Genomic DNA, 60,948 nt, shown 5'->3' with positions numbered 1-60,948 from the left:
GGTCACAGAGGCAGAAAATACACAAGTTTTATCTCACAGGTCATAGGAGCAGAAAATAAGAAGGTGACTTGAAAATTGTCACAGAGAACTTAAACCTCAGTTAAGCACCCATGTTGCTGAGGAAAAGTGTAATTTCCAGTAGAAACAGTTCACAAGCTCGATGGGATACCAGGTACTGGGATGCCTACAGCTGCTGGAATCACAGATTTTCACTCTGACTAGCATACCCTTTACAGATCTCCAGGGAAATAATGTAAGGTGCGTTTCAATACATCAGTCTTTCAAGGAAACCTCTGACAAGATTGTAGTTTTTAACTTCTCGTTAGATGTCCTGTTTCATCACAATAGTGCCATATTCTCACACACTCAAGCAGGAATGTTCCACTCAATCCAAGCACTCTCCAACATTCCCATGATTAACGGACTGTCTCTAGTGTCAAAGCTCTGCCGCACTTGTGTGCTACATGGAAAACCGGAAGAGAGTTATATTTGCAGATATTCAAGACAGGTATAAGCACTTGCACAAAACCAGGGTTCCTCCCTGTGGAGAGCTGCGATGCTCAGTACACTGCACGCTGGATTTGTTCCCGGACTTTAATATACATACACATTTACACATCACTAGTAAAAATCTGTACACTTCACATTACAGTACATACGAGCCACCAGTTGCTAGCTAACACCAGAACACTGATGAAGCCCAAGATGACTGCCCTAAAACAGGCACGGGGGCTGGTCTTCCCCTCTGGGGAAGTTTCTTTGGGTTACACATTCCAACAAGACTGCTTTCCAGAGAGGCAAGTGAAGAAGGCGGATCAGGTCCCAGAAATAGACCTGCAGCTTCTCTTCCTCCTCCAACAGCTGTTAACAGCATCTTGCCCGCACCCCAGCTCTGGATGCCAGGTGCTCGGATTTTCTGTCTGCTTGCAGCATCATTTCTTCATCTTCATGTCTGCCTCGATGGCACAGCGACGCCCTCTGGTGCCTCCGTCCTAGTGACAAGGCAAATGAAAAGAGAAAGTTATGCACCCTGAACGCAAAATACTTCCTCCAGCACTTGGGGAGGTAAGGAATTGGGCATCTGCTAACAACTTTTCATGCCTTCCAAACAGGAGAAAGGGCAGCTTTCCTAGGAAGGCCTGGGGAGGCCTGTCGGCAGACCTACCTAAAATTCCCTCTGGACACAGCACAGGCGCTGGGATTTGCAGCATCTCTGTGCGCTGCTGGCAGCCAGGGCAGAGAGAGGCAGCAAGGCTCTCACCCAGACGGGCATTTTGGAGCCTGTACAGTGCAGGCTTTCTCCTGAGCGGCAGATTCTAGCTTGGATCTTAAGATGGGAAGAGGAAATGGCTGACTAACCTACCTTATCAGCTGCTGATCCCTACGGGAAGTGCTCCTCCAGTTGAGTGACCCTGGCACTAGCTCCCTAGTTTCTCCGCACAGCTCCTTTCCATGAGCAGAAGGCGAGCTGAGAGCTTCCTCTGATCCGCTGCCCTCTCCCTCTGGCTGACATGCTGACTCTGCTGGAGTACTCCTCTGTCTTTAAATATATGCGAGACAAAAAAACAACTCTCCATCTTCCTTCCCTCTCTCCTTCCCGCAACTCAGAGACTTGGGGTTTCCTGGAGGGAATATTTTTCCAAACACTTCCACGTCACCAGAGGCACAGAGCAAGGTATTTCTGTGGAGTACCTTATTTCTTTCTGGACCATGAATGATAAAGGAGTACACAGCTGACTCCTCACTTTCCCAAGACCCTGTGGACTGTCTCAAACATGGGGAAGGGGCAGCTGTATAAACATGAGAGATGTAAGAACTACAATACTGCATCACTTGGTCTGTCTTCCCACTTACATGGAAAGAAAGCAGGAGAGAAGTGGTGGAAAAAAGCAAAGGCAGATGACAAAATGAGAACACTTGGAACCAGAAGAAAAGGCTGAAGCCCCTCCCACTCACCCACGCTGAGAATACGGGACTGAGATGTTTTTTCTCTATGATGATGGTTGTACAGCCCCCAAGTTAAACACACCCCGCTGCAATGCTTAGGATGCTGTGACAGTGCAGTGATCACCCAGACAAGGAGCAGAGCGTGCTGCCAGCAGTACTGCGGTACCTGCCGGAGCCTTTCAATACTTACAAAGAGAGAGAGAAGGAAGGCAGGAGAGCCCATTGGGACACTGTCCTGTTAAAAGGCCAAACAGAAGGACTTATCAGATATCAGATACGGAAATGCACACACCACACAGAAGCACTGAGCCCACACATGAGCATAGAGAAACATGTGCCCCACTCCCCTTCCCGCATGGCATCAGTCTTATGCAGCAGGAACACAAAAACGGACAAAAGACAGATACTGCGAGAGTCAGAATGCCAGGAAAGGGATGTTCCCTCCTCAGCCGTGGCAAGGCCTGGTCTACCAAACAATTTCTGCATCGTGCAGTGGCCACTAGAACTAAGCAGGCAGCCCTTGCTGTCACAATGCTGTATGCACCAGCTGAGAGCACTTGAGGTCACTTAATCGGATGTGTCTTTACAGAAGAAAACCAAACCAAACCAAACCTATGTTACTATTATTTCAGATCAGTGTGGAAGTCAAAGGTTCTCAGGTGTGTTTTACACAGCAAACCACACTGGAGTGATACCTTGGTTCTAAAAAATCTGACTAGGAAGTGAAGAACCCAGCAGAGACGAGTCTTTCAGTTCTCTACACCTTCATCTTCCTGCCTTATCACACCTCCTCCAATACTCTCTTCATTTCCCTACAGTTTTCATCACCTGTTTTTAAAAACAGGGAATAGAACTATTTGGATTACGGGAAAAAACTCCTAAGACCTGTCCCTGGGATGATGTACAGCTCCAGAGCTGGAATCTAATCAATGGACACACTTAAAAAAAAAGCTTTCACACGAAGATGCTGGAGCCATCACCATGTCAAAAAACATTCTGCCTCTTTGGTACAGGAACTTCATGCAGTATCTTGGGGTTCTTCAAAAGACACCAAGTGCCCTTCCACAGGGTGCAGCACTCTCACCTTCTCCGAAGCATCTTGCTTGCGAGTGGAGTCTCGCCCACGCAAGCTCTTTGCACTGATCCCTGACTCTGATGTTTGCATGATCAGCTGAGTGGCCAGAAATTGCTGCAAGAAAACCACACTCTGTTAAGATTCTCGGGTGAAACAAGCTCAGTTAGGGCATGTCAGTTAACTATCACAAACCACAGGCTGGGAGCCACTGGGTCAGAGGCAGTTTCGGTTCCTTGTCTGCAGCTCAGAGTAAGTTCCCCCATTTACCTTAGAAGACATAAATCCTGTGGAACTACAAAACCCCAGTTCAAACTCTTAGCCCTGCCAGTTGGGACTTTCTACTTCACAACAAATTTTAAATGCCCTGTATTCAGAGGACACAGTTTCATATACACTTTACACCAGCAGAAACCAGCAGAGCCACCTAAAGAAGCAATCGCGTCCCCTGTCATTCACCATTCTTGTTGCTTGTTTGTTCCAGAACCACACCCTGGTTCTTGCTGGCCTAACATTTCCCTGAAGGAGATGAGATTTGAAATTGGTCTGGGCTGAACCTAAAACCATTTTGCTGTGTTAGTTTCAATTTATCCACAGTCTAGTTCACCACAAACACCTGAGGTAGCACGAGAGGTGCAGGGAAAGAGGGGACTACGGCATTCAAAGACACTGTGAGTGAACTGTGGTCTTACTTCTAGAAGCCTTTCCCACACCTATGGGATGCTCTGTCCTGCACCGGCCTCAGCTCAGTACTTTACCTGGATCTGCTCCAGGACATCTCGTTGCATCTCCACAGCCATGTGGTACACGTCATGGTCAGAGCTGTTGTACATCACTGCATTTTGAAACATCAACATAATATCACGCTGGAACTCAGCTGTGGTTCGTATCAGCCCATTCTCAATGTTCTTTTTGATGGTAGACAAATCCATTGGCCTAAGAAAGAAATGCAGTCAAAATAGCAAGAGAAATATTTAACCCTTTCCCCTCTCTTTTGCAAACAGCCCTGCATCTGTAACAGATCTAGTTAGACCATTCATTGAATTTAGCCAAATTAGTTCTCCCTCACACAGGCTGTGTTCCTGAGTAGCAGGGTCTTGGGTCAGAAGACACAAGCTGGTCAGCAGTTACCACCAGCAGTATCTATGGTGTGACAGATGCATCAGGAGAGGCGTTTGTCTCCTCCAGGCATCACTGAAGGAGCCACTAAGGAGCTAGAGCTGCAGCCACTGAACTCTTCAGGAGAGATTTCAGGGGCTAGCAGGGAATTCTTCCAGAAGAGTCCACTGAGACAGTAAGAAGTGCTGATTAAAAGGATAGGTCTTTGGATAGGTCCAATACCCTTGGACAGAAACTGGGAGAAGCAGATTAGTCTATACCACCTTACTTATAGAAAATGTTCTCTGTAAGTCAGTGTACTTCATTCAAAGACAGGGCTGCATACAGACACAGACCTGTTGCTGAAGATGATCCCTTAGGGAAACCTGCTTCTGACCAAATCATGCCAGAAAAAAAAACATCCAAGTCTCGCAATCTGCATGGCAGCCAAAAACTACTTGTTCCTGCCACAAATCCCTATAAAATATGCAAATATATACAGTTCTAATGACAGAAGACTGCTGAGACTCACCTCTGCACAATACTGTGGTAGCCGGGTGCTATATCATCAGTTACAGGCTGTAGAAAGACATTGGCATACCTGGAGAGAGAAGGACCCACTTAGTGCCCCCTCCCATCTGGCAAATATTTACTTCATGCTCTCATGTTTATTTATCTGCTACCAGTAACAATGATTCATCATCTCCTGGTACCAAGGCAGATGAGACTCCAAGATGGGAGAGTGGAGACTTGTCTGGGATTAGTCACTTCTTTCTGCCAGTTTGCAAGACAAACTCACCTGTGATTAGCTGCTGCTCTCCAGACTAGCATGATGGCTTTCTTCCAGATCTTCTGGGCCTGTATCGCTTCCTGGTCCTCACTGCACACTGAGCTGGGAAGAAGAGAACCTGGAGTCTGCATGCTGCCCCAGAGCAGAAACCTTACAGTTTATTTTGCCTCTGACATGCCTACGCTAATCCACGCCAAAGACGGAAAGAAAAAAATGGGACCTGATACCATGGCGCTGTCTGCATACTCACATTTGTGAGCAAGGAGAACCAGACAAATCATCAACAAATTCCCCCTTTGGACCCAGTCAGCAAAACAGAAATGAGATTCCTATGCTCCCTCCACAAACTAGCCTGGGATTTGCACCTGTGTGCCTAAGAGCTTCGCTGATACTCACAACTGTGAGGAGGCTGGGCTGCTGGGGATGGAGTCAGCTAGCGTGTGAGACTGTAAAGGTGCGTTATGGACACTGAAGCCATCATCGCTCTCACTCACGGGGGGTTCGTTATCCATCTCTGATAGATATCCCTCACCCTGATCTTCTTCTTTGGGCTCCTCCAAACTGGCAGCCTCACTGGCACCATCCTCATCATCCTCTTCGCCCTGTGCATCCTGAAACACAGAGTTCATGAGTCTGCACAGCCAGCGACAGCAGCAACGCAGAGCCTCCAAAGCAACCACGGCGCAGCAAGCAAAGTGATTTTCTTGCTAAGCTGCTGACAACTGTACAGGCACTTTCACGAAATCCCAGTTGCTCTATCCTGCCCTGCCTCCCCCTGCACACACAGACACACAAACACTGAGCTTTGCAGTGCCTGAAGCAATCTCCCCTTTTGCTCCAGCTGCAGACTGCCCACTATTCTTTTCAGTGCAGAAAGATGAATGCAAGCTTTGGTTTTCAGCAGATGGGAGCCAGGAGGCAGCAGCAGTGAGATGTTACTAACTCGAGATGACTACAACCAATTGAGAATTACCTTCATCTGACTTCTAAACAGGGCTTGGGCCTCCTCCTTCATTGACTCTGTGAAAGAAAGAAAACCAGAAAGGTTGATTCTCCAAAGCAGTCTTTCCTACAAAAGCTCCTGCACCAATGCCTACTATCCTGCAGTAATTATCGCTGTGCCTACACATCTTTTCTCCCTCCTCCCCAAAAAACCTGAAGCAGATCACTGACAACTATCCAACTAATAATGTTGCATGTAAAAGATTTCCTAGCTGAATTGAGTTACCTGACAGCTCAAATTTGTGCTGAACATCAGCCTGTGAGGAGTCTTCACTCACATTTGGGACTTGTGGAGGGGATGAATCATCATCAGGTGGGGTCTGGAGGGAAGAGAAATGCACATATCTAGATGTTTGTGTCAGCTTACTTCAGTGAAGGTGTGGGCACATCTCACTCATCCTAACCTAACTCAAGGCAATGAAGTTCACTGAGCACCTTCCCAACAGCAATTCTGCACATGGGCAGGGGGAGATACACAAAGGTACTGCCTAAAGCAGAACTTCCCTGCAGATTGAAGAGATCAGCAGCATGACTCCCACGAAAACAGTCAGTCACACTCATTGAAGGGTCACCTTCAACCCAGCAGTCATCCTTCCTCTAAACTTCTCTCCTACCTGCCACAACTTCTCCCTTCTTTCCCCACACCAGTTCCAGACAGCCTCTCTGCTCACATACCTCTGTCTTCACTATGTTGTGCACTGCGTCTTCTCCCTTGGCCGATTCTATCTCAATTTCAGCCGTCTCTCCTGCTGCTACAGCTGCTCTTTGATCTTCTTCTATCTCTTGACTTCTAAGCTCTGGTGTTTCTGTCCCTCTTGCAGTTGCTGGTATGATTTCCTCAGGGCCCAGCTGATTCTGCTCCTGCTCTGCAGGTTCTGCCTTTATTTCTGACCCCAGCTCGCCAATGCCCATTAGGTCTCGAATTCCCTTTGCCTCTGGCTCCTCACACTCCAGCCTCTCCTGCTTCACAGTCACAGACACTTGGGGTATCTGGGCCTGTTTCTCGTGCTCCTGACGAATTGAGTGTTCCCACGGGCCAGGCAGTGTCTGAGGGTCATCAGTATCTTCACAGAAAGACGACAGAGCAGCTTCAACAACTGCTGCATCCAGGACTTCAGGGTGGTCATCTACCTTTATTGCCAAAACAAACAAGCAGCAGTGCAGGCCAAGGTCAGAAACAGGGATTAAAACAAACAAGCAACCAACTTTAAGTTACGAGGTAATGAGACAATTGTGGAAAACACAGTGTATCTGGTTTACAAAGTTGCCTTTTGCAGCCAGACTCATATCATTCCCTGTGGAGTCTCCTGTGGAGCTTCAGTTTCAGAAATACAGTGCTCATCGGTCTGCCAGAGACATGACCCAACCCCTGCCTAACAGGAGGAAGAAAGAGATTTCTTTCTGCACACTGAAGAGGAGCATGAGGCTAAACCTGGCAGACTAGCAGCAGTGGTGTCACAGGGTCATTTCCTACTGATCTGGACAATAATGGTGAGAATGTGCACTTTAGAATACTTATTTCTTGCTGGTTTAAACTAACTGGTGAACAGTAATCACTTGAGATTAACCTAACTGGGTGTGGAACAAAAGGCACTGGCACTCTGCTTACTTTGTCCTCAATGATGGCTATAATATTTCCAACAGTATCGAAGTCCAGCTCTTCCCCTGTATAGGACACTGCAATATCCATTTTCTCAGCCAAATCCAGGTCTTCTTTCCCATCCATGCAGTGATCTTTGGAAGAGCCTGCAGCGCTGCCAGCCCCAGAACCCAGGCACTCCTTCTTGATGGAATCAATGATCATGGATATTTCACTGCTGTCCATGGACACTGTCACGGTGTGGGAATCAGACACAGCCTCCATGGAAACGCAGGCTTCTGTCTGGCTTACTGCACAGGGACGAGAGTGACAATCAGAGACTAACCTGGAGAAGTCAAGCCCACATAAACAAATGCTGCAGGGGACAAGGCAAAGGACCAACGGCAAGTATTCCAGGTCCACCCACCACAACAGGGCTTAGAAAAATAGAAGAGAAATACAGGTTTGCTTTCCCACAGTAGAGACAAGGATTCCAGCGCTTGAACTGCAATCCAGCAACATACAATTAGCACCCCCGCCCCCACCCAGCAGATCCTGTTTAAAACCATCTGTTTTCTCCAGAACCCAGTCCTTTCGGCAAGGAGGGCGAGTCTGAGGTGATAAAAGGCTAGCTGGGGGCTGATCCCAGGGGAAGTTCTGCTTTCTAGCAGTGCACGACCTACGAGTGCGTAGTTCAGGAACGCACCTGTGGCTACGCTTTCTGGAGCTGCAGCTGGTGGCACAACGGGCGGTGCTGACAGCGTGGGCATCATGACAATGGTTGCCTGCGACACAGGCTCTACGGGGGGTGGCAGGAGTTTAGCTGGAGGTTCGCTGGCAACAGCGGAGAAGGAAGCAAGAGGTGAGCTGAACTGTGCAGGACCAGCCTCTAAAAGCCGGGAAAGCGTAGGAGCACCTAACAGAGAGTAGAAGGCAAATGCAACATGAGCAAGAAGCAGCCACCACTGAAGCCCACAAAGCCACCACTGGGCTCTTCGCTGTCTGGTGGCTTCTTCTGCGTAAAGACATGGAGAGATACCTATAAATGGTCCCAAAAGCTACCTGGAGAACCTGCACCGAAAACGCACAACTCCTCTGTGTGTGCAGTCTGAGACAGAATCATGCAGACTATGGGACACTGTGTTCAGTGTAAGGGCTGGACAGGCTAAGCCACACATGCAGAGAGATGCCCTTCCAAAGGCTCATCCCCATAAATTATGGGAAATCTGAAAAACAGGGCTGAGAGCACCACACAAGGTAAGCCAAGGCAAACAGTCATCACAGGAGCTGGAAGGGAGCAGAAGAGATCTCATTGCAGGTCTTTCCTGGAGAATTACTCTTATATCAAAAGTTGCCACTCATCTTGGCTGTAATTTCCAGTCTGAATTTACTGAACTGTCTGGACCAAATTATCAGGTCAGAATAGACATGGACAAGGAAAGCGAGATTATTCATATGGAATTATATATGAATGAATGGCATAAATCCTCAGTTGCACACAATGTGACTAAACCACTAGTTAGCTTGAGCTGAGAAGAAACTTCACCTGAAGCAGGTTGTTCTGACAAGGCCCAATGCAAAGACTCTTGCACCGTCCCTCTCACCCCTCTCTGTGGAACTTACTCCAGGGCGCACAGTACACTGTGGTCTAATCCTCAACGGACCTCTAAGCTAAAGCACAGGTAAAACATGAGTTCGTCAGATTCACACGGAGTGATGTTTGACACATTGGGAACCAGACACAAGACCATTTTTTCCCCAGCTCCCTGTCAACAGTTTATTTCTACACCAAATTGCCTGGTATTAGTCAGTGACAAAACCAGAAAACTGGACTGCATGGACCAGGATCAAACGAAATCTAATTGTTTCAGTCATTTTAGATCAAGGCGTTATTTTTTTTGGTAAGGATTAAAGTATTCTTAACAAAAAAAGTAGGGGTAAGAGGGACGGAGGTACAGAAATAGGAATACGACTCATCAAGAAGCCCCCAAACCAGTCAGGCTAGATGCCCTTCACCCCTCTCCAAAGAGAACTCACAGAACAGCCTTAAAGTACATCTGAAGGGAGAACCGTACAGGCAGAGTCTCAAGTTACCTGAAGCGGCAGGAGATGCAGGGACAGCACCAGGTGCCGACTGCATTTCCCCACTGTGCAGCACTGGGAGGACACCTCCGACCTCCAGCAGGACTCCTGAGCTGTTCATGTGGCCAGAAGCCACTGCCATTTCGTTTTCACCGACCTGCCAAGGGAGGACACAACTGAAGTTCCTGAAGAAACCATCACATCAGTGATTATCTGCCAGATACGCGTGAATATGTCCATCATTTACTGTCTCGGAATTTCTTCTGCACTTTTTGTCCAGCCTAGAACCTGCCAGAGGCCCCTTATGCAAGTGCACAACATGACAATCTGAAACTAGTTGTTTTTCAGCTACAATACAGCTGCAGTGCCACCTTCCTTTGAAGTCAGGCCAAACACAGGATTTGCTCTACCGTAGCTCCTCTGTTCAAGGACCTCACAATCCTCTGCAGACACCAGTCTCTACCCCCTGAGATGGCATGGAATTAGCCCTTATTTTGAGTTGAGGGAAACTGAAACACTAAGATGGAAAGTAACTCCATCAAGGTCACACCCTAAATCTATGATGGACCTTGAGGCAGATATCAACCATCCTGTGGATACAAAGCAAACCCAGCCTTTCAGAGCCATTATCTTTCCTTGCTCCACCCTGTGTTGCATTGCACCCTGCAAACAGAACCCATGGAACGTTTACCCAAGCTAACAAATAGAGACGACCCCAAATCTGACTATTAAAAAACCAAAGTCAACAACAATGCACCTGTTCCATCACACAAGTACTAACACAGGGAACCGGAGCCATGGGCTGATGGCTGCTGTTTTCGGATTGGGCTCTGAACAGCGTCACCAACGGTCTGAGACTTCCAGAGTCACTAACACAAGAAGGGTCAAAGCTGTTGTCATCACAGTGATTTTAAAAACTGTCTACAACAATAAGGAGACTGAAGCACTTCAATATTGGTCATAAACCCCACTAAAGGATTCCCTTCTCCTATGCTAAGACCCATTACAAATATCGAAACTCAACTTCCTGCCAAGACGTAAAGAATTGTGAACCCAAAGTAGAAATGACCAAGAACGCCTCTGTGGAGACTGATCAGGATGATACTGACTTAACACCCCCTATTCCAGGGAGAAAGATTTTCTCTAGCAAAACCTGCAACTCCAGCTCCTTACAGCTGAGGGGAGACGGCTACTCCTGCGTGCTGAGTAACCCCACAGCCCTGCACCCACAGTACTGCTGGGAAAGGGTCCCACCTCTCGGGCTCACAGGGGGTAATTGTATCTTTCAGGTATCACTTCTGTTTGGACTCTCACAAGAACTGTATGTTTTGAAAAAGCCTTTGCAGCTCCCCCTTTTTCAGTGAGAGAGTCTGGAGCAAATTATTTGTGTGCTTGCATATATGAGCAGAGAGCTCCATACCAGCCTGGGGCTTGTGGGCAGGAGACTGCCCTTCTTCAGCAGCTCTGAGAGCAGAGGGGAAGGAGGCGGAGTTGCTTTTTGTCCTAGAATCTTTTTCTGGGGTGAATCGTCAGTGACTGGGGTCATGGGGGCATCCAGGGGAGCAGAGCCTGGAGGGGTGTCAGGGATTCCAATGAAGGAGGCAACTGGGGTGCTGGGCAATGTCCCTGGAGTGACCTGAGAAAGAGAAAAACCACACTGTTCAAAGCCACACTCCACCACACGGACTAGCCCCACTTGCTCCTTCCCCCAAGAGCACTGATCCAACACCTGCTCCACTCACTCGCTACACCTACAACAGGCATACGCCCTCACCCTCTCCCTGCCGGGTAGCGCCACTGCCCGGGCACACACCTAAGACTGTCTGGCCAACCCACTGATGCCCCTACGTAGCCTTTGATCCAGGCACCTGATCATCACAGACAAGAAGAGGACATGTATCTCCAGCAGCACTGTACACCAACCACACTACAGCACTACCACAGCAAAAAGTCTGCAAAATGAGGCAAGGGCGTCTCCCCAGGCTCCTGTTCCACAATGGACACAGACCCCCATGTCCCAAGCTGGTTTTTTGCTCTCACCATGTGAAGTTTCCTTACCCCTGGACTGGCCTCATCCACAGCGGGCTGAGACAGATCTCCCAGGGTATAGTCTCCCCCTGGGGAAGTTGAGCCTGCAGGGGACCGAACCATCACACCCGTTAATCGTCGTGGCGGATTCTTAATGGCCTGACGAGCTGGAAGAGAACAGGAAAAAAAGTGAGATTCCATGACTCCATCTTGGACAGTCCCTGAGAGTTACCTCTGACTTCATCCTAAAGAAGCCTACAAAAAAACCCTATATTGTAGGAATTTCTTACACCACACTAGGCTCAGTTCACAAATAATACTAGTACTGGGTAATGCTAGTATGCTGGTAATGCTAATTTCAGTAGCAGTTGGTTATTCACCACCTCCCACCACTGGTAGGTTAGTACACAGCATTGCCCCAAGAATGATAAATAAATTAAACATTCAGAATGTGTCTCTCTTCCTCTTATTTTCAGACAATAGTAAAACTATAAGGAAAACTGAAGGGGTGGAAAGCCTGAGATTCTAACAAGGAACTCCCTGTTAATCCTGCCTCCTCTTAGACCTTTTCCACAGAACTTGCTCCCTTCTCAAAAGTGTCAGCATTTTGCTCTGTTACAAATACAGTGCTAGGAAGATAATATAATCTTTCTTTTCAACTCCCAGGGTCAAGGAATTCCTCCTGAACAGATCTTAACAAGATTTAAATATTTCCTGATTGTTATGAACATATGCATCTCTCTCTGAGGAGTAAGGAAGCCAATTTCCAGCTTACCCTGATAAGCAGCATCTGTAGCCTTCCTCTTGACTTCTGCCTCCTCCTCCTCCATTTTTTTCTTTCTGTATACAGAACCAAAACCTATCGTCACACAGTGTCCCACTCCCCCTTAGTTCCTCCTGCAGCTTACTGATCTCCACCCCACTACCTTCAGACAACAATGACCTGTCTCTGCGGACTCGGGCTCAGTTCCTCTGAGGAGAGGAGCAGAGTCAGAGGTCAGTCAGAGAATGACACACTTGGCAGGAAAATTCACTTCCAGCTGATTATCAAAATGGAGGAGCAAGCAAGACACTGCAAGCCATCACTTGAGCTCTCCACTGCAACTTCAAGATATTCCACACGAGCTGGTGCCTCCCAGTCCAAACTAAGTCCACTCTCAGAGCTAAAAGCATCTGCACAGCTGCCCTGTTTCTCTTAACCCCATGTAGGCGGAGCAAGAGGCGTCTGACAAACACACAGACAACTACAGCTCAGCAGAAAGCGTGACAGGGAAATAATTAAGGAACCCACATCATAATCTCATTGCACAGCTCCTCCAGTCTGTTATCCATGTGTCCGGCCTGGATCAGCTCTGCATCCTTCTTGAGTTGCCTGCAATCAGAAAATCTCCTTACTTATCGCTGAACAATACGCCTTCAGCAGCATTTCCACCCCAAGCACCATCACATTTAGGCCAGTATTTCAAGACAGGACTCTCAGGTGCACCACAGCTTGACGCCTCTGCCAACACACCGGTATTTCTCCTGTGTTTCTTTAATAATTTTCTTCAACTCCTCCACTCGTTCTGCAGTCAGTTTCCGCACAATAACATCTTCTACAGTTTCCACAACTTCTCCCTTCTCACCACGTTTTCTCCTATAGAATAAGAGAAAAACAAAACCAGTTCAGACGTGAAACAGAAAAGCCCAGTTCTCCTTTCACAAACGGCTGCTCTCTGCCATTCCCGACACAAACCTGCACCAACAAAACAAACCGAAACAACCTCCTTTTGTAATTTCCCTTAAATGACACTGGACAGCACAATGTTCAAACACCTCTTCTGAAAACTTTATATAATTCTTAAATGTGTCCAGTGTCAAAGACTTGAGAAATAGATCAAAGCCGCAAGCCCACTGCAAATTCTCAACCTGAGAAAAGTCAACCATTCAACTTCAGAGAAGGTGCTTACTACCCAAGAAGAAACATCTATTTTTTTTCCTCAATAACTCTACTAAGTCCTTTGGCTTTGCAACTCTAGTGCTGAAGATCATTCAGCACTATCACAAACAAATACTGCTTTTAAACCTCCTGCCTTTAATTTAATTTGAAGTCTCAAAACAAAATACCTGGACTTAGGAGTGAGAAATATCAGAGACCAAGAAGCCGTAGTGATAGCATTGATAGAAAACTACAAGAAACCACTGTAAAATAAGAGACAAACCTCTTCCCCGTCTCACTCTTGCTGTCTTTTCTACCCCTATTCTGAATGATAATTTTATGTCTGAAGCTTCACATCAATAATACTAATATGTAGTGTTTTATTCCTTCCAAATAAGCATTTTTTTTCTGCATTAAGTCCCCAAGTGCACGTTTCAACTCTTACAAATGAAGCTGTGGCAAAGAAGCCCCAATTACCCTGCCATGAACTGTAACGACAGCAGGGGCATAGGGAGGATACTAACGGGTATACAGTGATCAGTTTTAGAACCACGTAATACTGAAACACTTCGGTCTTATGAAAAGAGAAGACAAGATGAAGATGATACTGGAAGCATATTCTAAGAAATACATTGGGCTTGCCTGTTGCCCCCATCTGCCATACCCCGATCCCACTGTCCACCCAAGCAACACAACTGAATTTCCTCCTTCCTGAACGCTCCTTTTAGGAGGAGCACTAGCAAGTACTTTGCTGTAAAAACCGACAAGGCCACCCAAAACCGCTGCAGACTGCACTTGCTTCAGATTTTGTACTCACTTGGGGGTTTCCGTAGTCTCCAAGAGCTCTGAATACTGAGATGCACAGTGCTAAGAAGAAACAAAGAAAGTCAGAGGACAGCAAGGAGTCACCTTCAAACACCTATCCACAAAGCCTACAAGGCACTTATTCCTACTTCTTCAGAGCTCTAACACTTTATGAATGTAGCCAACAGTCTTCTCCAGAGTTTTTCCAGGGCTATAATTTAGCGTAGCTCAAAGTGAGGAAGCATATTGACTCTTTTACTCTAGTGCTGCCCAAGCTCATCTTTGGAACAAAGCTAAAGAACAGACGGTCTCAAGTAATGATTTAGAAATCAAAGCAAGCAACCATGATTAGAACTGTAGCTGTAATGCTTCCATCTGTGAACATAAAGAAAAAATATTCCAATGGAGAAGACAGAATAACATATCAAGGCCAGTTTCATAGCTTAACAGAAACAGTAAGCAAAATAAACCCCTCAACTACTCCTGCCTTGATTCTCTTAATCTCTTTCTGTCCTTCATTCAACAAAAATCCCAGGTGTTTGCCCAAACAGCAGGACACACCAAAATACATGGGCTTCCACAAATTCCTGGGGCAAGGAATTCCACAGCTTAACTACATGCCTGGTGAAGAACAATCTCTTTAGGTTTGCTTTGAACTTGCCTCCTGTTAGTCTGACTTAATAGCCTCTAAATCTTGTACTGGACAAAGCACTGAACAATTAATCCTTATTCATCCTCAACATGCCACTTCCGATGGTGCAGATGTCTGTTGAATTTGCATTACCCATCTCCTTGGTATGTTAGGGGTTCTACCTTACTTAGCCATCCCTTACAATGAAGCTGTTTTGTGTTTTTGACCACCCTTGTCTTTTTCTTAGCTTTATCCAACTCTATTATAAACTCAAATTTCATTTCAGAAACAGGAAAAAGTACTTAATCTGATTTAAATAAAATGGATTTTTAAAAAATTATTTTTGCTTTCTTTTTTTATTTTAAAATAAATACAGTCTCTTAGGCAGCTGGCTTACATACCCCATGCAGAACTCATTTTTTTTCCAAGATTCAAATGTCAGTATTTTACCTTTTGGGAAAACCAGTCAGGTGGGCGTCCAGGCTCTGCAAAAGGTTTGATAGCTCTGCTGACCGAGACCCTGCAGGAGAGAAATGGCGAGTCACTATCAACTTGCTTTCTTCCCCAAGCAACATGCAGAGAAAAGATGCTGACCTGTCTTGATGTTCATCACAATGAACCTGCTAAGAGGTTGTTATGCTTGGAAATCATTCAAGTGTAGTCTTTGGGCTAGGACACTAGTCCTTTGTCCAATTCCAAACAAACAACAGTTTGCTGCTCTTGCTTTGAAGAGCAAGTTTCTAGTTTCTGACACCATTAGATGTCTACAGAAACTTCAGAGAAGGGAAAAAGGCAGCAAAACAGTTACAAGCTCAGCAGCAGTGCACAGGAACCTGTTATCAAATATCCTTCTTGACCACAACTCACCTCTTCCAACTTATGAACGTGTCACTCTTTGTTCTCATTAACACACTTTCATTTTTACACAGCAGTTGCAAAACCAGCAAAAGGATTGTCAAGGTGCACCTCGAATACCCCCATCTTCAATAGCCCAACTTCGTTTTGAAAAGAAAGCACACAGAAGTGTTAATGACTGGCTGCTGCCCAATGAACTGGCATGGCCCTGCCCCGGTACAGCCGCCAGCGCGGTGCCCGCAGTCCTGCAGTCCCAGCGGCCCCGGGACAGCCCGGCGCTCCCGCTCCCTCACCAGTTCTGGTCTCCGCTGCGCATGACGGACGAGGCCAGGCAGAGCTTCTCGCGGATGGACCAGGGCTCCGTGGGGCCGGCGCTCAGCAGCTTGTGCTCTGCCGGGACAGCGGAAGGTGCGCGGGGTGCACTGGCGAGGGCGGTCCCGCCGCAGACCCCGCCCCGCCGGCCGGCCACGCCCCCTCACACAGACACACCTCCCCTAGCCCCGCCCCTCCCCAGGCCCGTTGCCTCCACCCTCGCAACACCGTTGGCCCCGCCCCTTCCCCTCCGAACCCCTCGGTGCTCCTCAGGCCGTTCCCTGCCCTCCTTCCCGCCCCAGCTTCGCTGCCGCGGGCCGCCGCCGCCGCTCCCTCTCCGTCGCCCCGCCGCTCCCCGCCGCCCCTCCTGACAGGCCCCGCACTCACTGCCCGTCCCCGCCGCCATCTTCCCCGCCCGGCCCGAAGGAGGCGAGGCGGAACCGCGCGCAAGGCCCGCCGGGAGACGCGCGCACGTCCCCGGGCGCGCGGACAGCCGCCCAGGCCCCGCCCCCATTACCCCACGGCGGGCTCTGATTGGCGGCCGCGCGGGCGCAGGCCCTTATTGGCGGAGCGGGCGGGCGGCGAGGTTTGAAACCCCAGCAGTCGGCGCCGCGCGGACGCGGGGTGGGCGCGAGGCGGCGGGAACGAGCGAGCGAGGCCTCTGCGGCGGGTCGGTAACGGGAGAGCGGAGCGGGGGGGGCAGGCCCGTGTGCTGGTGTCTGGGGGCGTGTTGTGTGAGGTGCCCTGTGTGAGGTGCCCTGTGTGAGGTGCCCTGTGTGAGGTGCCCTGTGTGAGGTGCCCTGTGTCTGTGCTATGTCTGTGGGGTTCTATGTAGCGGGGGCGTGTTTTGCGGGGGGTCTGTTATGTGGTGTCTGGTTCTGTGTGGTGGTGGGGGTGTGTGTGCCTTTGCAGCGGCATCCTGTGTATGCGCAGGGTTCCATGTGCCAGTCTGCTTGTTTTTGTGATAGGAGGAGCAGACTGTTTGTAGTGGGGCGTATGCACGGGGAGCAAAGCTTGGAGCCTGCTGGAACGTTACCATATCCTTACGGTGCTGCTTTTTTTTTGCCAGGAGCAGCGTGAGACGCCATGGCACAAGCACTTGCCTCCCCAGGGCTGTTCTCTGATGACGATGTTGCGGTGTCCCCTGTTTTTGAATCCACAGCAACGGGGTTTGGGGCTGATGTGCGCAAGGACTTGCTGTCAGAGTTCTCTGCCATCTCGCCCAACCTGGAGGGCTCCCAGCAGGTGAGGCTGGAGCTCATCTGTCACAAACAGAGCAGTGTTTTGACTTATGACTGCTCTGTCACTGCAAAACGGTGTTGTGATGCAGGGCCAACACAGACTCTTCAGAAGAGGCTAGAACAAAATGTGGCATTGGGGGAGCAGCTCCTGTTAACAGCAGTGTACTATGAAGGGCGCAGTAATTGCATCTTAACACAATGCCTTGTAGTGTGGCACTTAGTCTAGGGCCTGGTCTTAGTGTCAGGTCTTCAGGTTGTTGCTCTGACTCACTAGATAAACAAAAGAAGTGCTGATGTGCTTGGAAATGCCCCAGAAAGCTTCTGGCATTGCTGGGGATTTTGGGACCTGAGAAGGGTCCATTAGTTACTGAGTGCCCGTCAGCGCAGCCACATGTGCGTTCTGTGCTGTGGTTCTTGTCAGTGTTCTGGTGGATGGTTGTGCGCTGTCTCTACAGCTCCCGTGTTTAACCTGTGCTGAGTTTTGCAGGCTGTAGCTGAAGACAACAACGGAAAATTAAAGGTGTATCTGAGAGTTCGACCTCTGAAACCTACAGAAGTGGAAAAAGGGGAAGACCAGGTGAGACAGTGAACTAAGCAGGCTCTGAGCTGGTAGCCTGTGTGCCTGCTGAGAGCTGCCGTTCGCCTTTGCTGTCTGTGCCACTGTCTCTTGTAAGCCATTGCAATGACGGGTTTTTGTGTTCTTTAGGGCTGTGTCTGCATTGAGAATTCAGAGAATCTCCTTCTAAAAGCCCCAAAAGACTCCTTCACCATGCGGAACACGGAACGTGGAGTGGGACAAGCAGCGCACAGATTCTCTTTCACCCAGGTAGGTAACTGGGACAAACAATCCATCTGGAAGTTTTTCAAGCTTAAACCAGCCTTGCAGGTCAAAAAGCTGGCTTACTAATACACACTGATTCCAGCACGCTGTGCGAACTACGTAGTCTTGTACAGTCTTCCTACTGAAGTTTGTTTCTGCTGCTGTTTCCTCAGTTTTTCTGTTTTTAAGCTCATCCTGGCAGCAAATGCCAAACTCTTGTTTTGCTTATGAGACTCTAAACACACTAGAGCCTGTAGTGATATCAGATGTTACTGGATTAAGCAAGTCAACAGCTTGTTTTTGTAGGGGGCTTTGACTGAAATTGCTGGTGGGTCCGTCGCATGTGATGTGGGGCTTGTGGAGGGAACTAAAGTCATATCACTTGAATAACCATCAGCAGTCACAAGATAAGATTTACACGGGGTCATTTTTCATGCATCTCGTTTGCAGATCTTTGGACCAGATGTAGGGCAGAAATTGTTCTTTGATGAGACAATGAAGCAGGTGGTGAAGGATGTACTGAACGGGCAGAACTGGCTGGTCTACGCCTATGGCATCACCAATTCGGGGAAGACTCACACTATTCAAGGTAAGGAAGGCACAAGGTGTTGGTGGCCTGTTGAGGGAGTTGTCTGCTTCTGCATGTGAATCCTCAGCTCGCTGTTCTTGCTTCAGGCAGCCACAAAGATGGGGGAATTCTGCCGCGCTCCTTAGCGGTCATCTTCAACAGCGTGGGGGACCGGTTGTACCGAGCCATGGACCTGAAGCCGTCCCTCTCCAATGAGGTCACCTGGCTGGACAGCAGGCAGGTTCGACAGGAGGAGACCAAGAAGCAGACTCTGCTGCGAGGGGGTCTGTGGGAGGTAAGTGTGTGGCTTCTGGGCAGCTTAATAATAACAGGGAAAGGATGATGTCGTACTACATGCTGATGTTATTTTTTTCCTTCCAGGAGGAGCTGTTAACGCCACTGAAGAGGAGCCATAGTGCTGAGTCTCAGCTCCAGGCCACCACCAGTGGCAGTTTTGACAGTGGAGTTGCTGGCCTCTCTTCATCCAGCCAGCTCACCAACCGTTCAGACAGCAGCCAGACAGAAGGTATGTCTGGAAGCCCACTGGGTGCTACCTGCTATGTGCTGTTGGAGGATGGGGGAAGAAAGGGCGATGGTTATTTGGGTGCTGTGTTGTGTGTAAGGGAGCTAAGGTGCTGTAGTCTCCCAGATTTTCCCTTTGAAAGATGAGGGTGTTGGGGCTGAAGAGCTTTGTACATGTCTTGCCAACATACAAAGAACATGCCCCTGCATAATAACTCAAACTTTGTGAAATGAAAAGTTACTTGATACCCACTTACTTCATTCATGGGATATAGTTACTGACCAGCTGAATGCTGTGGATGGGGCAGCTGGAACACAGGGTGCTCAAGTGCTGTGTTGCTTTCCACACACACTTTCAAACTCAGGATCTACTAGCTGATTAGGTATCCAAAAGTATGGTGTGACTGAGGTAACAAAGACTAAAACTTCACTGATACTGGGAGAAGTTCCTGTCTGAAATATGCTGTACTTCCGGAGTCAAGAGCAAGTATTTGAAAAGTCCTTGCACAAAGCAGATACCGTTAAAGGAAACCTTAGTCTGTCTGACTGGCATTAGTGTAGGTCCACATGAGTAGGTACACAGAGTAATTTGAGTCTGGGGTGGTGTATTTGCTGAAGAAATATATCTCACTCCAGAGCTAAGCCATTCAGGTTGAACCTGTGAGAAGCTGCAATCATGATTTTTTTTCCTCCCTTTTTTTTTTCTTCTTTTCCCCAGAGCTGGGCCCTCGGTGGGCTGACTTGGATCGCATTTCACTCACCAACGCAGGAGACGTACAGTTCTCCATCTGGGTCTCCTTCTTTGAGATTTACAATGAGTTAATCTATGACTTGTTAGAACCACCTTTACCTGGCCAGAACCGCAAGAAGCAGACCCTGCGGCTCTGTGAAGACCAGACTGGCAACCCCTATGTGAAAGGTAGATTCACCTCAAAGATATTTTTAGTGGCCTGCTAAGGAGACTTGAGGATTGAGTAGGTGGGTGGCTCAGCAGTGATGTGCTGGGGAGCACAATGTCATCTATGGCTCCTCAGAGACCTCTGGATTACAGGAGTGCTAAGTTTGTTAATGTCAAGCAAATGCAATGGTGAAGTTGGGGCTCAGATAACTAAGTTTTCTGCCAGCCTCCTAATTACCCTCCCCAATCCGTGCCTGCTTTTCCAGATCTGAACTGGATCAATGTCCACGATGCGGATGAGGCCTGGAAGCTCCTGAAACTGGGTCGGAAAAACCAGAGTTTTGCTAGCACCCACATGAACCAGAACTCCAGTCGCAGGTCTGGAGGGGGGATGTTCTGAAAAACATCCAAGTCTGAGGGGCTTTTAAAGGTTGCATTCCCTTTTTAAAATATCTGCATGTTTCTTTATAGTCACAGTGTCTTCTCCATTCGGATTCTGCACTTGCAAAGAGGTGGCAGTGAAACTGTTCCAAAAATCAGCGAGTAAGTTTCATGCTCTCTATGATTTTGGGGGGAGTTCTCTCTGGGCTTAATTTTCCTGTCTCTTGTTGTGAGGATGGGAAGTATCTTGAGGAAGGTCTTGTTGAAAGTATTTGCAACGTCCCACATTTAAGGGATGTAGTTATCTGGAAATGGGCTGTCCCAGTATCTGGGAAGTGGCTATGCTGACTGGTGAAGGATCTTTGAACTAGACATCACAAAGCTTGTGTTGGTGTTACCTTGTGTATCCACCACACTCAGGGTGGACCTTTCTGTCCAGCAATAGCCCATACACCCCAGAAGAGCTTTCTGTCCCCTTATGGGTGAGCTGGGAAGACGAGCATGGCAGGTGATCGCAGGGTATCTGAATTGTAAACCTGGATAGAATAGGATAAACCTAGCAGGTCATGTGAATATTGCCTGTGTTTTCTTCAGGTTATCCCTTTGTGACCTGGCTGGCTCAGAGCGCTGCAAAGACCAGAAAAGTGGGGACCGAATGAAAGAAGCAAACAACATCAACACCTCCCTGCACACGCTGGGTCGCTGCATTACTGCCCTCCGCCAGAACCAGCAGTCCAAGTGAGCAGCCAGAACCCTGCAGGGAGCAAGTGTGTGGGGAAGCTGTTTTGCGTTCCCTGGGCTCACTCTTGTCTCTCCCCACAGGTTGAAGCAGACTGTGGTTCCCTTCCGGGACAGCAAGCTGACCCGTGTGTTCCAGGGTTTCTTCACTGGACGTGGACGCTCTTGCATGATAGTCAACATTAATCAGTGTGCATCTACATATGATGAAACTCTCTATGTAGCCAAGTTCTCAGCCATTGCCAGCCAGGTAAGTCGCACACATGAGGATCACACTCAGACACACCTTGCTTCTGTGGGAATGGGCCCCTTTCCATCACAATGCAGGGGGAATGTTTGTGAGCCTTCCCTGTGCTTTTCCAGGGGATTATTACCTTTACAGTTATCTCCAGGTTCTGCTAAACTGAAAGAGAAGCACCATGTTTAAAGACTACACAGTTTCCAGGCTTTGTGGATGAGTAATGATGGTCTTTTCCCCTTCAGCTTGTCCAGGCACCTCCCACAAAGCTGGGACTTCCATCCATTCAATCAATTATCAAAGAGCACAACAGGCGAACCAGCCAGAAACTAGAGGCAGCGGCAAAGGAAGAAGTGGAATCAGAAGAAGAGAGTGAGGATGAAGCAGATGTCTCCATGTATGAGAAGGAGGTGAGCTGTGATTTATTTTACAGCCTCTATTGATAAAAGGGCAAGAACGTGACTGTTAGTGTGAGGCTGCAGCTCGGCTCTATACCAAGAGATGACAGAGAACATCAGCTGAAGACCCAGGAAACTGGGAATCCATGAGAAAAACGTTCCAAAGTTGGTCTAAATCCGAAGAACATGCTTCATTTAGAAACACTTTGTCATCTGTGGAATAGAGAGACTAAGAGCTACTCTGCAAGGGAAATCTAGAGATCAGAAAACATGCAAAACAGATGGCTAATTTGAGGAAAAATAATTGAACTTCCTAGATACTCAAATGGGCAGCTGGAATAGCTGAAAGTTTGAAGTCATACACCTACACAGACTTGAGTTGTAATGTGTCAAGGTAGCAAATGCAGGTCCAGCCCTGGGCGCTGCAGCAGGGGAAGCTGCTCTGGAGATGGCTCCATCTGGAGTGCAGTGGTGTCTGAGCCACCTCATGCGGAGGAATTAAGAGCAAACCTGGCAACCTCTCTTTCCAAGTGACTAAAAGAATCTCAAAGCCAGATCACTCCAGCCTGATGATAAGGGATTGCCTAGTTTATTCTAAGTCTTAATTCTGTTTGTGCGGTGTGGGCAATGCAGTTTGTGTCATTCTTGCAGGACTTGTTGCGTATTGTGGAAGCTGCACGAGAACTTCTGGTGCAAGAGCGGCAGGAGAAGCTGCAACTAGAAATGCGTCTCCGTGAGGAGATCTGCAATGAGATGAAGGAGCACATGCAGCAGAAGGAGCAATGGTGCAGGTACAATATATGCTGATCTCCCTTTGTTCAGGGTGAGCTACAGTACCAAGAAGTGCCAGACCCTGACATGGAGTTGTTTGTTCTCTTTGTAGCCAACACGTGGATGCTCAGAGGGAGCTGCTGGAGGAACTGTATGAGGATAAACTGAATAACCTGAAGGAGTCACTGACTGACTATTACCAGGAGGAGATCCAGGTTTGTTCAGGGCAACGGAATAACATCAGGAAAGTGGGAGGGGACACGGGGTACTTGAGGTGACTTGAATCTTTCAGGTTGCTCTGCTTTTTGTGATATAATTTGATAGTTTCGTCCACAATTTTTGCTGCTTGTCTACCACTTTATGTGGCTCACTAGGCTTTCTGATTTTCAGCCCTCAATCTGGAAGCTAATGTGCAACTATTCCGACTTCGCTGTCCAACATGACTCTCTTGCCCCTTACTCTTTTTGCTAGTGGTTTGCTTTGCACTCTTCAGATTAACACGAGTTCTGTGAATTTCTGTTCTTAATCTTAGTTGTGAAGGTGGGTGTGGGCCTGTCAATATTTTTCATGCTATGGCATTTGAGTGCCTGCTGGGACTTGTTGCAGACCTCTCTGAAGGTGACAGCTCTTAAAAAAAATCCCTTCAGCAGCTGGAAAAAAGTGGTTTAGGCTCCCAGGAAATGGGTTCAGTGTTTTCACTTGAAGGACATTAAAGGCTGGTCCAACATGTGAAGTGTGTGACTGAGAGAGAGTCTCCCGGAAGACAGACATTGAAAGTTTCGGAAAAAATGTGTTAAGAAAATCGTGTTGAGTATTTGAACAAACTTGCTTTTTAAGGAGCGCGATGAGAAGATTGAGGAGCTCGAAACTGCTCTGCAGGAGGCAAAACAAAAACTGGAGAGCCTGGATACTAAGGCAAAGGACCCAGGGCAAGGCTTGCGTCGATCAAAGAGAGTGGCTTCCTCCTGCGCTCTGCAACAGGAGCTGGTAGATGCTAAAGCCAAACTGGAGCAATGTCAAATGGAGTTAAATACTGCAACAGCAGGTAAGGCAGCGATGCTGCACTGGTTCTGAACTGTGCCTGAGCAATCCTTGTAGAGGGTTAGAGGTACTTTTTTTTTTCAGTAGTGGATTCAGACATCCTGAAACTACTGTTCTGAGTTGTAGATGATGGGAATAATGTGCTGGATGGACAGCATTTCACTTAATTTTCACATGAAAATGGACTTCAGGGCAGGATCATCTCCCTGTTCTAAAGTCCCTCTGTGTAACTGAAGGGGAGAAGCCTGGAATGTTTGTGCATGTCTACACAAAGTCCCAGCTTTTCTAAGCTTGCCTGTGGCAGCTTATCTCAAGTGAAGTCCTGACTTCAGAACAACTGAAAGCTTGTGAACGTCCTTCTGCTCACTACTTTTTGTCTGTTTCTAGAACTGCGCAAGTACCAGAAATTACTGGAGCCACCTCCCTCCGCCAAACCCATTACTGTGGATGTAGACAGGAAGCTGGAGGATGGACAGAAGGTAACTCCACCTCTGTTCCAGAAAGGAATGCTTGCAGGGCAACGTGGTTGCCTGTTCAAGCAGTGTTTGGAGCTGCTGTCTCCAGGTTTTTAAACAAATGGTCAATATTGAAATGGGTCTGTTGAAAACAAACCCTCACTAGAGATGTGGCATCTGTGAGAGATGTTGGTATCAGTGATGCTGGTGTATAGCACTCAGGGGGACCCTCCCTCATCTGCATCTCTGGAGTGGCTTTGTTTGCAGAGCGATGTCAAAGCCAGCTGTTGTATTGAAATTCTTTCTCCTGTAGAATGTCAGATTGCTGCGTTCGGAATTGCAAAAGCTTGGGGAGTCTCTTCAGTCTGCAGAGAGGGCGTGCTGCCACAGTACGAGTGCAGGGAAACTCCGAGAAGCCCTATGTACATGTGACGACATTCTGGCTAAACAGGTAATGTCTGTTTTATTGTGGGTTGCACAGGGGGATTTAGTTTATGCGCTTTGCCATAATCAGCAAAACAACCTAGGTTCTTGCAGCTGCAAAGAAAAATGACTTATCTAGCCAGACACCATTTATTACATGAAGGGAACTATACTGTTAATTTTTTTCAATGGCTGAGGTCAGGTTGCATATTTAACTCTCCAAAGGAGACCCCCAATTGTTCCTGTCAGTTAACTGAGAGCTTGCACTTACAGCAGAATTCAGGGTTCTTATTTCGTTATCCACTTCACTCAATCACAGTTGCTATGGCAGCACACTTACAGCAGGATGGATTCAGCTTTTTCCTAGCCTTACCGTTCCTATTTTGCTATTGAACTGCTACACTGTGACAGTAGAAGCTTTTATGCATGGCCTTATTTAACACACCAGTCAGTGAATTTTGGCACAAGCAGTTTCTCCTTCAGTTCATAGTAACCAGGGAGTGAGGCAACTTGTCATACCTTCACATACTGCCTTCCCTTTCTCAGGACCAAACACTGGCAGAACTGCAGAACAACATGATGCTGGTAAAACTAGATCTGCGGAAGAAAGCGGCTTGTATTGCTGAACAGTACCACACCGTGCACAAGCTCCAGGCTCCTCCACCGTCTGCCTTAAAGAAACGGTTCTGTGCCAACAGGGAAAACCTACAACCGACTCAGCCTCCTGGTAAAAGGCCCTTTCTGCACAACCTGCTGACCCGCTCGGCGGCCCGGCCCGGGGCTGCCAGGGGCTGGCAGCTGCCTTCAGTCGCTCTATGACTTTCTGCCCCATCATTACTGGAAGAGGTGGCAAATGAAATATAATAGCATCATTTTTTTTTCTTTGTGTGCTTGTTTATTGTCATTGTAGCTGTTGAGAGCTTATGTAAACATTTTTGGATATGTATAGTTAAACTTTTAATCGATACCAAAGTGGACAAAACGACCTTTTGTCATTTAAACACTACAATGAGGAAAGTCTTGAAATAGAAAACAATGCAGATGATCCAACTTGTTTAACAGAGGGACAAGTTCTCATCTTCAACTATGTTGGCACAAAATTCAAAAGTAAGTTCGTAAGATCTTCCTTGGCAGATGTCTTCCCTTCCTTGAATTATAATCCTTTATTAAAGTATACTCGTTCTAGTCTAGGGTGGCTCTTTTGGATCTTGGCTTGCAATTCTGGCTCCAAGGATGTAACAGGCATAGAACTAAGCAAAAGAAACAGTAAAATGGTTATATATAACAAGCACTTGAATGTAAAAGATGATGGATGATGCATCTAGTTAAACTTCCTGTATTGTGAAAAAAGCGTTCAGATCTTTAACTCCCTGTGAAGGAATCATGCTCACAGACCTGGGCAAATGAATCTGCTTAAAAGGCAACAAGATATTCTATAGAGTCAAGAAACAGTTGTTGCTGCTACCATGAGGGTGGAGGAATCTACTCAGTTGCTTGAGGTTGTTGCTGGCAACAGAAACTCACCTTCCTCAAGGTGTTTTAATTCAATATAATGTATTTGCATATTTAACTTACTGCCTCATTTTCCTGACCAAAAGGTTTATTTTTATAGGAGTCATCTCACAGTAAAGTGAACTAAGCTGCCAGGTCACTTAAACAGCTGTGGTTTCTTTAAATCCAGTTTAAGGTCTAATCTTCCTGTGCAGAGCCCTGGGTGAAATCCAGAACTGTCCCACACTTGCTGTGCTTGTTGGTCAAGTCTGCTCCAGGCGGCCTAATGACACTGATTTACTGCAATTCTCTATTCTGTGCCAGGTGGGGAAAGGGGGGGTGTCAGACTGCTTTGCTGTACTCCATTAAAGCAGATGAGAACTGGATATTGTTTCCTGAAAGCCAAAAGCTACTTTAGTTGCTTGCTGTTTTAATGGATTTGGCTGCGGTTTGCATTGTTTAAGCTACATTTGGCAGCTTCTCAAGTTTGCACAACCACTAATACTATGGGAGGGACAGCTTAGTTGAATTTAAGACCCTCTTCATATTGCAAATTGAGCTGAATTTATTTATAGGTAACCCGTCCACATTTCATTATGGTTTCAGCTATAATGAACAGTGTTTCTACGACAGTTTTTGGTACTCAGCTATTTGTATGTAGACAAGCTCTTTCTGGAAAAATACTAATCAAATTACAACTAAGCACGTATAGCCAAGTGCTGTTCTGTATAACCAGAGGAGTTTCCTGCTAAAAATAAAATGGACTCTGTATTTAATGAAGCCATAACCTTACCGGACATGAATGTATTGCTTACACCACATCAGTCTTTTTTGATGAATAATTTCAGTGTTACCAAGCTCATAGGTCTCTGCTTGCATGGTTAAACTGCTCACACAAATACCTTGTTCACTCTATATAGCTGCATCTCAAGCTGCTGGGACTTTGTAAATAAACTATTATATATTACTGATGAGTAACAGAAATATTACTTCTCTGAATATTCTCAAGTTTATCACACTTGTCGTATGGGAATTGAGACTCTGTGCTCCAGGAGGCAATGACCTCTTGCTTCTGTGTTTTTGTGGTACCTTGCATGTATCTGAGAGTGTAACATTAAAGAATAATGTAATAACATAAGAATAATACGTACCTTTTTTGAGGAAACAGTGCACAACACAGGGGTGTTGCAAACACAAGACTAGAGGAGACAAAAATGGGTTTAAAATATTTAGGGTGCTAAAAGAAAATTCAAACCCCTTAGGCATGGTCTTATAGGAGCTTTTTGATGTATACAGTGAGGTGAAGTTTTACAGAGTGCTATGTAACCTTTATTTCTCGCTGCATTATACCTTATGAAATCATTTAGTTACTATGTAGTACTACACGTACCAATACCATGCTTACAAATGTGTATATAATTATCATTTGATGGCCTTTCAGCGGTTTGCATTGGTGTGTATGGCAACATACAATGCTGGACAACAGCAAATAAACCTCTCCATTAAACAAATGTTTCACGAATTCATCCACCTACAGAGCTGGATTCCAATTATTATTTATGGAGGTAGCGGCCAAAGCATCTTTTTAAATGCTACAGGTTTATGTGATTTTTGTGTGGTGGTGGTTTTTTTTCCACTCCCTTTCTCTGCCCCCCTGCTCCTGCTTTTCTTGGCTGCTGCTTTATTACTAATGGCTTTTAATGGTATTATCAGTTACAGATATGGAAGTGAAGTCACTGCTGTAGTTTCCTTAACTTCTCAACTCAGTGGAAAAACAAATAACTTCTCACAAAGTGCAAACCTTGCTACTTCCTCCAAAAAACCTACAGGTATATCTTAAAACAGCGGACACAGCTCAAAGAAATCACTTACCAGAATCCAACTAATCCAACTTGAATAGGAGCACTCATCCAAGGAAACCGCTGTTGAAAAGAAACCACACACAGTGAACAGAGTGTCTTTTCTCCCTCCCCCTTCCCACCTTCCTGGAATTCTTGTATTGTAAGAGAAAAATTGCACCTAAAAGACTCCTGGACGTGATGAAGGCAAAACAATTACCAACACACCTTAAAGCTGAGCTCTGGTTTGAGAGCTTTGAAAAGTAATAAGAAAATTCCCAGTGCTATCAATGTATGCCGTTATCCTGAGCGAGCGGCCCTTAGAAACGACGACAGGCGGTTGTTTTACTTACGACCTGATCCCGAGTGTGTTGGTCACTTGTTTGTGTCACACGAGCCCAGAGCAGCTGCCAGCGCAGCCCGAGTTTGGAGCAGCGCTCTGGGAGTTCTGCCCAGACATCCCAACCAAGAGCCAGGGCTGGTGACAGCTCCTGTCCCTCCAGTGACATCCAACGGTTTTAACTTGCAACTGGAGATTTCCCATGTGAGCAACAGCAGCTGCGGCCACCAAGCATGAAGAGGGGAGTGTCAAGGAAGAATGTAAGTCTGCCTCTCCTATTCCTTGTCTCGTGATTTGGTGTACAGGCACTCGCCCCCATAGCACAGTCTGATATGCTCCAGTTCGGTTAGAATTCACCTCTTATTACAGAAGAAAATGGTAGAAGAATGGGGGTAACAATGCTGAAGAAGCAACAAGCTATGGCTGCATTTTTAGCATACTCCTCATTACCATGACTTTTGCAGAACTTGAACATACACCAAGAAATACGATAATTTTCTTGTAGGCCTTTAAATGATCGAGGAATCTATCCCCCCATGTTAAGAATTTTAGTTGAAGTTAATTACTACAGAAACAAAGCCAGACCTATTTAAATGACACCGCTGCAATGGCCCATTGATACAATAAAATCAGTGTCTCCAGTAAGCAGGACACACACAACTGCTACGACAACGGGAAGTCAAGTTTAAAGCAAAACAGCTAATGAGTTAAAAATCGCATGTTACAGGGGATGATGTTTGCAACAAAAATGATGTTTTTTTTTCTGCAAGAAGTATTTCTCAAGATGTAGAAGTTAAAGGGGAAACTGGTGAACAAAAAATGGGCACTACTTGAGAGTAGAAATAGAAGGGAATTTAGGAAGCTGGGTAGGACAAAGCTTGGTGTTAAGGAAGGTCGCAGCAGCGTAAGAAGCATGGAAAACAAGCCTGAGGGAGAAGAAATCATGTAGAAGACTTATTTTTTTGCCCTGGAGTCAATATGTAATCTAGAAATGATGGCAGGAGGAAGTGTGGAATTCAGCAATAACCTGCAACAATAGATAAAAAATGGAAAGGGCAGCAATAGCAACAAGGATGCAGAGGGACCGCAGTGCTCGGCTACCCTGGCGTTCCACTGAGCACACTTCTGTTTGACTCTCAGCTGAGATAAAGTCACTCGAAATGCTTTACATTTTATACACTGGGGCAGTTCAAGACGAGACGGTGTGACTGGCCATGGACGGGATACAGGGCTGTGGCATCGGGAAATGCTACGTGTGTTTGGGAACACAAATCAAACTGTGCTGCAAATGATTTCAGACTGAGCACAGTTAAGGGAGAGCGAAGCTACATGTGTAAGTGTGAGCACAGGACCTGAGGTACATAACAGAACATCCCCAAATACGATTTTATAAGTGTAAAGAACGCTGGAGGGTGTCACGAGAATAACAGATGGTTTCATGCCTTGATCGGAGTTGGTCGTAAATCTAAGGGAGAGAGAGGTGTCTGCTAGCACAACAATGCAAACAGCAGCTGTTTCATGTGGTGGAGCATTTTTTGCCAAGGTGCTTGATATGAGTTGCAGCCTTTTTCAAGAATGTTACCAGGCTGCATTAATCAGGAAAGACGGTGAGGTGAAACCCTAACACTGGGAGGTCAATATTAAGAATTGGAGTTGCCTACGGAACAACATAAAACAAGTGCAGTCTGTACATCCCTACGAAGAGATAAAATGGAGAAGTACAAGACAGCAGAAGAATTTACTGTGTTAGGGATGTGTCATTTACCTCCAGGAGAAGGCAGTTCCTGATGAACTGGGATTTCATTTCCAGATGTCTTTATGGCATCTTTAGTGGTTAGTGCAAACAGAGAAAATGAAGAAATGATCATTAAGCAAACAAAAGCCATAAGGAGAATCAGCTTTTTTCTAACTGCTTCCTTTCATTGTTGGGTCTCAAAATCTGTCAACTTTCCACTATGCCTGTTTTTTAAAAAAACGAATAAATGGAATGGCAGTTACATTAGGAATGCATGGAGGACTCTAAGGCATAAGACATTCAGGAATGATGCTTAAAAAAAAAGGCTCTGCTCTAGTTTTGTAACAGTTTTCAACACATATTTTAGTTGCAGACTAAGAGACCTCAAGGAGTTTGTTTTAAGGATATATGAGAAAATTTCTGAAATCAACTTGAATGTTATTATAACCCAGCATGTAGAACAGGAGAGAAACAGGAGCTGAACCTCTAAGAGTAGTTACATAAATTAAACCTTAATGTTGATTGGAATCTTCAGAAGTTTCTATGGTTACCTGTAACTAAAATAAATCTATAAAAGCTGTGCCTCAGAGCAAGGTTGTTTTGGATCCTCCAGCAGATAAAGTGAGTGGGTTCGGCACAGAGCTACTCACGTGTGTGACAACGGAGGTAACAACCAGACACTATACAGCCCGATCAAGAACTACGACACTGGGTAACCGCACAAAAGGCAGCCAAGGCCACTGCTGAAACTATCGCAAAAGCACGTATATGTATATCTATATAAAATACTTTTTCAAGTGAAGAAGTAATCAGATTCTTTTTGAATCAAAAAGGATGTGCTTGTGTTCTAAAACAATTCTTGAGTCAATTTCTAGCAACACCTTCCTGGAAAATTTTTAGTTAATATTGATGTTACCATCAAAATGTCCTCGTGCGAAACAATGTCAGAATATGGAGAACTAATAGCGCTACGTAACCTACATCTTATTTCAAATAGCAGAGGATGATAGCTTGCTATCACTGAGACCAGCATTCCAGAGGCACTTATTTCTCTTTATCTTATTGAAGAACATAATTCTATTGTCCTCATTATTTCACAACCACCTGACTATTGTCTGGCGATGTGTGTTGCTCAAAAGGCTTCGCCACACGTACGAGAACTATTTTCCAGAGTGATGGTGCGCAAAGCAAAGGGAAATGAGTTAGTAAAGCGTTCTGTGGATGGTGCTGGAGTTGTGCGAATGGGATGGTGCTTCTGAGACCTCCAGACGACATGCAGAAGCTGCTTGTTAAAAATGCAGCTCATTCCTTAATGGTTTTAATACTAATCTCTACCGAGTGTTACCACTGACTACCTGCAGAGCAGGGTTGCACCTGAACTCACAGTCTCTGATGCTGAGGGGGAGGAACAGATGAGCATAAACGGTCATGATGGTCCCAAAGACCAGTGGGAAGTCACTGAAGAAATCGCTCATTTTTGCTGATCTGAAAAATTCACAACACCCTTATATTGATTATGCCACACAAAACCAATAGATATTTGTCTCCAAACTCTGAGAATTGCTGCAACTTCTTCAGAAAATTTATTTTCCAGTTGAGTTGATAGCATTTGTGACATTTCTCCTGTGTCAAATACATATAAAATCATCTTTGCTTTAAATTTACAAATTATTTTTCTTTTTTAAACAAGGGTTAATGTCCTGAGCAATACATTAACAAGAACATAACGGTATCACAAACCGCTAAAAGCCACGCTGCAAACGGGGTGTGGGTCAAAAGCCATCGGCAATTCAGAATTAGCTACATCAGTACAGGGCTCTTCACGCTGCGGGCGGTTTATTGGGATGCACTAAGCAGCACACACTGGCTTTCACTCTAAAACTCAACAGCCACATTTCCCATTTTTATATTCCGAGCATCAGCATTTTCTGCTGACAAGGGGAGGAAAATAGCAAAGCACTTCAGGAAAAAAACACCCGAAAATTGGAAGATATTTGGGATCTCTTCGCAATGTTTATCCACTAATACAGAAGCACTTTCCAATAATGTACATAACTGGGTAATCTAACTCTGCATGCGAAGAATGAAAGGCAGAAATAATAAGAAATAGAATTTAAATATTTTAGAAAGCTTTGCCTTAGACAAAAGGAGGTGACTTCCCCTGCTTGTCCTCCCGGTCCCCACCCAAACCAGTTTTCCAAGCCAGGGTCTGGAAGCTCAGACTACACTGTCTGTTCCTGACTTTTTCTAACAGGAAGGAGACGATGGTTTGCCTGGAGCAGCGCAAGGAGGTAAATCAGGGATATCAGCTGGGGAAGACGAAACTCCCTTTACTGGTAAAGGATGATAGGGTTTGTCATCGGAATATTATTTCTCTTGTGTCAGACAATCCTACAATTCATTTCATTATTGTTCTTTTCCCTCTCATGCACACACAGTCCATAATGCTGATTTAATGTATATATATATACTAACATTACGTGTGTGACTTTTTACAGTACTTTAGTATAAACAGAATATAGCAAACATATAATCTTTCAAGATGCATGCCCATTCTATGCACTTACTCATAGAGTAAACTTTAGAGACTCATTTTCAAAGGAGAGTTTTACCATTGTTGTTCCCAAAGTCAAATTGCTCCTACAGCAGCTAAACAAAGCTATTGACAGCTTGACAAGAAAAGCATTATTAAGATTTTCAATATTTTTTCTAATAAACTCTATTACAAGTCTCAGCTCAAGGAAGGTTCACTTACTATTTACTAGGAGGGACTCTGCATTTTAAGAACAATTATAAAAATAATACAAAGTTCATATTTTCTTAATGTTATTTTACACTGTGATTAAAAGAACCAAGCTGTTTCTGCCTAAGAAAGGCATAAAGAAAGCAACAGCTATAAAGCCAGCTCTGCAGTGATGTCCTCCCAGAGTGTTTGGGAGGCAAATATGAAGACTAAGAACACTTTAAATTCATGAAAGTATTAACTTCGAATACGAAATACATACACATAGATTATCTAAGACTAACCTTTAAAAAGGCTCTCTTTTCCAAGGCATTCATTATGAAGGGAGGAATTGCTGCAAATGAAGGAAAAAAAACCCCACATTAACCTTGGAGAAAAAGGCACTTGGTTTTCATTTTCTGCTAAGATCAGCTAATACCATAACACAATTTTCACAGCCTTTTGTCATTAACCGAGTGTCCTGGTTTTGCTAAAAACAAGTTTCTCTTTTAGTGAATTTGCCTGTCAGCTAAAGCCTTCATATTAACTGCATTTTCCTGGAGCACCAGACACATGTTTTGGTAAACCTAGCAATGGAATGCAAACTTATTGATAAGCACGGATGGACATCTCACGAGAAGGGCGACGAGAAGAAAGAGACCAAGAAACTGACCAACTGTGCATAACATCCCATTCACGTGAATACTTCATATAAAGTGGGAGATCACGAGGATCTCATTCCCTTTTCCCTTTTGCCCTTTTCCCTTCTCCTTATGGCCGACATTAGGAGAGGACCTTGCTAGTCGTCCCTGCGAACTGAGGCCTAGTGACAGACTGAATCCAGCTCCGGTTGGCTGCAGAGTCCAGTCCGGGACTTTGGTTGCCGGCTCTGCAGTTGCTGAGACTTTCAAGATTGGTTTTGTATATTTTGTATTATTTTCTCTATTCTTATTAGTAGCATTAGTAAAACATCTTTAATTTTTTCCAACTCTCTTCACTCTGTCCTTCTTTTCCTCCCAATCGCCTCTCCTTAGTGAAAAAGGGGGGAGAGGGAGGGGGAAGCGGGGGAGGTGGGGAGAGGGGGTTAACAATACATCTGCCAGGGTTTTATTGTCACCCCGCAATCTTAACCCTCGACACCGAGCTTTCATTTCACGTTGTGCCAATCCAACATACTGGATTGGTGTTTACAGAAGTAAATTCTCCCAATAAGCAAAACTTCTAATTTCACACCTAACTAAACCTGAGCTCAGTAACTTGGCACTGGTCAAAGCACCTGCCCTTCACTAAACTAATTCCACTCAAGCAGAGTTTGTTACCTTTCCTTTACTACCTGTATCTTTTCTGCAAAAGCATCCCAGGAACTCTTCTGATGTAACACACTGTGGATGTTTTCACAGTAAGTAAAGTGCATTTCTTTGTAGAACTTCTTAACAGAAATGTAAATACTGCCTGCAGAACTGTAAGATGATTTGGCTGCTAAGAAAAAACACTTATATAGAATTTAAGATCTCTTTCACATTAGTGATAGTTATTCTTACCCATGCCAGGAGCAGCCATAAGAACCCTTGATAAAACCACCTGGGCAATCGCCTGCTGAGCTGCTTTTGTTGATTCACCCAGCCTGTTCCCTTTCTCGTCCGTGACAGGGATTCCAAACTTGAGTTCTCTGTTGATTAAGGGGTAAAAATAAAGCACTGATTGACATGCATTTATCCACCTTTTTTTTTTTTAAAATCTTTCTCCCCTTAAAACTCCAAATTAAAAGAATTAAGGTTTTATTTTATTTTCAAATCAGCCTGTTTGCAACACTCTTTGGCAAAAAAAAAACATTAAAAGGCAGTGAAAAATCTGGTGAAAACTATGCTGAAAAGCAAACAATTGAGTACTTGCAACAGCAAATGTAACTAGTCCTACATTTATCCAGCCCTAAAATTACATTCGGCCCTTTGAAGGCAACTGTGAGGCTGATGTGGCCCCCGGTGAAAATGAGTCTGACATCCTGTTCTAGAATGAGTGATCTTAGTTCTTTTTCCTACCTTTGTCTCATCAGTGGAATATTAATGCAGTTAGCTGAAGCAACAGCAGCAAAAGGACCAAACCGTGCTATAAGAGGCGCGGCATGCTGTAAAACACAGGGGAAAAAAAGAAAAATAATCACATTATTATTTTCTTTCCCAAAGGTCATATTAGAATGCTTCATGTGCTAATGATAGGCCAGACTTATTTCTTTTAAATTAAAAATCAATGAAAACTCACTGGTGGGGCAGAGGCAAAACAACAAACAAACAAGACGTAAGTCAGATACTTCTCTCGGAGTGAGCAGTGGCAGGAGGTTGGCAAAACCAATCTTAATTTAGTAGCATCACTGCAGAGCACTGTCAGCTTCTCAGTATGCCTGTCAGCACAACAGCGACACCAAACACACCTCAACTTCACTGTCTCCGCTGGCAAAGTGTGCTGGTTTGTCTGGGATGCAGTTTATTTTCCCCGCCGTAGCTGGTACGGGGCTATATTTCGGATTTGTGCTGGGAACAGGGTTGATAACACAAGGATGTTTTGGTTACTGCTCGGCAGGGCTTACACAGCATCAAGGCCTTTGCTGCTGCTCACATCACCCACCAGCGATGGTGGGAGAGGACGAGGAGCTGGGAGGGGACACGGCCAGGTCCACTGACCCCATCTGACCAAAGGGATGTTCCACACCATAGGAGCTCATGCTCAGTAGGTATTTTGGGGGAAGAAGAAGAAAGGTGGGGATGTTTGGAGTGGTGGCATTTGTCTTCCCAAGTAACCGTTGTGCGTGCTGGAGCCCGGCGTTCCTGGGGACGCTGAACGCCTGCCCATGGCAGGCAGTGAATGAATCCCTCGTTTTGCTTTTCTTGCACACGGGGCTTTTGCTTTAGTTATTCAACTGTGTTTATCTCAACCCACGAGTTTTCTCACTCATCTGATTCTCTCCCCCAGGGACCCGGGGGGAGTGAGCAAGTGGCTTTGCATGGAAAGACACCGGCTGAGGAGACTGTTCATTGGGTCAGTGTCTCACACGATATGAATTACTCTGACTAGAACAGTCTCTCAAATAACTTGTCAATCCTATAACACTCAGTATCAAGCATTAGCAGAGGGGTAAAAAATACATTATTGCTGTGTTGTTGTGTCTTTTTTTTTGTAGAGGATCTTTTTTCTTGATTGTTTTGTGCACTTGTTTAAAGAATTTGAGTTTTCTGCATTTAAGAGTGACACCTCCTTACAAGTTCTTCAGCCAATCTAGGGTAGGTATCCACATTTGCAGAAATGATACTGCACCTTAAAACCACACCCTATACAGTTTATAGGATAATGAGGCCACATTGTTGTAATTACATATCCACTGCAATTAACTTTCAAGGGCTACTAGATACTCTGACATACAAAAAGAAATGGCAAAAAAGGCACCTTATTATATACAGTTTGTATTAAAACACAAGGCTCTTTGATATACATATAAAACCATTTACATGGGGCAAAAATAAGCTTGGGATCTAAAGAAGGGAGCTGCCAAAAGGCATCACAACTAGTTACTGGGAGCTGTGCATGACACGGATACACAGGAGGAGAAATGAGCACATCATAGAACACAAAGTCTAGTTCAGAATGGAAAAAAATATCAGCAATACCTTTGTCAGGGCATTAAGTCCTAAAGCTGTTGCGACAGCACCTGTGGTAGCAGAAACATAGGCTGTTCCCAGCTGGCTAAAATAAAAATAAAGACATTTGCACATGCAAAATAATTACATGTTACATATTTAGTTATACCTTTCAAAAGTTAAGAAGTAGACCTTTCTGTGATACTGCAATAAGATGTGGATGGAAGATTCAAATGGGACACTCTGCTGCTCTCTCACCAGCAGTAAAAACTCACGTGCAAGCAACATTTTAACATGGAGCCAGGTTCTGCTGGTTCTGTGTCACTATCTGTTCAGCACCATCTCACGTGTCTGAACAAGCACCTTGACGATTTAGTTCTGTACTTGATTTCTAACTTGCTTACACTAATAAAATCAGTTTGGATTCCTAAGGCCATGTCTACAACAGTAATTAAAATCAACTGTACCAAACCCCATACTTGCAGACCGCTGATAACTGCTTATGATCAAGGTGCTTAGGCTTATCTTTGATGGCAGAAATGGAGTCCTTGCCTCCATCATTCTCAGACTTCTCATCTGCACATATCAAATTAATAATAAGCATAGACAGAAAAACTTAGCCCTCTGTCACCTCAAACTTTAAAGCCCAACCACGTTCCAGTACACGAAAGAGCAATTTGTAAACACATCAGAAGTATCTGGTTCAGTGTCTGACCTGACAGTAATTGGGGCATCACCGCTCCTGTTTGTGTAATTTACTACAGCATTGAAGGACTGGTTAATCCACTGCCAGAAAACCACTGCTGGTGTTGTTCTTGAAAGGAGAAACAATTATTATTATTATTGAAAATATAGTTGAATCAACAGTATAGAAAAATAACAGCAAACCAAGAAAAGCAAGTGCAAGCAGTAATCACGCAGAGGTTCTAGTTTATCTGAACAAAACAATACCGACAATGAGATACTGTCTTAACGATGAAAGTACAAGCTACTTCTAAGAACAGAATTTAAAAGCATTGTAATTAAATAGCAAGGTTCACTTGGGACAAAGGTTGGTTGTAATAATGAAAGCATCATAGCAAACCTCTCCCTAAAAAAACACACAGAGGAATACGAAACAGTCTAATTTCTATGATACTTTTCCAGCGTTATTATTCCCTTGCAGTCTGCTAGTTCTGGTGGAAGCTCCGTAAGTGACTGAGAAGTGGATTTTAGAGACAGCGTTTATCTTCTGTGTTTTCAAAGAGCCAATATGATGCCACTGTTTTAGTAAATCCCTATGACATTAAAACATTCAGTTGCACGTAGAACCAGATAAAAAGCAGCAGCGCAGGCTGGGATCTACCTGTCTGGGTAGCAGCTCCGTGGAAAGGGACCTGGGGGTCCTGCTTTACAACATGCTCAGCATGAGTGACCAGGGTGCTGCTGTGGCAAAGACAGCCAAGAGGATGCTGGGCTGCATCAACAAGAGCACGACCAGCAGAGGTAATGAAGTCACCAACCCATTCTACTCAGCATTGTGTTCAGTTTTGGTCCCTGCTGTACACAAACGATGTGGGCAGGCAGGAGAGGGCTCAGAGAAGGGCTGCGAAGATGATCCAAGGCCTAGGAAGCTGCCACATGAGGGAAAACTGAGAGAACCGGGTTTGTTCAGCCTTGAGAAAAAGAGGCTGAGGGGAGATCTTATCACCATGTTCCAGTATTTAAAGGGTGGCTACAAAGATGATGGAGATTCCCTTTTTACAAGGAGTCACATGGAAATGATGAGGGGCAATGGGTACAAGTTACTCATGGGGACATTCCGATTGGACATAAGAGGTGATTCAAGAACTACTGAGAAAATGGCAGGATCAAACAGGAGCTGGAGAAACTCGATGACTGATGGACCGAAGTGTACAGATCACTCACTTGGCAGACAGAACACCCTACATAGCAGATCTCTAAGACGGGAAACTCCCAGGTATCTCCTCTTCTTTGTCCCCCACACAACTCTCCTACAAGGATGGTGTTTTGGAACATTCAACTTCCCCAGTTTGAGGAAAAGTGGGATGGTGAAGAATAAGGGCTAAGGGTTTATCTCCCAGCTACTTCTGGAGGAAACCACTAAGCAGTGGGAGGGAATGCAGAGAGAAACGGAAGCGAAATTTTACGCTTTAAAATATTTACGATAAATCTTCTAAAATGCTCTTTCGGCAATAACATTGATTTTCGCTTAAAACATTTGCCCACAAATTAGTTATGTGGTATATTGCCATCACTTACCTATAAAAGGTCATCATACAACCTGTGATAGTCATGTTCATGGGTACCTGAGCTGACATGCGGCCAATCAAAACCATCTTTTCACCAGTGTCTGGGTGAAAGGCTGAATCATAGATGTATTTTGCCCTCCACAATTCATCTTCTGTCAAGCCACGTGGCACAATACCTTGTCTTGGGACAAGTTAAAAAATGAGACAACAGCAAAAAGCACAATTATTATAAAATGCTGCAAACTCCGGTGACAAATGTGGTATCAGAGGACTTTGGGATGTTCATAATACGTTAATCTAGCCTCATAGTTAGCTTGTAGATCTTTAAATGGAGTGGTAAAATAAAAAGAACTGAAACTCCCAGCAGTGGGTACGCTGGCTGAGTTGTTATCTCCAGCATCAAATTCCTATTTACTCAAAGCTGTACTAGATTTTAGAGCTAAAGTCTCTGGAGTCATCAGCATGAAACTGAAAATTTACTTTCCAAGTATTTAAGAAACTACTTACTTCAAACAATATCACACATAAGAGGAAGTTTTAACCTCTGTTGTCATAGTAACTATTTTCAGAATTATACACTTCTGTATTTCAGAATACTTGATAGATGTTCTCAGATGACAGAGTTACCTCAATGACTGGCAAATTTGTCTTAAAAAAAAGTGTTTCAATCTCCAAACTAAGAAGTGTGGTGCAATGAACACAGGGCTTCAAATATTTCCTTTTAAATATATAACCATGTACTTATCAATGACATGGACTTTTTTGGGCCAGCAGTAGAGGTGGTCAATGACATACCTGTAATCATGCACAATTTTTCTTGCATTTTCCAGCTGGGCATCAGATAACAGAAGATTCCGGGGATCTGTTACAGTAAAGAAGTGAGCGGCTCGTCCAGAAAAAGTGCTTTGATCCCATCGGGGCTCCTTTATATTAATATTTCGTGGTACGCTTCCTGACATCTTCAAAAACCCTGCGAAGAAAACAGGAAAATTTGCAATTCAGAATTCCACTTATTTCACAACGTATCTATAACCTGCGGGATGAAAAGTGGTTACGCTTAGAGTGAAAAAACAAACACCAACCAACCTGTAGAACTAAACGTTAAAGGGGGAAGTACATACCCAGAAAGGAGATGATGTCAGTTACTATCATGGGTTTTAGTGAGGTTGGTATTGATAGAAGTAAATAAGCAAGAGCTTAGTTAAATGTCTACAGAAATGACCTTGTGCCTGTTTCCCCCAGACATTTATACATTACATCTTTGTAAGAGTACGAGTATCTGATTATGAGGTAGAGGAGCATCATACACAGGTTCAAATATCTGAGGATGAGGCGGATGCAGAGGAAGTATAGAAATCCATTAATAAATAGCTATATTAAAAACCAATATACTAATCAGAACGGTGCTTTATTTCAATGTTGAATTAGTGTTGGCCAAAAATACTGTCTTGAGGGGAAGGAGATATTAAATATTTCAAGAGATGCCTGAAGAGCTGCTGTAAGGTGCAGTAACAGGAGAAATACTTAATAAAATCCAGTTAACTTCTCTGGCGCAGCCAAACAAAAAATTAGGAGCACAAACCCAGCCATTTATTTTTAATAAATGTTGTTTCTCTAAATCCATGTTTTAAACCAAAGATTATATAATGCAACCATTTGCCACATTATGAACACATGACCAGATTTCCTAATGATACTTCAAAGATGGTTAAAGAACGACAATAAAGGACACGGAACCAACACAGTTGTGCATTTATGGGGCCTAAAGCCCAGTAAATTAAAAATTACTTCAGGATGACTGAGTTTACTTCAACATCTAATGAAAGAAGGGCTTAAGTCTCCATGCCTATCACAACCAGCACTAAACTGGCAGATTTAAAAGCAACAGGAAGGAGAAGAAAACTAGGAAATATTTAGAAGACACTATAGAACAACTTTTCTAGCAAAAACCAAATCAAACCAACCTCTTACCAGCCAGAATTGCTCATAGAGCGGGGACTATTCAGGGAAAAGACTGCTTGTTTCTGTTTCCCAAAATCCTCTGTTAGTGGAGTTGTTTGAGGAGGAGAGGGTTTCAAGATCAGATTGGATAATTTCGTTGGTTATCTTTCCACCCTAAAATTTAATGTGCTGTTGATTCAGCTTTGTCCTGTTTTACACTGGTCTCCCCTCTGTCGGTACTTACTGAATATCAACAGATATGGGAACAATAAATTCAGCTACTATCATAATTCATACTGAAATGTCACTTTGATGCCATGTTCACAGAACAGGAGAACCAGCATCACTGGAAAAGATAAAAGACGACATCATAACCCAGTCAAACCATTAACATCTATTGTGGAAAATACACAGTAAGGACGGAAATAATAGATATTTTTGCTGTGTCAAACAACAGATCAGTTGGAAAGGTATTTAAGAGAACCACTTGTGCCTGCAAACCCTGAGGCAGGTAACAGTCCACACTGGCAAATGAAACCAGTAATAAGGAATGGACTTTGCTCTCTGGCACATTCAAGTTGTTAAACCCTTTGTTTCCAAACTCGGGTGGCTGTACCCAAATGGCCTGTGGAACAGCAGCTAAATCCCCCCTCGCGCTGCCGGATTGTGTGGGGGAGCATCAGCCGTCCCGGCAGAACTGCTGCAGAGCTGACAATCCAGGGACCGCGCTCCTGTCACCAGGAGCATTTGTTTGGCACTGTTATGCCATCGGCACTGACACAGAGGTTTGATTATCCACACAATTCGTGCCACGGCTCTTCCTATACACCCAGGCGTGTTTTCCAAATCGTAACTGATGATTTTCCTAAAGTTCTTCCTGTACATACCGGTGAGCTTTGAACACAGCTGGAAGCCCAGCACCAAGCACCCCAAAATTTCTGGCCCTTTCTCTCATCAGATGGAACCATCTGCTAGTTCACGGCCTAATGTTTAATACTAACATTAACTGGAGGGAGAAAGAGGGCTTAAGTGAGAGCAGCCTCTCTTAAAAAATAAGTACATAAAAACTTGCACAAAGCTTGATCAGCAGTTTAGCGCAAAGGCCATGTTTAGATTTGTGGCAGAGCCACAGCAGAAGACTTTAAACCCCGTTTAGAGGTTAACAACAGCAGTTGCAGCAATTCTACAAAACGCTGGTTCAGGAGTTGTCAGGAGTTCAACTCTCTGCTGTTCCTTTTCAAAGTTGACATTTTAAACATCACATTGAAGGTCATTTAACCACTTTTCAAACCCAAGCAATAGCCAAAAGAGTAGCAACGACCATTTCGTTTATTTCAGACAATAAGATACTCCTCAATTTTAAACAACCCAGATATTTGCTCCTTTATTTCAAACCCTACTGCATGACTGGATAATCCAGATGGGCACAGGATCTCTGAGATTCTGGGCAACTTAAGCTCATGCAGCAGTGCATATATAAATATTATATGTATTTATATTATATATATATTTATTACCAGGACATTGTGTTACTGACACCTCATAATTTACCTCAAGTCTTGAAAAAAATCCACAACTAAGAAACTTCATCAGGTATGTCACTAATTTTGCCAGTATTTAAGCTAACACTGGGAACAGAGTGACAGAAAAAGAAATCTCTCGGTGGTATAACTGTGAACCAAATTCTCCATGTCTGATCTAAACACACATTTTTAAAGCTACAGTCACTGTTCTGAGTCGAGAACCATCCCTAATGGCAAAATGGACATTCCTTAAGGGATGCTGTTTAGGTTGCCAAGAGTGCAATATCGTCAGAGAGAATGTGAGAGAAACTCGCCTGAGAACTACTCCAGCAGCTGGTTTTCCTCAACAGATACAAAAGCCTGAATTCTCTTGAAGATCCTCCAGCAAACAACCTTAGATTGGGTACTGGATAGGGTACTGCTTCATTCTCTACACTGAATTTTCTGTTGTTTTTTGTTTTTACAGGGTCTGGAGTCCAGATTATAGCCTCCTGCAGAAGTGGACTCTATCAACGAGAGCGGCCTTTCACCTCTCTTGCACACAATTCCAGAAAGTCAGCAAAAACAGTGCTGGGGGAGGGAGAAGTCTATGTCCAAAAGCAATATGCACATAGTTGTGATAATGAACATTTTGACATCCCACTTCTTGGTGCCTGACTCTCAAACTGTATGTTGCAAGCCTGTTACAAAGCACGGGTAGTGCTGGGCACTGGAGCTTAAAAAAGAAGTCAACCCAGCCTGAATAGAGGAGGGCAAGGGAGAAAACTAGGCACCAAAATGCTGAAAAAACGCTGTAACTTGTACGGTGTCCTCTACCAGGACTCAGATCCCAACAGCAGGTGATGTAAAGGTGCTCAGGTCAGATCATGATCAATAAAATCTCCTAGAGGCAGCTAAACATTCCTTTTTTGAACAAGCTGAGCAAGCCTTTCCCCTGAAAACTCTGTAAAAATAGAAGGTAATGGCAATTCCTCTTTCCTACCAGAATGCTATAGAACAGGAATAGTTCACAGGTCAGAGCCTGGTGCTGCTGAAAACATTTCACGTGCAGATTCACTGGGAGAGGGAAAGAAAGATTTGACACATTCGGGCCCCTAGATCTCAGTTCTTCAAAGCAGCTCCCTAACAGCCTGATGTCCAGCTGCCCATGCCCTCTTCTGGGAAATGAGAGATATAGGCTACAAAAACACCAAGTTGAGAAAAGTACCTGCTGCTATAAAATGGGGAGAGGAACAGTTTATCTTCATCCTCTGACATATTTATAAACAAAGCACAATGGCCTCTTGTTTGCTTTTGGAGAGCATGTTATTTTGAAGCACCTCCCATGCTGTTTAGATAGAGCAATATTTAAGGATCCTGTTAGGCCTTTTTATTCCTCAAATAAGAGATTGGTCCTTTTTGGCGCTACTTTGCCTGAAGAGTCTCAGATTTTTCTTTTCCAGAAGCAATGCCCACCACAAAAGCTGCTATGTTAGCTTAGGAGAACAGACAGGAAATTAACTACTTACTGATTAGTAAAATGTGACCTGTTTTATTTTACAACACATTGGCAAAGCAACAGCGGAAAGGCAAACTCATCTACTACCCATATTTTAATTGCCCTGGCAGAGAAAAGAACACAATGCATTCTCCACGGATGACAATCACGGCACAATAATCAGTTCAAATGAGAAGAAATAATAGATTTTTAGGGGAAGAAAGCATTTTTGTGTGATGGCAAAAGAGCACTTATCAGACTTACCGGGGTCATTAAGCAATGGTATTTCTCTATTTGTACTATGTTTGCTATCACGGTTCGAAAGAAGCAGCACAGCTGATGACTGGGAGAAGTCTGATGCAACGTACTTACACCAAATGTTAACAAAGCCACTTGCCAAGTTTTCCTTCCCCAAAGTAGCTTCTATCAGTAAATATCTACTTAAATCACAAGCGAAAAAAAAGATCTTTGTCTGCACTGTGATTTTTCCTGCTGCAATCATAAAAACAAATTGAATGCTGGAGAAGGCAAATCACGGCAACGCTAGGAGATACCTTTTTTTGCTTATAAATGCGCGTCCCGCCTGTAGCCTAGCAACAAAAGCAGCACTCTGTGTGAAATGAGAGCCTGCTGCTGGGGCTCTCTCCTCAAAACAGCAGCCATCTTTGGCGTGTAACTTGACGAGAGATTTCATCATTCTGCATTAAACCTGCCTCTAGATGTTAGAAGTTGCCACAGCCAGCTCAGCGGTGTCGCCTTTCAATCTGCTGCGTTTTCTCCCATCGCGTGGGGTACATTGCAGACACACGTCACACGTTCACATCATCTCTTTGTTAAGAAAAACAAAGCTTCTTTGCTATAAAGGGTTAGCGCAAGCTCTTATTTCAGTCCTGACTGCTGCAAGCTTGTCTCTGCTGCTTATTTTTTAACCTCCCAACTGGTAAGTGGAAGTAGCACTACCTGGCTCTACCCAGACATGTTCATGGCCCTCTTGTGTTGTTTTCCGCTATTTCATGTATTGTTTTCTGATATCCACACAGGTGATTTTTTTAAATTGCACATAGGTACAAAGCCAGTCTTTAGCCTCCCACCCCAACACCCATTATAATAACAATAAATTATTTATAATTCATTAAATAAAGAAGGGCAGTAGTTATATATCCCTGCCTCTGGACACCAGGTGTCTGACCTCCAAGTTACTTGTGGTGTTCCTCTCCTGGAAAGGACGATCCCTCGGCAGGGAGGCGTGTTGTCCTGCAGCTCTGGGATTCGTGCGGCTGCCCCTGTGACACAGGGCGACTTGTGGTCAGGGGGAGATTTGGGGAGCGGGTGGGGAAGCGGAGCTGTTGTGTGTGCATGGAGGGGAGGGCTGTGGCAGCACCTCCCCAGGACGGGGGTGACCTGCTGGGACACCAGCTGTGCTCCCACACAGGGGATGGGGTGACACATGGGGCTGGGACCCTGAGGAGAGGACAAGGGTGACAAGTAAGGCTGGGACCCTGCGGAGCGGATAGGGGGTGACACACGAAGCTGGACCCCTATGGAGGGGATGGGGTGATACACCGGTCCGGGACTCTATGGAGGTGATAGGGGTGACAAACGGAGCTGGGCCGCTATGGAGGGGACGGGGGTGACACACGGGTCTGGGCTTTATGGAGGGGACACGGGTGACACACGGAGCTGGGCCCTATGGAGGGGACAGGGGTGACACGCAGATGAGAGGTGACAGATGGGCCTGGGCGCCTGTGGAGGGTACGGCGGTCACACGCCGGGCCGGGCCTGTGGGGAAGGGCAGGGAAGACACGGCGGGTTGGGCCCCCGCGGAGGGGCCCGAGGTGACAGATGGGTCTGCGCCGTTGCGGAGGGTACGGGGGTGACACGTGGGGCTGGGCCCCGGGGAAGCGCACCGGGGGGACACCCAGGGGGACACCGGCGCTGCCTCCTCGCCCGCTCCCCAGCCCCACGGGGACCCCGAACCGCCGGGACGCCCCGGTACTCACCGCGGCGGCCGCTCTCCCCGCTCCGCACCGCCCTGGCCCCGCTGCCCGGAAGCGGCTCGCCCGGCGCCGCGGCTCAGGGCGCGGGGTAGGCGGTTGGGCCGCCCCGCGCCGCTTCGCTCCGCCCCGGCGGGGCCGGGCAGACAGCCGGGGGTCCCGCCGGAGCCTCCCGTTTGACCCCCGCCTCCCTCCGGCGAAGGCTCTGAAGTCCCGAAGACGCCCCGGGGGGATCGGCGGCCCCGGGGTGCCGGGCAGGGCGGCTCCGGGAGCGGCCGGTGGCCGTTTAACGGTCCGGAGACAGCCCCGGCCGCGGTGTTAGTGTAACCGACACGGGGAAACTGCCGGAAGGGTCACCGGCTGTCACGGGCCGGTTCCGCCGGTGCTGGGGTTGCGGCAGCGGGGTGTCGGTTAGCGGGGGGAGCAGCGCCAGGGGCGGAGGAGCCGGAGGCCCGAAGGCAGCGCGGAGGGAAGGGATGGATTTCTGCTTGCTTAACGTTTTTGTCGCTCGCGCTTCAATTGCAGAAAACAGCCAGAAAAATAAACGTGTATCCCGGATTTTGTTGGAAGGCTGAGAGCATTTCTTTTTGTAATTGTGGCCAATCCACATTTTATAGTATCAGATAGCTTCTCTGTTTGAGATTAGACGTGCAATCACTTGAGGTTTAATGAAAATAGTGGGGATACTCCATTAGGCTGTTCCTACTCTTTCTCTAGCCCAGCTTCCTAATGAACACTGCCAAATGCACAAACTCGATCCCTAACACACGTGTCAAGAATCGGCACATTAATGTTTAAGCCTAATAGTGTTGTAAGTCAGCAACACTTGAGCTGGTCTCAGTCCCGTGAGATTGATCCATGTAGCTTAACTTGGTCAGTCTCATTTGTGAGCTCAAGCATGTGTTTTGTTACAGGTTCACACAGAGTACAGCACTTTGATGGTTAAATTACAGGGCAAGTACTAGATTCATCAAATAAGCCCTACCTGAGCGCCTGTTGAAGCATTCCTTTCAGTCGCCTTATTTCCCAAGGAATGCATTAACTCCTGCATTTCCCAAGGAATGCATTTGACTCCTGCAAACCTCCACATGTACATTCAGTCCTTTGCATTTGTTGAACTAAGGGTGAATTTATCCACCTGCATGTTTTCACCTGATTACAGAGCACAGTCCTCCCTATGCTCACCAGAAAAGGAGGATTTCTGTTCCTCTACAATTACTGCCTCATCTAAGAAATGAGTTTTACTGTATTTGCTTTCCTCAAGCTTTCCTGTATTCCTAATATTTACATTGGAAATTAATGCTTTTCATGTTTTTTAACATTTCAAACCAGTACTGGGCGTTATCTAAGGAAAATGAAGTGCTGCTGCACATCACATTTATTAATATAAATGTCCAGCAAGCGGCACTGCAGGACCAGGTTTACCGCAGCCCTGGATCACAAACAGTGCAGTCTGAGAGGGTAAAGGCAGGTGTAGGACGGTGTATCAAGACTCTTCTGCTCCATGAAAAATGTAGTCGTAGAGCAGGAGGGAAACAATATTTGGTGATGGCCCTGAGCGTGCAGCACAAGGGTGGAATACACAACTGGCGTGTATTCGGCTGCTGGCTCTGAAAGGTGGTGTTAGGAACTGGCCTTGGCACCACGCTGACGGTTATCAGGGGTTTGTCAGAAGAAACCAGCAACATTTCTGGGAACTATTCTCTAGCACTCACTTGATGGGAGGTGCCTGTGAAGGCTCTGTGGTGGGTTTTGCTATCAGGAGCAGAATACTGGTCAAGGTGAGACACGTATATCCAGCATTTCCTATTGTCTGCTGACTTACTGCACATTTATGGAGAAAATCCAAACCCCACACTGGAAGGGACATCAGCACAGACTGAGAAATGCCTGTCAGTTCAAAGATTGTTTCTGTAAGTGATTTAGGGATTTCTGAGAGTCTGTGTCACTGTATCAAAACCCACCACTCTTTTCCCAATCTCAGCTGATAATGAATAAACTATTATCTAGGGAAATTTGGTCAAGCAGACAAGTAACACTACAATTTTTGGCAATATAAATTGTAATGAAACCCTTATATAAGCTGATAGAGGACTACTTACAAAATCATTTAAAGGTTTTGGCTTCATCTGTAGTATTTGAACCCAATTCTAGGTTACTCATGCTATACTGTGCCAAGCTAAATTGATGCATACTGAATTTTCCTATTTATCTAGATGAAAACGTGCATAATTATATCAGATAAGACTGGAAGGAAATGGACATGAAAAGCCAATCTGCATTTAGAAGAGGCATTAAGGTACGTTTAAAGGGATAAACCAGCCTTTCAAGGGGATTAGGAAGCCATTTAATCTCTGATGTGTCTATTTTATAAATGTCTCTTGTGGGATCGCTCATGCCCTGAAGCATCTGTGCCAGCTGCTGTCAGCAGAAGACACTTGACTGGGCAGACTGATTGGGGATGGCAATAAGCAGCTCTGGATGTAGGATGGGAAAAAGAGAAGGTGTAGCACCATCCCATAGGGCACCGGTAACAGCCACAGAATCTCAAAACTGCCTCAACCAGGCCTGACAATTTTTTTTTCACCATCCTCTAAGGACCAGATATCACCTCCTGAGTGTTTCCAATGGCTTTGGAAAATCCTGTGAGTCTGAGAGAGCTGGGGCTGTTCAGCCTGGAGAAGAGAAGCTGAGAGGGGATCTCATCAATCCTTATAAATATCTCAAGGGTGGGTGTCAAGAGGATGGACCAGACTCTGTTCAGTGATGCCCGGTGACAGGATGAGGGGCAATGGGCACAGACTGAAGCACAGGAGGTTCCATCTGAATATGAGGAGAAACTTCTTTCAGGTGCCAGAGCCTTGGAACAGGCTGCCCAGAGAGGTTGTGGAGTCTCCTTCTCCAGAGACATTCAAACCCACCTGGACACGACCCTGTGTGATCTGCTCTGGTGAAGATGCTTTAGCAGGTGGGTTGGACTGGATGATCTCCAGAGGTCCCTTCAACCCCAACCATTCTGTGATTCTGTGATATCCTCAGACAGCACAGGGAAGCAGAAGATGTCACACACAAGAACGTGCCATAGCAACAGGGGAAGGCATAAAGTGACACAAGCAAACAGGTGAAAACTGTATGTGACAGCACAACATATGACAAAACAAGACACCATTGGACAACTTGGAATAGCACACAGCATACCACAACTCAATTTTGCACACAACATCACATAGAGCACGGAACAACACTTGACACCACGCCACAGCACGACAGATACACCTAGAGAGCTGATGAAAATGCTGAGAGAGCAGAGGGATTCCTAACAGCAGGAAATTCCTAGGAAGGTATGGAAAGTGTCTAGAAAACCATGGGAAATTCCTAGAAAGCTAAAGAGAACCCCTGGAAAATTATAGAAAATTATTAGAAAGCAGAATTGAACTCCTAGAAAGCTGGGGGAGGTCTCTGGGAAAGCGAAATGTGAATTCCAAGCAAGCTAGCTACAAATTCCTAGAAAGCTGGAGGGTATTTCTTGTAAAGTAAGGAGGAATTGCTATAAAGCAATGGAGGATCCCTAGAAAGAAATGCACAGTTCCTAGAAAGCTGTGGGAAATTTCTCAAGAGCAAGAGGGAACTCCTGGAAAGTGGAAGGGAATTCTTAGAAATTCTTATAAAATTTAGGGAAGTTTCCGGAAGAGCATTGAGGATTTCTTGAAAGCATCTGGAAATTCCTAGAAAGCAAATGTAAATTCCTAGTAAGGTGAAAGACGTACTTGGAAGGCAATGGGAAAGCAATACGAAATTCCCTGAAAGCTGGGTAGAAATTCCTAGAAAGATGGAAGGAACATTCCCAGACATCACTAGGAAAACTGTAGAAAGGCACGTGGAATTCCTAAAAAGATGCAGAAAAATGCAAGAAAGCAATGGAAAATTCCCGGTCGGGTTGTATATCCTGTGGTTCCTAAAGCCCTGGGGGAAAATATTAGAAATAATGCTGAGAAAAGCACAGAAAATCAACTACTGTGAAAAGTGGGGGGAAAGCAAAACCAGAAGGTAGATAGGATCATATCCAATAGTTTTCCCTAAATGCAAATTGTACATAGAAGACATCCCTAATTTGAATTTCTAAACGGTAAGGACCAGCTCACCCTGAAACCTGAGTTGGTGGAGCTGAGCCCTGATGTGCACTAAGCCCAGCCCTGGGCAGCTGAGCTTTGCGGGAGGGAGCTGACTTGGAAAGCCCATGACCTTGAGGCAGATTCTGACAAATGAATGATGAACTCAGGGAACATTTCCAGTACTGTCTGTTACAGACCGTCACAGCAACAACTCTTCGCAGGGAAAAGCCAAGGGCACCGAGGTGGGCCGCAAAGAGGGAGATGTTGCTTATGTTGCTGGGATGAAACAGTCCTGCCTGATGTGGTGAGACAGGCACGGAGGCTGGAACAGGAAAACAGAGCCAGATGAGCCAGGTTGAAAGTGGATTTGGGATTAGATCATAGTTTGGAGTAATCTGGTTAGATCACTGGGTCCTTCGAAAGTTCAAATGGAAGTCGTGGCAGGAGGAGTGAAGCAGCCCAAAGTTTATACCTTGGTGTGGATTATTCTTTGGAATATCTTTCTAGTGCTTTATTTAACTTGGTGAAACATTTGTGACTGCCATCAAGCCCAGACTATGTGATTTGGTAAGGACTTTGACAACCAGCATCTTGCCTCCAAGAACAATTGAATCCCAGAAGCTGAAGGTGAGACCCTGGGTTGGTACAGCTGCAACACTGCAATGTCTGCAGGGTTGTCTGGGGAGCTGCAGAGGGGAAAATGCTGCCTGACACAGCAAAGCTCCAGGACTGGGACGTTTGGAGTGGTCTGGTCATTATTTTTAATTCAAAGATTTGTAGTCTGCTGATGAAAGGGCTGCAGCTCCCGACCATACCGAATGTGCGATAATGTGGACTTAAATGTAACCAACTGTTGTGCAAACTATTGCTCACTTGCTCCACTAACCGTCAGAGGCAATGGGCTCCGGTAGCTACCAAGTGCACTCTTTGTCATCACACATCCTCGCATCAGAAACCCACAAAAATCTGCTGGCGGAAGTTAAATTGTTCTTCTCCATCCATCAGTGGGGGGCTGGGCTGGAATATGGGGAAGGATGAATTTTATGCTGGCACGCAGCTCAGGAGTAAATCTGTAACACCAGTTTAGGAAGGGAAAGTGCCACCTACCAAGCCATCTGCTAAGAAAATTGTGTTAGCTGCAGTCTAATCCACTGTTGCTAGATATCACTGTAGCACTCATCTGTGAAGAGTTTTGCTGCTAATATATCTATTTGTATTCTTTTTATCCATCCACTCAGAATTAATTATTCCTCAGATTAATTTCATTCTAATGAATCACTCTGTATCACTGGCTTTATTTCATTTCTGAGATACTAATTAATATGTCAAAGCCATCTTTAGCATTAGAAGTGCTGTCATTTTTTTCCGTGACTTTTCTTTTGATTCATCTATTTGACTTCGATTTTTCAGAGGACTTAAAATGTCCATCCAGTGAGGAACAAAAGAAAAAATACAAGTTATACAGTATTTAAAACCGATGCACATGCAAATAAAGCATAAGTTGGGAGGCAATGGGCCAGTCTGTAACATTGTGTTAACATACTAGTTTATGTGCTATTTCATGTAATAGGACCTCAGCAATCAGCTGTGTAGGGGTCGGGTTTTTATACACATGGATTAGGATATAAAATTCAGCAATGCATCAAGTGCCTACATTTGTTGATTAAATGATCAGAAATGCTGAGATATTTTGCATTTGTTGCTTTAGTTTAGGTTTTAAAGAAGGGCAGCCAGAGGAAGTGTTTTTCTTTCTTTAGAGCTCTTCTCTCAGATATAATTTATTCTCATAATCCTCTGCAGTTTGGCTCTCTACCCACTCTGGAGGGAAGTGTTGGCAGGGCAGTGATCACTCTGCTACCCCATATCTGTAGCAGATGGAAATCTCACAAAGAGAAGGGGGGAAATTTTCGGCTTTCCCGTCTCAGCGATTTCCAGGGTGATTTAAGATCCAGTTTGGTTTGATGGAGCAGGTCAAGCTGCGAGAGCAAGAGTCACTCCAGATGTTCACTGTGGAAAGCTTCTTTTTCTGTGGGCCTGTGGGAGTGAGAGGGTGGAACTGGAAAAACCCCATAAAAAGTCACTGCATAAACTCTGCCGATTCAATAACACGGTTATTCGCAGCATCACACCGAGCTTAAATTACCCGTGGCTCCTGTGTGGCAGAAGGCTGGGGACTGTTCAGCTGGCAGCTTCTGCTCAAATCACTAGCTACAGGTTCAGCATGTCTCTTGCTTTCCTGTCTTCCCCTTCTCTCCCCAAAAGAACCATTTTGTTGCACAATCTGGTGGGGTTACAGCTGAACCAACCAGCTTTGCTCTGCGTTTGCGCTGCAGATGCAGCGAGGGGTTGCCTGTGATGAAAGGAAAGGGGAGCAGAGCTTGAGCTCTGGCAGTCGAGCATCAATGTACCGGGGAGGGGAGATGCCAGAGGAGCAGCAGAGCCTGGTCCTGCCCGGCCAGCATCCTGCAGCCAGCACGGGAGCTCTGCATCCAGCAACCAGCACCACCGCCCAACAAATCCCCCCCATTTACACCCTCCTTGCATCACCCTTTGTGCCCAGCTCTGCCACTGCCCGCATGAGCTGCCTCAAGCGAGTCATTTAAATTCAGAATTTCATTAATTTGTTTTTTCTGTTTGGGCTTTTTTTTTTTTCAGTTTCTTTTTACCTGCCAGTGTCCAGATTCGTTCACACAGTTCACCAGTGACCTGATACCCAGGGATGCTTTGTGCACTGGCTGCCATTGGAAAGAGTCCAAAAGTCAACATTCACAAAGGCACTGATGTGCTTTTTGAGATCAACCCTATTGAATCCTCTAGACTGTAACGTCCAGCTGAAGATGCACATGCCCATAATCTACAATCAAAATACTGAATATTTAGGCCTCTTGTTGGCAGCGTTTGGGGACTAGAAATCATTTCTATCACTGATCCTTTTTTCGCTGCTGGTGGGTCTTTATCATCCAAGAATGAATTTGAAATCCTTGGAGTTTGTTTTGTTTTGTTTTTAGCAGCAACGTAAGAGTTGTTTCTGCTGCTACTTTTTGCTCTGTGCTTTTGTACTCATTACTGTGGTTTTCCCTGTGGAATATCCAGCATAATAATATCAATTTAACCAGTGTGCTTCACTGATCTTTAAGAGACTTCATAGCTGTTGTTCGATTACCAGGAGCCCTTGATTTTCCCGCAAAGGTTAAGCTGAGGCTAAAGTTATTTTGGCTTATTAGTATAACCTGTTATTTACAAACCTGACAGCTATTTTGTCTAAAATTATTTCTGCTAACATGCCTCAGCTGATTTCATGTTTAATAAATCCCATGCATGCAGACTCAAAAAGTCTGCAGAGAGTGACATGAGTACAATTTGTATCCACACATTGTGCATTGTTTTGGAAATTAAGCTGCCTTTCTCCAGCTCTAGTATGTGTGCTATTTTGTAGCTTAAGGCATGTTTATCTCTCAATACAAGATCTGGACCTTGTTCAACTTTGGCTTGGTCTTCCAGTAGCTAATTACTGTTTGGATTAATACCATTTGGATCAAGACACTACTCAGTATTTGTATTTTTAAAGCTTCATATGGACCAAATAGGACTTTCTCCAATCAGAGTGTCCTGGGAGGAGCAGGTGCCTCGCAGGGTCGTATTAGAGACACAAAAGCTTTGCTTTGCTGGGCATTGCTTTGATTCCAGCATCGGTCAGTAGCTATCAAAAAGCATTAAATTAAATTAAGCAGCTTTTTAATGTATGTACCCAGGGAGAATTAAACAAGCCCTGTGCTTGTTTCTGAATCTCAGAGAAACACCTGCACTGTCATCCTCTTGTTGGCAGTTTTAGGCAAGTCCTGACCGCGATGAAAATGGATCTTTCTTGCATTGGCTGGAGGCAGCAAGAGGAAAATTTACCCTGTACTTTGTATAACTGGCTCCCAGAGTGTCAATCGGCTGCCTAATCCCACTACTAAATTTACCTGAATAATAATAGGGGTTTAATGGATTTCACTTTTGTTCCTCACCTGGGTATGACTATTAAGTCATGAAAGTTTTAAAAGCTTGCAAATTAGCTCGAGTGACAAATGAGTACAGCAGGGTGCCCTGCATGAAATGCTGGTGTTCGAAACCTACGTAGATGTTGAAGGGGCTTTGCTCCACTGGTTCGGTCTCGGCTGAGCCAGACCTCATGTTCATCCCTGATCACTCACATTTAGAGATGAGACAGGAGAGAGGCTCTGTCTTCTGAAACAGACACAGAATTGCCAAACGAATAAAGACCGTGAGATTCTTAAAAGCTGCTGGGAGTAGGAAGATAAATGGCATTTTTAAAAATCTCATATTCAAATGAAAAATTTAAACCCTCACCCATGTGAGCAGCACTGGGGCCTTTCAATGCTGTCTTCAGCCTCTTCCCCGGGAAAGGCTGTTCCCGAGCAAAATTGAACTGAAGATTTCACTCAGATAAGCAGGTGATTGAGAGCAGACAGCTCTCGTTTCTGCAATGTGTCCTCAGTATGCCTCGAAGATTGTGCTGTTTGTGTGCTCTGGAGCTGTGATTTCTCCTGGAATAATCCAGGACAGTTGTAGTGGAAAGAAAATCAAACGTGCTCAGTGAGTTCTTACGCGGGCAATGTTCTCCTCAGCCTAGGGTTTCTACTTCAAAACCAGAAGTGTGCTACAGATCTTTTTAATGCAGGAAACATCACCATTGTTGTGCTTTAAGAACAAGAGGAAAAAAAAAGACGACCTTGAAAACAGAAAAAGAAAACTCACAAGGAGTTTCATTAGAAATCTCTATTACCAAACAATACAGGATTAATTTTCTTGTGTATTTTCACCCTTCTCTGGAGGTGAATGATGATTAAAGGGCACGATAATAAGAAGGGGAGAATGAGAACTTGCTGCTGAGAAACAGTTGGAAAAAAATAAAGAGAGGGGGAAGGAAAACAAGTGTTTTAGTTAGCTAGTCAAGGTTAATATAGCACTGTATCTGCTTTAACTGACATTGTGAAAAATTACAGATGGCACAAAAGCAATTTCACTAATGCTGAACCCTGCAAAGTTTATCTTGACAACTTAGTAAGCTTAAAAAACTTCCGTGAGGTTTTTAACCTCCCTGCGATATCTTTTATCTTCATTTTCTGGTTTTCTTTGAGTAAGATTCTTACACAAACGTAGCACCTTGCAAATCAGCACGTTCATCTTCTTTCATTGCCTGTTGTGGCTAAGATAAGAAAGAAAAATCCCTTTTGTAGAAAGAAGGGGTCTGAGATGCAACTGCTCTGGTTTTGGTGCTTACTACCGAACCTGAAGGATTTTTGCAAAGGAGAAAACACGGTGTGAAGAGAGTGGCAGATTTTTGCGCTCAAGGGCAGCAGTTCAGTGCACCGAGTTTTCTCTACAGACACAAACCCCGAACACCTCCCCATGTGCCATCAGGGGGTTCCCGCTCCGAGGCTCTGACGGGTCCCAAATTGTTTCCCTGCTCTCCCCTCGCCTGATTTCCAGCAACTTAGTCGGGATACGGGTCCTCAGGCAGCTTGTGTAGCTGCGAACCGGGGCTTTGGGTTCCCCCCACCTTGTCCACACGCGGGGATAACGATGTTATGAACCCGGGGTTTAAGAGTTTCTGGCGGCGGGTTCGGCCTGGAAGCGGGGGGTGGAAATCGGAGCGTCCCGGCGTGGCTCGGCCCCCCGGGGCTGCCTGGCGGTCCGGCGGCGGGGGGACGCGGAGAGGGGCACGGGGGGGGCCGCGGGGCCGCGACCGCCCAGGAGAGGGAGCCCGGCGGCCGCCGCTGCGCCAGGCGGCGCGGAGGGAGGCGGCGCGGAGCGCTGCCCCGGCGGCAGCCCGGCCCTCCCCGCTGTTCCTGAGCACCCCCACGCTCGCCGCCCCTTCCCCGCTGTGCCGGGAGGGAGGTCCTGACCGACCCCCCCAACCCCCAGCTTCCCAAGCGTGCCCTGGGGTAACGCTGCTCCCCTGGGGGCCGCGGGAGCCGCGGGTGCTTCGGCCCGCAGCCCGCCTCCTGAGCATCGCCCAGCCCCAAGTTAGTGCCGGTACTTACTTTCCGCATCAATGAATTGAACTCAGCTGGCTCGTAGCGCCGAGGCATCACGCAGCGCCCCGGAGCTCGGCGAAGCTCAGACAGGGCAGAGTAATCCCGGCTGCGCTAAACTCCAGGACAGCGGCTCCAGGAGCCCGGCTTTGCCTTCCTCTGCGGCTGCCTGAGAAGTTTTTCCCCAGGAAAGCAGAAAAACCGGGGGAAGGCTGCCCAGAAGAAGCTGCGTCCAGCCGAAGATGTTAGAGGAGGAGAAGGGGGCTCGCATTTTGCCCGCTGCGTGCCTCCATGCCTGTCTCTCCATCGTCTTAATCCTTTAGGAGGAGACGCCAGGCAGACAGACCTTTCCTGGAAGGACGGAGGATGCTGCCGAGCCCTGCCCCGGGCAGAAGAAAGGCTTTGCCGCCGGGACACCCCGGCACCGGAGATGCACGGCCCGGGGCAGGCTGCGGGAACGCATGAGGAGCTGCCTCCGCCCCCGCTTTTCTGAGACGGAAAAAGGCATATTAAAAGCTGGACCCGATGCCCGGAGCGCAGCCCCGCTAAGCAGCTGGTGGGATTATTCCAGGGTAGTTATGGAAAGCTACAACCCGACAGCGGAGCGTTAAAGCGACTGTCCCCGCTGGAAGAGGAACCGGCTGCGGGTACCGCTGGTGTCGCACCTGCATCGTGGCCGAGGGGAGGTCACTCAGGTCCTTCTTCTCCTCTCGCCCTTCTTTCTCCTTCCAGGGAACAACAGAAGAAAGAAATGGTACTTGGCTCTTGCTATTGTTGGGAATACCGTGCCTTTTGCCTGGGATGATTTGCCCTGATGTGCTGCTTTGACGGGATGTACAAAGTGCCACTGGGACAGATGCGGCCAACAGAGTTTGCAGGGTGATCAGCAGGGGCCGTGGGATGGAGGCAACTGAGCGCTCGCCGGCTGGGTCCGTCACACACGGTCCGACAGCACAGACCTCCTGCTCCCTTGAAAACTGACTCCTGATGGTCGAACTCTGCCAGCTCCTGTTTTTACTTCTCCCCGGCCAATTTGCACTTTCAGGGAAAAAAGAAACCACACACTCACCTGATGCAATGCAGTGTTTCTGTGTTGATTTTGTATATAAGATTTGCTATGCAATTCCAAAACTAAAAGAGGAGAGACAGCTCTGCACCCCAGAGAAAACAGAGAATCAGAGGTGAAAGGTAGGAGCCAGCATTTCTCGTTTAAATAAAACTAAATGACATGAGCTACTTCTTACCGAAAACCTTCAAAACACACCTACTGTATATTTATTTTCTTTGTCTTGGAAGTGTAAACCAATTTGAAACGAAGTGAAGATTTGCTTTCTGACGCTGTCCAGAAATAGAGGACTGTTGCATTTTGTAACAGGAGTGTACTGGGGAGGAAGGATGGAGTGTTTTGTCAGTGAGACCTTTAGGAAACTAGAGAAAAAGCACCTTGTATAGTACGCTCCAGTAAATAGGAAGGGCTAGTGCAATGGACACTGGAAATACTCGATCAATAGCCTATTTAAGTGGGAGTATATGCAAGCATGGAAAAGTGATTGCCTTCCTGTCTGTGGGGTATATTTGCAGAGGACAACAGCAGAACACTTGCAGGTGAGCTGTCTGAATTAGGTTAGTTCATACTGGGGTGGTGCAGTGTTTTTCTGAAGGGACTGCTTAAAAAACAGTCTGTAGGGTGGACTGTATTTGTGCATTTTCTGTTCCTGCTCATAAACCTTTCAGTGTGCAGGATGATTCAAAGTGGGTGAAGTCCATTTGGGGATGAAAGGACCATAAAAAAGGACCCTTGGTCTGTTTGGCGGTGAGTAATTAATGGATGTCTGATGTCTCTGATCTCTGCAAGGAAAGGAGCTGATGTCGTCATGAAAATCATGATATGATTTTCCCTCAGGAGAAACTATGACTTGGAACGACACCACTATGGATGGGGAAGGGTTGCTGGTGGAAAGGGACTCTTCCTTTCGGATCCTCACGGGCTGCTTCCTCTCGCTGCTGATCCTCTCCACGCTGCTGGGAAACACGCTGGTCTGTGCAGCTGTCATTAGGTTTCGCCACCTCAGGTCCAAGGTGACCAACTTCTTTGTCATCTCCTTGGCTGTGTCCGATCTCTTAGTGGCAGTTCTGGTCATGCCGTGGAAAGCTGTGGCTGAGATTGCTGGTTTCTGGCCTTTTGGTTCATTTTGCAACATCTGGGTGGCCTTTGATATTATGTGCTCAACAGCATCCATCCTAAATCTCTGTGTCATTAGTGTGGACAGATACTGGGCCATCTCCAGCCCATTTAGGTATGAGCGGAAAATGACCCCCAAGGCAGCCTTCATCATGATCAGCGTAGCGTGGACTTTGTCTGTTTTGATTTCCTTCATCCCTGTGCAGCTGAACTGGCACAAGGCTACAACCACAAGCTTTTTGGACCTAAATGCCACCTTACAAGGCATAAGCATGGACAACTGTGATTCTAGCCTGAACAGGATGTATGCCATCTCCTCTTCTCTAATTAGCTTCTATATACCCGTGGCCATCATGATAGTAACTTATACAAGGATATACCGGATTGCTCAGAAGCAAATACGCCGCATCTCAGCCTTGGAGAGAGCAGCAGTGCACGCCAAGAACTGCCAGAACACGACCGGCAACAGAAGCAGTATGGACTGCCAGCAACCAGAGAGCAACTTCAAAATGTCCTTCAAGAGGGAAACGAAGGTCTTAAAGACTTTGTCAGTGATCATGGGGGTGTTTGTGTGCTGCTGGTTGCCGTTTTTTGTATTGAACTGCATGATTCCCTTTTGTGAGCCCACCCAACCATCCAAGGGAGCAGAAGCTTTCTGCATTAATTCCACGACCTTCGACGTTTTTATTTGGTTTGGATGGGCCAATTCTTCCCTCAATCCCATAATTTATGCCTTCAATGCTGATTTCCGCAAGGCGTTTTCAACCCTGCTAGGATGCTACAGGCTCTGCCCTTTGTCCAGCAATGCTATAGAGACTGTTAGTATCAACAATAACGGAGCTGTTGTTTTTTCAAGTCAACATGAGCCCAAAGGCTCCAGCCCCAAAGAGTCTAATCTGGTTTATCTGATTCCACATGCAATTATGTGTCCGGAAGAAGAACCTCTTAAAAAGGAAGAAGAGGGTGAACTATCTAAAACCTTGGAGAAAATGTCTCCAGCACTGTCGAGTATCTTGGATTATGAAGCTGATGTTTCTTTGGAAAAGATCAATCCCATTACACAAAATGGGCAGCATAAAACCTGAACAGTAAGGTTTACCCAGCAAGACCTAATAGTGTTTATTGTAATAATCCAAAAAAAAAAAAAAGATATACAAGATTTTTTGGTAAGAAACTAAGCTCTAGGGAGAAATACACATTTACACTAAGCCCAGAATTAATTTTCCTGGCATTCAAAGTAAATTTAACATTTAAAACAATAAACAGGAAGAGATACTGAAAATTGGTTAAAAAAGGATGTTAAACTGTACTGTTCATATTAAGGAAAACACACCAATATAGATGCAGTGCAATGACAAAGAAAATAGTGCTTCTCTACACAGAGAGACCAATTTCTAGCTTAAAATGAGGCAAAAGATAAATGTTAAGTATTTTAAGATTAATGTTTACTAGAAGTTAAAAGATTGCTGTGTCTTGTGATAGTGGGTGTTAACAGGTCCTAATTAAAGACTGAGGGATTGTAAAGGTAAGTAGATGCCTTCTTAAAATTATTTCTGACAAATAATTGAGCCTTATAATGAGAATGGTTATTTTTAAAGCTTCGGGAGGTAATATGTTGATACTGGTTTTATTTATTTATTGTTTTAAATCGCTATTTTTCATATGTTATAACAGATCTAGCTTTATTTATGTTATTTAAGATGTCTAAACAATGGGATATTTTTGGAGTGTCGTAACTGCGGTTTGGCCAGTCAACCAGTCAGCACTTTATTATGAGCTCTGATAGTCTGGAGAGCCTGTGGGGGGAATGGAGGAATGTTAAGAAGCTCAGCAAGAAACGAAGGAATCGACAAAACCGATTCTGTGTGGAGTTCGTTTACTTGTGGGCTTTTATTTTGTTTTAAGTGGGATTTCTTTCACAAGATAGGACCGGCGTTGACTGAGTTAGGAAATCTCTTCCCTTATAGAAATAAAATGAATTGCTGCTATTTATTTTTAAAAAAGTTTCATGTTACAAAGACTTTGCTAGAATGTCAAGTTTGTGGATCTGTAAATACCTTAAAAACGACTACAACCTTAAGAAGAATCGAATTTGAGAAGAAAAGCTTCTTAGATAACAATTCTTAGTATCTAACATTTTGTATTTATGTAAGATAAACAGCTTTCTCAGATTTTTCTTATTTCAAGTCTTGGATATCTTTTCTGAACAAACACAATTGGTTATAACGGTAGTAAACATGCCAAAACTCGTTCTCATCTGTATTATTGCAGTACCACCAGGATCATGCGTCTGTCTGCTTCTGTATCACGGTCAGAATTAAGAAGTGAGGTACCTCGTGCTTTCCTTTGGAAAATGGGAGGACGTTACATTTTAGTAATTACCATGTCAATAGTCCGTTTGATCAGGAATAGTGCCTCATTACCATTTTGGATTAAGACATTTCTAAATACGGATGGAACTACAACCTCCACCTCAAACATGTCCTGTGAGCTCCCAAAAAGTTGCCAATGTTTAATTCCAAAACCTGCTACTTTTCCATTGTCCTTCCCCTGCTGCTTTCCCTTTGTAATGCCAAAAGCATTCAGTGAGCATTAGCAACAGGAACATTGGGTGTCAATATTCAGCAGCATTCAAAGAAAGCTATTTGTTTTCTGAATGGGAGAACAAACCCTTTGGAACAACTTTTTCATAACATATATCACAAAAAAAAAAAAAAGTGTTGTCTGGAAAAGAGAACTGAGAGGAAAAATACAAATTAAAGTCTAATGAACTATATACATCCTGCATCAGGTCTGTGTATTTATGTATTGTGAATGTTTTCATAATTTTATTGCCTGTATGCTGCTTTCATACATATAATAAAATTATTTTGTGAACAGAAGGTCAAATAAAACAACCTACATTGCATTTATTAAATACATGCTGGGTTTTGGCAGTCGCATCGATTGTGTGAAAGGCAAGAGCTGTTCCTCTTCCTCCATTTGCCCTTATTTGGTATCACACCCGGGAGGCAGATGGGAGTTTTTATTAGAAGCAGGAGAAAGTCCTCTCTACTGAA

At 45.3% G+C, this 60,948-nt stretch overlaps 4 protein-coding genes across 14 annotated transcripts; 2 read left to right on the top strand and 2 right to left on the bottom strand.

Moving 5' to 3' along the window:
- Positions 1-580: 580 nt before the first annotated feature.
- Positions 581-16,618, bottom strand: BRD8 (bromodomain containing 8). Of its 3 annotated transcripts, none has more exons than XM_065029543.1 (21): positions 16,506-16,618; positions 16,100-16,196; positions 15,402-15,471; positions 14,334-14,383; positions 13,112-13,234; positions 12,890-12,970; positions 12,374-12,438; positions 11,629-11,765; positions 10,991-11,206; positions 9,583-9,727; positions 8,195-8,404; positions 7,519-7,799; positions 6,585-7,040; positions 6,136-6,229; positions 5,881-5,927; positions 5,304-5,518; positions 4,917-5,009; positions 4,650-4,718; positions 3,778-3,955; positions 3,032-3,136; positions 581-992 (listed from the first exon to the last, which is right to left on the bottom strand). In XM_065029543.1, the coding sequence occupies exons 1-21, from the start codon at positions 16,522-16,524 to the stop codon at positions 933-935; spliced, it is 2,811 nt and encodes a 936-aa protein (XP_064885615.1). In that variant the 5' UTR covers positions 16,525-16,618; the 3' UTR covers positions 581-932. The 3 variants fall into 3 exon arrangements, with proteins under 3 accessions (XP_064885615.1, XP_064885616.1, XP_064885614.1); XM_065029544.1 differs by lacking the exon at positions 10,991-11,206 and adding an exon at positions 2,138-2,182; XM_065029542.1 differs by lacking the exons at positions 581-992; positions 10,991-11,206 and adding an exon at positions 1,583-2,182.
- A 44-nt stretch (positions 16,619-16,662) lies between these two features.
- On the top strand, positions 16,663-27,241 carry KIF20A (kinesin family member 20A). Its single transcript, XM_065029545.1, has 19 exons — positions 16,663-16,788; positions 17,188-17,363; positions 17,847-17,936; positions 18,066-18,185; positions 18,630-18,768; positions 18,855-19,042; positions 19,129-19,273; positions 19,988-20,188; positions 20,434-20,545; positions 20,639-20,710; positions 21,143-21,286; positions 21,371-21,536; positions 21,770-21,934; positions 22,574-22,713; positions 22,806-22,908; positions 23,531-23,738; positions 24,122-24,213; positions 24,503-24,640; positions 25,159-27,241. The coding sequence occupies exons 2-19, from the start codon at positions 17,205-17,207 to the stop codon at positions 25,429-25,431; spliced, it is 2,655 nt and encodes an 884-aa protein (XP_064885617.1). The 5' UTR covers positions 16,663-16,788; positions 17,188-17,204; the 3' UTR covers positions 25,432-27,241.
- On the bottom strand, positions 25,485-55,861 carry SFXN1 (sideroflexin 1). 5 transcript variants are annotated; one of them, XM_065029554.1, is made up of 12 exons: positions 45,561-45,774; positions 44,750-44,843; positions 39,415-39,589; positions 38,630-38,800; positions 37,083-37,181; positions 36,398-36,473; positions 34,778-34,863; positions 34,280-34,407; positions 33,044-33,093; positions 27,976-28,025; positions 27,255-27,302; positions 25,485-25,862 (listed from the first exon to the last, which is right to left on the bottom strand). In XM_065029554.1, the coding sequence occupies exons 3-12, from the start codon at positions 39,576-39,578 to the stop codon at positions 25,766-25,768; spliced, it is 969 nt and encodes a 322-aa protein (XP_064885626.1). In that variant the 5' UTR covers positions 39,579-39,589; positions 44,750-44,843; positions 45,561-45,774; the 3' UTR covers positions 25,485-25,765. The 5 variants fall into 5 exon arrangements, 3 of the variants coding, with proteins under 3 accessions (XP_064885626.1, XP_064885628.1, XP_064885627.1); XR_010466100.1 differs by lacking the exons at positions 25,485-25,862; positions 27,255-27,302 and adding exons at positions 30,047-30,106; positions 31,401-31,501 and having other exon boundaries at positions 28,007-28,025; XM_065029556.1 differs by lacking the exons at positions 44,750-44,843; positions 45,561-45,774 and adding an exon at positions 55,717-55,861.
- Positions 55,862-56,174: 313 nt separating this feature from the next.
- On the top strand, positions 56,175-59,167 carry DRD1 (dopamine receptor D1). Of its 5 annotated transcripts, none has more exons than XM_021289222.2 (2): positions 56,175-56,895; positions 57,611-59,167. In XM_021289222.2, the coding sequence occupies exon 2, from the start codon at positions 57,619-57,621 to the stop codon at positions 58,972-58,974; it is 1,356 nt and encodes a 451-aa protein (XP_021144897.1). In that variant the 5' UTR covers positions 56,175-56,895; positions 57,611-57,618; the 3' UTR covers positions 58,975-59,167. The 5 variants fall into 5 exon arrangements, with proteins under 5 accessions (XP_021144897.1, XP_021144896.1, XP_021144893.1 ...); XM_021289221.2 differs by having other exon boundaries at positions 56,759-56,895; positions 57,563-59,167; XM_021289218.2 differs by lacking the exon at positions 56,175-56,895 and adding an exon at positions 57,142-57,312 and having other exon boundaries at positions 57,563-59,167.
- Positions 59,168-60,948: the final 1,781 nt, after the last annotated feature.

This window comes from Columba livia, chromosome 14 (assembly GCF_036013475.1).
Source record: "Columba livia isolate bColLiv1 breed racing homer chromosome 14, bColLiv1.pat.W.v2, whole genome shotgun sequence".
NCBI lineage: Eukaryota > Metazoa > Chordata > Aves > Columbiformes > Columbidae > Columba > Columba livia.
This window is presented reverse-complemented; position numbering and strand designations above follow the sequence as displayed.

Coding starts and splice junctions, on each gene's coding strand:
- KIF20A (XM_065029545.1), top strand. CDS start 17,205: ATGGCACAAGCACTTGCCTCCCCAGGGCTGTTCTCTGATGACGATGTT. Junction 21,287..21,370: donor CGCCAGAACCAGCAGTCCAA/GTGAGCAGCCAG, acceptor CTCTCCCCACAG/GTTGAAGCAGACTGTGGTTC. Junction 23,739..24,121: donor GTTAAATACTGCAACAGCAG/GTAAGGCAGCGA, acceptor GTCTGTTTCTAG/AACTGCGCAAGTACCAGAAA.
- DRD1 (XM_021289222.2), top strand. CDS start 57,619: ATGACTTGGAACGACACCACTATGGATGGGGAAGGGTTGCTGGTGGAA.
- SFXN1 (XM_065029556.1), bottom strand. CDS start 39,578: ATGTCAGGAAGCGTACCACGAAATATTAATATAAAGGAGCCCCGATGG. Junction 38,801..39,414: donor AAAATTGTGCATGATTACAG/GTATGTCATTGA, acceptor ACTTGTCCCAAG/ACAAGGTATTGTGCCACGTG. Junction 34,408..34,777: donor ATTCCACTGATGAGACAAAG/GTAGGAAAAAGA, acceptor CTTAATCAACAG/AGAACTCAAGTTTGGAATCC.
- BRD8 (XM_065029542.1), bottom strand. Junction 7,041..7,518: donor TAGCCATCATTGAGGACAAA/GTAAGCAGAGTG, acceptor TTGGCAATAAAG/GTAGATGACCACCCTGAAGT. Junction 5,010..5,303: donor AGCCCAGCCTCCTCACAGTT/GTGAGTATCAGC, acceptor TCTTCTTCCCAG/CTCAGTGTGCAGTGAGGACC.